The sequence below is a fragment of the Ciconia boyciana genome, chromosome 1 (genome assembly GCF_034638445.1).
Source record: "Ciconia boyciana chromosome 1, ASM3463844v1, whole genome shotgun sequence".
Lineage (NCBI taxonomy): Eukaryota > Metazoa > Chordata > Aves > Ciconiiformes > Ciconiidae > Ciconia > Ciconia boyciana.
Genome location: NC_132934.1, coordinates 98,160,346 through 98,232,434, shown reverse-complemented (window position 1 = coordinate 98,232,434; position 72,089 = coordinate 98,160,346). Strand labels below are relative to the sequence as shown.

Here is a 72,089-nt window from a genome sequence, read left to right as displayed (position 1 = left end):
ACTGTGGCCAAGACAGCCATCTACTATCACATCCCCCACGAGCCCTTCTCTATACACAAATAGCAAGCCTAGGAGGGCATCTTTCCTAGCTGGCTCACTCAGTACTTGTGACAAGAAGTCGCCTTCAACAAACTTCTGGAATTTCCCAGATTTGATTGTCCCAGCAGTATGGTATTCCCAGTTGATGTCTGGAAAGTTGAAATCTCCCATAAGGACAAGGGCTACCGATCCAGAGATTTCTTCTGATTGTCTATAGAATAACTCATCAGGGCTATCATCCTGGCTGGGCAATCAGTAGTAGACACCCACTACAACATCTGATTTGTTTTCCTTTCCCCTAATCCCTACCCAGAGGCTCTCAAACACATCATTGCTAACTGTAAGGGCTATGCAATCAAACCTCTCCCTTACATATCGTGTGACAGCTCCACCTCACCTGCCCTGCCTGTCCCTCCTGAACAGCCTGTAGCCCTCCATCCCAGCACTCCAATCCTGGGACTCATCCCACCAAGCCTCACTAATACCAATGACATCGTAGCTCTGGGAACAGACCAGAGCTTCCAGTTCATCCTGTTTGTTTCTCATACCGCATGTGTTGGTGTGCAAGCATTTCAGATGTGTTCCTGAGCCTGCTGTGCTCCCAGGAGCAGTGTAAATGTTCCCACTAGCATTGCCACCCTCAGGAGATGCCATGCCAACCCTTGGCTTAGCTACTGCAATCCTGTTGGTATCCCCTTCCCCAAGAGGCTCCTTCCTCATCTTAGGAGCCTCTTGAAGTAATATTTATGTGTTTGCTAACACGGCATACACCTTGCTCACTCTTTACTGATTAGTTCATGGTACGACCAAATTTCCTATATATGGTGCATTTAATGCAAGCTAGATGCTTGTTCTTCATTCTGTTTGTACCTCTAAATGTGGTTTCACTCAGCTCTGAGTCTGCATTTCTTCAATGACCATCAGTGAGTTGTTTATAGCACTAGGGCCTCTGATGTCAGCTAAGCCCCATCTCTTACCATACCATTCTTGCACTTCTCTAGACCACATCCTGTGTCCCCACTTTTCAAGGCCTCTCCTATCATACCATATCTTCTACAGAGAATATCCATATAAAAATATGGTTATACCATACAGAGATAAGCAAAAATAAAGCAAATTAAGCATAACCACCTGGTCATTAGAAAAATTGCTATTATAGCTAAGTTGGGAAGTTGCAAGCAGGTCAAGAGAAGTTGAGACAAAGTAAGCTTGACAACCTGCTGTCCTGAGGCCTTGCAAACATGGCACTGCTGCTGGCATTGGCAATACAGTATTTACTGGGCTACAGGGCTACAGTATACCAGCTGTGAAATGATATATGTCTTCTTCCTTAGTAATGTGATTCCAGTTAGGGACATTACTCTCGGAAACATTTTGGAACTACTTCAGCTAGTTTTTCATATGTCATGTCATTTCTATGGTACCATATTTTCTCTCTTCGTAGGATTTATGGTCCCAGGTCCTGACTTCTTAATGAGAAGGCTGACAGCAGGATTCAGTCATTCCTCCGGTGGATGGGCCATCATCTCTCACACTTCAAGTCATGGCACTTCATCTACCCTGAATGTTACCCATTCTGGCATCTGGAGGTATATTCAGGGAATATGACAAGCAGGGTCCTCTGGGATGGGCTACTTTGAAGGTTTGCTTTCGTTTTTAATTACAGCTATTTGCTTAAATTTTTCTTAATACATTAAATTAATACAAGCTCCAAGAAATGATTGGGCATGAAGAATGCAGTTAAGCACAGTATGTAGAAGAAATGAAGGAATGTGGCACAGGATTAGACATTAGGTCCCACACTACCATAATTTGCTAATTGCTTTGGTTTGCTCTTTCTGGGTTGCCCCCAGATATATGCCTTACATAAAGAGTTGAAACATATTCCTCTAGTGTATAAAGTAGAGGGTCTAAGGACTTGCACAAAAATCCCTAGGGCTTGGGAGGAAAGTAACCTTTCAATTAATCATTCGAGTCCTTTTGATGTAGTTTTTCCTCCATTAGCTACCTTCAGTGTTGCTACAGTAATAAATCACACCCAGTAAAAGTACATCTAGAAAGCAAACATTGAATGACTTTTTGTGTTTGTGATTTGCACTGTTATTGTGTAAATATATTCTTATATAGGTATATATGTAGCTATAGAGAATAAAATATTGAGCATCTTTTTGCAAGCCACAGCTGACAGCTAGTTCCCTAGGATAAGTTCACTCCCATGATCTAATAATAGTGCATGGTTTTGTTCCGTCTCTGCAAACATACACCAAACATTGATAGTATGCTCCTACTGGACCCACCCTAATAGTGAACTTAGCTTTTGAGTTATTCCATTCTTTCTACCATGTTCATGGTTTCAGTTCCCAGGGCCTCATCCTGGTGACAGCAAACAGATATGTGGCTGAGAGCCAGGCAGCAAGAGGATCTTAACAAAACACTGTTCTGCATGGGAAGCAACAGAGACATACATCCCGATTTCACATCCACAGAGAGAGTTGGACCCTTTTCTTTGGGCAGAGGATACAAAACTGTGTTGGGGACCTGCATGCCAGGTGCAGTTCTACTCAAAAAAGTGACTTTGTAAAAGAAATTTCAAATGAAACCTTGCTTCTGGTTGCTCTACTAAAATAAATTAAGTGACAAGGAAAAGTTGCTGTCCCTGTGATTCTCAGCCAGACTCTTCACATTAGTGCTCTGTTCTGGCTGTATGATTTTAACATAGTCTTTAAAAGAAAGTGGCTTTTACCTTCCTTCAGTGCAATTAACAACTAGCCTTTTTTGCAGATCTAGTAAGCAATGCTCGTGTACATCCAGTGCCTTTCTCTGAGCAGTGTATTCTTCCTAGAGCTAACAGCTAAAATTAGAAATGCCTACTTTGTCATCTGATGTTAACAGGAATGATACAGAGTGCATTCAGAGAAGGATCTATTGTATAAAACAAAGCCTTTATTATAGTCACTCTGTAGAACAACCCCATATGAGAACAGTGCTGTACTTTAAATCATTAAAGATAACTTCTTGCCAGGCAATGCAAGATAATGATAGCACATAATATTCCTCTCTTGCTGCTTCTTTCCCATGTATTGATTGGTCCTATACTGTAGATGTGATAGACCAGGGTGCTTACCCTCTATTCCTCTGAGCACTTTGAAGAAACTACTACATTTGTCAAAAGACAAAAAGAATCACCTTAGAGAGTCAATTGAGAGACATCAAAAGCGACTGGAAAATCTGCAGTCCCAGGTGAGCTGTTACTTGAAGATTATCCAGCTTTTGAGTCATCTGTGGTTTGTCTTTGAAAAGTTCTGCTGAACTCAGTCTGGATTTGAGAACTAAACACTGGGGGGGGGGGGGGGTTGTTTGTTGTCTGGGCTCCCTTCCTTCCCTTATCTCCTGGGAAGAACAGATAAAAAAGCAGCATGGTTAAAGGGATTGTGGGCCACATGGTACTTGTCCCGTGGCAGCTATGGGGTTACCATTGCCTAGTTAAAGATTGTTTGTTTGAACTCGCTTTATAAAAAATCATAAAAAACCAAAACAACAAAAATCTCAAAAATTGGTCTATTTTTGAAATAAAACAATCAGGCTATGTTTAAGGCATGAGTGTTTTTTCAAGTTTGTCTCAACTCAGGGTTTTTCAGATAAGCATTAGGATTCCGGAATCAGCTGCTGTAAGCTCTTATCCAAATCCAATGCAGAAGCTAATAACACCTGAAATAATTATACAATTTTGCTAAACACCAAGTTTGCTGGGAACGAAATGGAGAGTGATCAGTTGGAAAGACATAGACCTTCCTTCTCCTACACCTGGAATATAGAAACCAGTGTTTGCTTTGAAGTAGTAATAAGGTTAGGAATTGTAAGTTGTTAGGAATAGGATGTATCAGTAGTTTACAGGCAAGTTGTTTGCTAAATGCTCTTAAGGAATTACCTTCCTTAGTTCATGAAAACAGTGGTGAGAAGGAGTACAAATGCAAATAAGTTTTTCAGGATCTTGAGCCTAAGCCCAACATTTGGTTTCCAAGGAGAAAACCTACATCAAGAATTGGTGCATTAGATCAAGGGGCAGGGGGTAGATAAACATCTGCTTTTCTCAGGAATTTGCATCACAAAACTGTATGGTATAGTGCTTCTTCAGATAACAAAGTGCTTGTTCTCAGAAACAAACTTCTAATAGTGTGAACAAGGACATCTGCTTGTTTCTGCCATATTTAAGGAACAGAAAATTATTGCTTGGTCAAGTTATCACTTTGTGATATCTAATATCATTCTTTTCATCCTGATTTCCAATTCTGTCTTGTCTTGAGGGAAAAAGAAATCATAAGACTTTCCCTAAATATATTTAATGTCTAATTGCTGTCTTAACAATTGAAATTTTCCTTATCAACTAGATTTGCAGTAGTAGCATAGTTCTACAAATTACTTAGCATGTTCATTTTTAGGCTACCTCATTCCATCTTTCTGTCACATCATGCTCTTTATCAAATTATTCTACTATTTTCCAAGAAGGGGCTTGATAGAGTTATTAATAATGATCAGAGATGAAGACATAGTGCCTTGTCATTTCTACTTTGCTGTGTAGTGATAAAAGGACAGAAAATTGTTTCATGTTTTATTTGTCTTTATATCATCACAAGTGTATATTAAGCTTATTTCTGTAATTCTCATAAAATCAGTTCTCATATGTGCATTGTGCTGTTTGCTCACAGGCTGTGCAGCATCACAGCCTGTGGACCCTTCTGCCCCATCCCCAGCAGCTGGAGCATGCTGTGGTGTTTGGGTTCATGCCATGGGACCGCCTGCTCTTCAGCTGTACAGGGCTACGCCTCCATGGGTATGGGTCTCTGGCGTCCCGGCATGCTCTGGGACACAAGGCCATCTATTGGATTTTCCTTCTGAGAGTGGAACTTCTTCCACCTGAGTTTCCAGAGTAGTAAGCACTCTCTTTTCAAGACCCTATTCCATTGCTAGGTCTCCATTGTGTTTAATCTCTCTGGACACATGTGATAGTTGAAGAAAACAGATTTTGCACAGGATTTCTAAAATGTTTGCCTTCTTTCCAGCTCTTTGATGAAGTGGGAATTAAACAATGTACCATCCCTCCATGGTTCCCTCACTGCATGCAGGTGTTATGCAGGGTATGGTTTGACGTTTTCTCACACTCACCTTCTCTCCCAACTGCATCCCCTCTATTATATACATATATCACTTCAGAAGACCAGTCTTTTCTTCTAAATCACGGAGTGTCCTCTCTGTCTTGCTGTTAACTGCATCGTTGGCTGGTCCTGATTCTTCAAATTCTCCCTTTTTGCCTGTCCTCAGTTTCACAGCTGATGTGCTTTATGTCTCTCTAGTGACAGCTGTTTATCTGTTGCTTCACTGGATTTTTCCATTCAAGTCACTACATTTCGGGGAAGTTACTTTTGTTTGGGGTTTCACCACTGCACTCTGGGAAATAGCTGTTTGGTTTATTAAGCATTTCTGACCACAGTTTATATAATAATCAGATGCTTGGGCATATCTCAAGTCTTGCAAAAGCTACCAGCCAGAAGTATGATCACACAAGGATGGTCAGTAGTTGTGTGGATCTTTTGAAATCTGTTTTTAATAGCAAAACTGAAATCACTTCAACTACAGGAAAAAAAATCACCCGCACCTCTTGTGGTGTTCATTGCAAACTTGGTAATAATCTTCTCTTTTGTCTTCAGCTCATCTAGTATTTCTGATCTCTTTTCCTTTCTGCTCTAGAGATTTACAAACAAGTTCCTTAATATAGACATCAAGCTTTCTTTTCATATTTCTTTCTTTTCTAGAACAAATTATGTCTCCCTACATAGTTGATAAATTGATCAGAAATTACCACTAAATTAAGTTACAAGTTAAGTTCTTTGTGATTCAGCATTTCTCCTTTAGTTTGCCAAATGCACACCTCTTCTGTTCTTAGTATTATTTTCTTACAATTTCTTCTGGGAATGTTGCTTCTAAGCAAGTTAACCAATCGGATTACTCTTATCATCATCTAGTTCTCTTTGTTTTCTGAAGCTTGTCTATTCCAGCATTGGTTATGATTGTTTATCTTCTTTATATCTTCATCTTGGTATTTAATTGCCTAAAAGCATAATCTCTGTGGTCTATTTAGCCCAATGCTTGCAGTTCTTATTTAATCCTGCTTCATTTATGCTAAGTTGTTAGTTCTCCCAAAAGAAATATGAGACAAGGATTTAGTAAAGTTAATCGTTTAGAACATATAGAATATATGTATTCACTTACGGTTCATAAATGGGGCAAATAAAGATTTCATGAGTCACCATCTATCCTAGAAATGCTGAAATTCTACTTTGAAATTTAATTTTATACACTTGTGTTACTGCCTTAATGGCTATTTGTTTCTTATAAAGTGTCTCATTTACCTAAACCATCAGCTTTTCACCTGTGGGCAATCTCTAACTAGCTCCTAGAACTGCCCCTCCAGAGGGTAGAAAGAGTGCAGGCATTGGAGTTGTCTCTGCCAAACTGAAAAGCTTCCAGCTATGCAGCTTTTCCTTTTGTTCTTGAGACAGCTTTTTTATCCCACATTCTATTGTACCTTCTGTTTCTTTGATTGAAATCCCTTGCCAAATGCTTTTGAAAATCTAAATATAACTACATCCTCTGAATTTGCCTCTATCTTGGTGGTAACATCTTCAAAGGACTCTTGCAGGTAAGATAAATGTTCTTTCCGCTGTCCAAAGGAATATGGAATAACACTTCAGTTGTGCATGGATCCTATGGAATTTTGAAAAATGTACACATTTTATTGTTGCAGCTTTATGCTACCTCTTTATACTGCAGTCTTTTCATGTAAAGCATCATTGCTATCACTAGAGTCCATTTTTTCACAATTTTCACTCACGGAACGGAGTGAAACTTTTGAGGATTTTCAGGTGAAGAGGGGCTAAGCTCTTTTTGGATGCTTCTTGCACTTAAGTCACCTATCAAAGAATAATAAATTAATTCCTAAAATGTAGTGATAGCACAATGCAGGAAAAGGATGCACAATATATACTTTTCAAAATGCAGTGCAAACCTTTATTCTTTAAAAAAAAAAAAGAAAGAAAGAAGGAATAGTCAAATAGTCATTGTTACACATCATTGAAGTGATACTAACACTTTTTCCAGGACAGGAAGTATACATGCTTTCATATTTTTGAAAATTTGTATTTGTTTTCATGCATAAGCATACTTCACCTATCTATAGAAAATGTACAAAAACTTCATGTAAAAAAATTCAGCTCAAAGTAGCTGAAAGCTGTTGCAGAAGTACTGCATATGGCTTGCCTTATTCCTGTTCTCCCTCAGCATTTTCTTACAGCACTTCTGGGAACACAATAGGTGATGAGATGGGCCCTTGGGCTGAACCTGGTCACTAAATTATCTGCAGTATTTCAGCCTCACATTTATGAAATTGACACATCCATTTATTCCATCAAGAAGGTCCAAATATAATTTTATGCTGAGTGACCACTCTTATAAAGCCCATATTCTTTCTGCAAAGAGTATTATGTAACTAATTTCTGCACATAACATGTTTTATATGTGTTGAAAATGTATACAGAATAGCTCTTAAAGAATCACAAGGTGAGCTATAATTTTGATGTTGAACTAGTACTGTCTATGATAATTTATTATGCAAACTGCTCATATTAAAACATATTATTATTCCCATTTTTGAGAGAATTTTTTTGAATAAATTTGCATTCTGCTCATCTTGCATACTTCTGGAGAGTCTAGTTAACACCAAATCTCAAGAACTTTGAGACGCAAAAAATGAAGGGTCATTTCATATTCTTATTTCTTGAGTTTCCTAAAAACAGAAAATACAGAGTTCAGGTGTTCGGTAATGCCCATTAATGCTATCCTGATTGTCAACAAATGGTAGAAATTATATGTCTGCAGTCTGTATGGTTGACCTGCATGGGGATGGGGGGGAGCTGATACGATGTCACCTGAACATGCCCAGGATGCATCATCTCAGAAAGCAGGTGTCCATAGCTGAAGTGACCTTTTTTCTCCACAGGCTTGTAAGGGTAGTTAGAAGTCACTTTGAAAGGGGGTTTGCAGCTTATTTCTGTAGTTGTTTCTTTGTACCGCTACATCAGGGGGCATACTGAATCTGACCATTAACTTAAAATGTCAGCTGCTAACCTTTTGAACAGTCATTCAGCAAGCCTTTACCATTTAATGACAGGCATATATAATTAAGTGCCTAAATTTCATTTATCTTTTTCCTAGAGGCCTTGTTCATTAGGACCACAAACAGCTCTTCGTTATGGAGGCAGCAGAGCCCCAGGTACAAATCTATTTCATTGTTTGGTTTTGTGCTTTCTGACAAACACCTACGAAACAGCGCTAGAATAAGAATGAAAATAGTCCATGCCCACAGTCAACTTTTGGCTTTACATCATACAAAATAGAAGCTTGCCTGCAGAAGAAGTAACATTTCATCTTAGAGACATTCTACCTGATTAGAAACCCATTTAGTGTTAGCGGGGAACTAGAAAAGGTCAAACTTTACACTTATTCATGAGTTATGCTGTAAAATCAAACATGGACAATTCTTAAATGGACTAACCAAAGCAGGAGAAGTGCAGGTTGCAGTATAGCTGGCATCTTCCTTTCTCTAAGGAATAAGTGAATGTTCACAAAAGAGTGCACCAAAGCTACTTTTCCATGAGGGATCAGTTCTGCCATTTCTGTGCCTAGATTACTGTAGGAAAAAAGGCCACATGCAAAAAGCAGGTTCTAAAAGGTGCTGTACTTCAGGACAGAGACTTCCATCCCCAAAGAAAACTAGATTATGTCAACAGCAAACATACTCTCTTTCCTTTTCAAACCATGGGGAGCATCCCCATGCTCCTGAGGTGCACTATTGCAATCCCTTTTTCCTCCTTATGATAGCGGTGTGTTTGCAGAGTGCTTATTTTGTAACCAAGCAATTTCAAATGGGCTTTCAGAAACATTAAAGATTGTGCGTGCAAATACTATCAGAAGTGATTCACTGGACCCAATTTGAAGTGAAATATTTGTCCTTTCTTTGCGGGCCCTGTTACCTTTGTGTGACGGTTAACACCTACATCTCGTAGGCAGTGTATGTGTAGATGAGAATCACACAAGGGTCCATGCAGCAGCCTGGGCTGCTTCCTATGCTGCCATTTGCTTGAATTGTAGTTTTACATGGTTGCCCATGGGCTCTCTAGTGACTAGCTGCTACACCAGCATGGTAGCAACCAGTTTCTTCATTAAAGCTCTGTGGACAAAATACCAAGAGATTAAGGCAAGACAAACCTCAAAAAGAGGTTTGTTATATAGCAGAGGCTGATGTGAGGGGACATCACGTACTGAATCTTGCTTGCTTTAGACACATTCTGGAATAAGTTTTTTTGAGGCAGGAATTGTTCTTAATACTTTTAAAAGAGTCCTTGCACAACAAAACCTGGCCTTAAAGTGCTGTTGGAGTGTATACAGTAAATGATTTTGTGTTTTCCTTTCCAACTGAGAAATAATAACATGAGAAACCTTATTTCAAGTTCGAGGCAGTTTTTAAATAAGTAAGGAATCAAAGACTTTTCCCCAGGGCATTTGCATTTGTGTGCACAGGCCACAGTGTCACTGAAACACTAGTTTTCCCTTTGTCACTTGACAGCCAGAGGCACATGGAAGAGGGGATATGGTAAAAAAATCTGTTCTGTTAATACCGGACAAGGAAGGCTAAAAAATGAGACCAAGCAAAGAGAAGCCTAAGGTGCAAGGCAGCTACAGAAACTTGTGTACACCCTAAGTGGCATTTGATTGTACAGGAAGAATTAACACATTTAATGTTAAGCTGGTTTGGTTAGGTTTTAATGCATAAATGATAGCATTGCTTAGCATTAAAATGGGTACTAGCTTCCCTGGAACAAAATCCAAGTCTGCCAGCAATAAGTACGTACTCCTCCTGCTGTTGTTACACACCTATTTTCATGTATCACTCTATTTTTTGGATTCACATTTACTGCACACCAAAACACGAATGTATGGTTAGCTCTTGCTGGTGATTTTATCATGGTGGTGATTCAGGGAACCTTTAATATTTTTCCCTCGAGCATACAGAAGTTGGTGTGTCTATTAAAAAGTTGCTCTCCTAAGACCTTTACCCTGCATGGGTTTTTCAGAATTGTAAATATGCTGATTAAATTTTACTGTATCGTATTTTTCAGTTAAAGGTTTCCTTGTAATTATAGATACTAACTACAGGTTTTAACACCTTCATTTTGAAACCAGTGTAGCAGTTCAAAACAAGATGATGATTTTTTTTTTTTACTGCCCTTGACACCGGCTGTGTGAAATACCAGGTTCAGGAGCATGTGTTTGTTATATACAATATAGTTAGCAAGCTCTTTGGAAAAGGACATTCGTATGCTGAACCACAAATATTTCCACTCATCTTTTAGCTCATGAATGATGATGACGCTTATCTTCTGTGTTGGTAATTTTATTACAGTGATCGGATCAACTCAGGATTAATGCTTCTTGGATTTGGCAATAGCCTCTTACATTGTGATATTGCAGGTCATGCCTTTGACAAGAGGACTAATTACATTGCTCCTGTGAAGGTTTGTTTATATTTATGGTTTTTCATTAGAATAGCTCCCAAGCCATTTTTCAGACAGTTAGCTCACAGTACTTTGCTACAAATTTTTATTCAGAACAAAAAAAGTAACTTTTCTTGAATTAGATTGTTCTCACATTCCCTCAAGCTTCAGAAAGACAGAACCACTTTTATTTCAGATGGCTGAAAATTCCACCCCTACATACATCTTCAAAGATTAAAGAGGGGGGCGGCGGGGAGGAGTGAAGTAAATAAACGGCTTTGCCTTGGATAGAGACCAGTCCTCTAGCACTACAAATTTCATTCCCAAAAGAAAGGGGTTCAAATGTTAATGTATATACAATCGGGAAAATAACACTGTGGTGTTATAGCTCCTATAATTCAACTTGCCCAACATTTCTGCATTGTGCTAGAAGAAATAGAATGTCAGAGAGCAGTAAATAAAGCTGTATGTTAATACGAGTCTAAATTATAAGGCACGGCATGAGTAATGCTTGTAGTTAAACTGGCTGGGATAAAAACTCATTGGTGCTGTCAGTCTTCATGCTTCAGAATGTACATCGATCACTCAAAAAGGTGAGGAAAAAATTCATCCCCTCGTAGCCCATTCTTCCTCCTTTCACTGCAAGTTTGTTGAGTATGAGTGTATTGTTTCCATCCTGGTTTATTTGCTTTTCCCTGTTGTTGACTCCTGCTGAAGATTACATGAAATATTGGTTTAACTTGATAAAATAATTCCTGGTCATATCTGCAGCAAGCAGTGGTGAGGAATTATGTGGCCACATGTGAACCGATTAGCATTTTATTTGTTTTCTGATTTCCTGAAAAAGAGGTGTGTCAGATCTCAGTCTTCAGAAGATTAACCTGTCATTAAGCTAAGTGCTCTCAGCAAGATAAAGGGTCGTCAGCCAATAAGCTGTTAATTGAAAACCTGGTTTTTTCTATGACAGTCAATCAGAGAAAGGTAAAAGCATCCAGTTTCACTCACATTTTTCTACAAAAACTGCAAGCAGGATGTTACACAAGAAAATGGTGCTTTAAAGATACAGGCCACTGTCTTGAAAATTTGGCCCTAAAATCAGAACTGTGAACCAGGATGTTTTAACATGGAGGTATGTTCTCCAGAAATGCAATTTAACAATGTATCTTAGGTTCTTGTAACCTACTCTATGATAGCACTGGTTTGTCAGGCAATTTAATGATATATTTTCTAGCTCTCTGTCTCCATGGTCCTGCTCAGTTACAGGCAGTGGTGCAGTACACAGTCCAGAAAGGTCCGTGCAACGTGTCTTCCATGCACCCCAGGCATAGAGGTGTAAGTCACATCTGGAACATCCCATAACAAACTCAAGATCTTTTAAAAAAGAAACACATTCTGCAGCATGACACAGAAGGAGACATCCCAGGGAATGATTTCAGACTGTGAAGACGTTCAACATACATGTTGTTAAGCTAAAAATACCTCCAGCCTAGCTGTTTCCTATATAATTTTGCAGGTACCCCTTCCCAATCTAAAGGAAAACACCTGTTTTATGATACATGGGTGGTGTTACCATTGATGTGAAAGACAGTGATCCAGAAATTATCTGTGTGAGGAATTTCTTTAAAGCACCAAAGCTGTTGTATGAGAAAAAATCATATCAAAATTGAACAGAGGGGTGATCCTAGACCTCCTGCTGCTTAAAAAACATTTTTAAAACTGGTGTCTTACAATATTCTACTATCATCGAGGATTGAAAGCAGTTGTGTATAAATATGAATTTACCAAGTTTCTTGTAAACCATGATAAAAGACCTTGCTGTGGCAGGAAAAGTAGCATGGATGAGCCCTAGCATGGATGGGCTTTCAATGTCTTAAAGCCAGTAATACTCTTAACGCAGTGACTGAGCACTGTAAATCTCTGGCTTGGGATATCATTTGCCTTAATTACTTATGGATCATCTGCCTTAAAGTGCTGACTTGTTCTTGAAAACATAATGTTGGTGATGCAGTGAAAGTCAACCTACAAACCTGCTAGATAAGTTCAATTAATACTTCCCTACAATTAGTTACACAAATATAATCAACCTAGAATAATATCAAAACCTCTAAATAGCAGGTTTACCATTCTCTCTCTCTCTCCCTCTCCGAAAGAAAAAAAAAAAAGGAAAAAAAAGAAAGAAAACCCACTGATATAGTGTATAGGAGGTGAAGACATCTAATATGTATTAACTTTCAGAAACGGAAATTTGATAGCCAGAGGCTAATTTGCAAAATTATAAAGAAATACAGGAAAAGTAATTTCCTGAAAATAGTGTGAATTGAACACCCCAGAATCAAGAGGGTGAAGCAGAAGATAAATCAGGCAAAGAAATCAGGCAAAGCTTAGAAGGTATTAGTAGGTTATTTTCATGAATTTGTTGTCGCGCTTCACTGCAGCACAGAATGGGCCTTTTAGACTACAAAGAGTATTAAAAAAATTCCTAATATAATTTTTAATTGAACAAAAGAAATATGCACCAATTTATGACACCTTTGGTGGAGAAAGAGAGGGACTTTCAAATTAAGGAGCAGTATCTATAATAGCAGTATGGATGGATAGCAGGCTTGTATTAGGAATTAGCAGTCAGTTTAAGAGCAGAATATTCCTGAGCTGATTGAAAGCAAAATAATTTCCTTCCATTAAACTAAATGTCAGTAAAGTTTTGCATGCTTATAGCGCACAACTGTTTCTCATAAAAGATACAAAGTCTGTCACTGAGCAAGATGCTACAGGTGTGTGTCATTTATTATCAGACCTTGGAACTCTTCCATTTTGGGGTGATATCGCAGGAAGCTGTTTAGATTGCAGTCCTTATGGTCAAGATGAACCATAGTTGTGTTGCTTTCACTTACATTGTGTTCCATGTTTTTCCTGTAAACAAATACCTGTCTATATGCAAATAATGTCATTTTTAAGAGGCAGCATGTGTGACAGAACTGCAATATAAGTTAGTATCATCTGGCCTGAGTTTAGAGGTCTTACCAAGTCATGTTACAAATGAAATTGCCTGCTAGCTGTTTCCTCTCAGAGAGCGGGTCTGTGCTGCTGATGTGCAAACAAAAGTTGAGTCCATACACAGTACGTAATGTTGCTAAGCCAAATACATCTTGCGAGGACACTTTTTTGTATTACACTTAAATTTTTATTTTATTGACCAAGAATTCACCATGATACAAGTTCTACCCACTCTGTATCATTTGATCCTAATCTGTCTTTAATTACTGCTTAGATATTATTCTGGTTGTCCTATAAATGATGAATAGCTATAAACTCCCTACAAATGGTTATGCTTGAAACATTAACTTTTCAAAATTACTGCATAATTCTCTCCAGGTATGTCACCCACTACAATGCTTATCTTTTCTGATTCTTTGTGAATTTCTTTTAGGCCTTATGCCACTGTCTCAATTTGTTTAAAACATATATACATATGTCTTATACTATGACTTGCCTAAGCCATGACTACACGATCACAGCTGACAACCTAGTCTCAGATTGCTGGTGACCAATTAGGTCAGTTGATCACTACCTCATGTACCTTTAATTGCTTTTCGATTATGCTGTTCTGTGCTAGAAAATTAACATAAGATTTAATTGCCTTTTGTTCCCTTAGCAGCTTCTGTTACCCTAAAGCTGGCAATTTTCAACCTGCTTTTGTTCATCTTAACCCCATTTTCTTTGCTTAGCTATCTGCACACAGTCTTTCACTCATTTTTATGTTTCAAGCCATGCAAACTCTGGCATTTTGGCAAAATAAAAGAAGGTAGTAATTTTCATTACTACTAGGCTCAGGCTCTTTGTGAAAACTGGCCTGGGTCGTCTTAAGTTGCTGGATATCTGGCAATTTTACATGCACTGAAGATCAGCCATTTAATCTGTCACATGGAATAATGTAGGATAAGTTTGATGGATAGTTTGCAGAACACATTATCCCTGTTTCAGGGTTAGTTGAAATGTCTGATAATCATACATGATATCATGCTTTACCTGATTTTTATGTTCAGATAGGTAGTTCATTATTTTTAACACTTCTCATCATGCCTGAATGGTGACAATAATGGCTCCAGTATTGCTTTCTATTTGTAGGAATGCAATGCTAAGAACTGGAGTAAGTTACACTTGTCTTGATCCTTTCTTTCCTTGGAAAGCATGATGTCACTTCCTTTCCTCATCTCTTTAATCACCTGTTGGGCCTTGTTGTCATTAGCTATGTCAACAAACTTCAGGGAAATGGCATAGCCAAGGCTCGTCTAAACTGACTTGAGAACTTACTGCGGCCACAAGAGATGAACAAGAGCACTTAACACTGTTCCTCCTGCTGTCCCCTTCTGATCCATTAACAGCACCCTGCACTTCAGGGACTCTTTGTTTTCTTTTTTTACATCTTCTTTAATTCTGGGGGGTTTTGGGTGGGTTTTTTTTTTCCTTTAAGCTAGAAGCTTGCCTGTCTCCTTTTGTGAGCTAATAATTCTTGACTTGCCACAACTTCTATACCAGACATCTAGACCTGTGATTAACTTTTGTGGCTGTTCTGATTTGATCGTAGGTGATAATCAACTTGCTTTCAGTGCAAAGAAAGTTACAGTACTGTATACGGACACTTCATAAAACCATCTTTTCAGGGCACCTGTACTGAAAAGTGACTGTGCACATGGATGGAAGATAATCAATGCCAATTACTCTGTGAAAAAGCCTCTACTATTCTCAGACAGTAACTCCGATCACCTCTATAATAAAGGCCTGCTACTAGCTCTGTTACAAATCCCTGTTCTTCCAAAATTTATAACAGTTCTCAAAGTATACTCTAAGATAAAGCTTGGTATAATAAACCTAATATCCAAGAGCAAGTGTGAAATTACCCACTCACTTTTCAGGAGGCAATAAAACAGGGCAGTTGAAGCAGTTATGTGCTATGTATAAATGACAGGAAATCGTAGGCTAGTGCGAATCTATACCTCTGGTCAAACAGGGGATTCAGATTCTGTCTCCGACAAGCAGCCTGCATCCAGCTGCATGCTTTCCCTGCAAAAAGAGTCTTGCTTCTGCTTCTTCCTTTTGGACTTTGCATGTAGAAGGGCAGAATGAGTGAAGAGGCTGACCTGCCACTGCCTTGGGCTGTCAGGTGGGACGTTTGAGCTCTTTCACTCAGCTTTTCACAGCAGCCATTAATGGGGTTCTTCCACTAGCATCAGTTCAACCACTTCTCTTAAAGGTCTGCATATCTGCTTTTGATGTTATTTAGTAACTGTCAGGATATAAACATATTTAAGATAATTAAGTCAGTCAAAGAGCTTGCAAAAAGCTTAATCTTTTTCACCAACTCTAGTAAAAAGCTTTGTGTGTGCACACATATTTCTTTGTTCTATATAGTGGCCAGCAACTCAGTACCCACCAGCCGCTCGCTCACACCCCCACCCACCTCCATCCCCCAGGAGATGGGGGAGACAATAGGAAGACCAAAAGTGAGAAAAATTTGTGGTTCAAGATAAAGACAGTTTCATAATCTGTTTCATAATAATGATGAGCTGGTGTCTGAAAATGTATTGGATTGAAATGGGAAACAACTAGCAAGGAAATGTTTCTAGCTCAGCTCTGCCATTTTGAACCCATTAACATCAGTGGACTTATTTCTGATGAAAATAAAAGCAAAGGTAAAGTAGGATGCAATTGCACCTGAAATGCATTAGCACCAAAATGCATTAGCTGCAGCTAATGATACAAAACATAATGCAATGCATAACATAGACCGTTCTATATAAAACAGTGAGTTAGAAACTGGAGCTAATGATCCCCTCAGGTTTCAGTGATGAGATCTTCTCTGGAGAATTATGTCTGATGTCTTGTATTTATGCTTTATTTTTGGTGACTGCATAAGCATTAAATCTATTTCATTGATCTTCTACACTGATCTGATTGGTAAAAATGTCCTGATTTCCAAAAACATTTCAGACTGGAGGCTTTTTTCAATCACCAGTTACACTGGTAAATTGGGACCACCTTCAGTATTAATATTATCTGAGGATTACCTGACCAGGAGTATCCTCCTGAGACATACTTTCCCACCTCCTCATCCCAGAGTCAATTATGTCATATAACTCTGTTCATAAACTGATTAAGATCCATCTTTTAGTGCAGCAGATGATCAGCAGTCTCTCCTTTTACCAAAAGCAACAGTAAATGTTCTGTTTGCTAGCAACCTTTTCCTAGATTTGAGTGTGATCTTAACTGAGTCTAATTTATGAAATTTTGCTTTCCATACTCACTGAAATTCTTTTACTATTTTAAAGATTTAGATCATTGTCCTGGTTTCAGCTGAGATAGAGTTAATTTTCTTTACAGTGGCTGGTGTGGGGCTATGTTTTGGATTTGTGCTGAAAACAGTGTTGATAATACAGAGATGTTTTAGTTGTTGCTGCACTGGTCAAGGACTTTTCAGCTTCCCGTGCTCTGCCAGGTGCAGAAGAAGCTGGGAGGGGACACAGCCAGGAGAGTTGATCCAAACTGGCCAAAGGGCTATTCCATACCATATGATGTCATGCTCAGTATATAAAGCTGGGGAAGAAGAAGGAAGGGGGGACATTCGGAGTGATGGTGTTTGTCTTCCCAAGTAACCGCTACGCATGATGGAGCCCTGCTTTCCTGGAGATGGCTGAACACCGGCCTGCCCATGGGAAGTGGTGAAGGAACTCCTTGCTTTGCTTTGCTTGCGTGCGCGGCTTTTGCTTTACCTATTAAACTGTTTTTATCTCAACCCTCAAGTTTTCTTACTTTTGCTCTTCTGATTCTCTCCCCCATCCCACTGGGGGGAGTGAGCGAGCGGCTGCGTGGTGCTTAGCTGCCGGCTGGGGCTAAACCACGACAATCATAATTCCATTTGATTTTGAAAAACTACTAATAATTTTACATGCAACATTTTTCTGTAAGTAAGTGCCACTTGGTGTATATGATATCTATAGAAGTCTTGTTTATTCTTGTTCTTCTTTATTCTTGTTGTCCTTCATTTCCTGGTACTTTAATTCATAAATATAGGGTTAATACAATAAATCTGACATTCTTGATGAAAACACAGCCTCAATAGTTTTCAGAAAGAAGACTTTAAAACCAGTGATTAAACGCCTATTCCCTAAATTGCCAAAAAACAGAAAGGATACTTCTAAGACCCTGCTGTTCACCCAGTATATTAAAGGCAAGGACTTGTCCAAGGTTTCAGATCCCTTAATCACGCTAGCTTAGCTTCAGTTGTACATTTTTAGCACATAGTTAGACCAATATAATTACTACTTTATGCAGCTGTGAGAAAATATATGTAGCACTGTAGCTGCTTAACTCCAGTGTGCCAAACACAACACGTAGTCTTGCAAGGCTTGGAGCAACATCTGCTCTCATAAATTTGCTATAGTAAGACTACCTAGGCTGGGGTTGTTGGATGCCTGACCCTAGTCTTGTCATGATGGTCAAACGCAATGCAGCATTCAGCCAACTGTTTTGGCTTTGTTGGATGAATGAGTTTAAAGACATGTAGAGTGTTGCTGCACAGAGGTAAGATAAATGGAAAAGGCACGTCAGTAACACTAATGCAGGTATTAAAATAATGCTATATCAGAATAAGGTAGTATCTGGACAAATATTTTTTCTGCAGTACCTCAATCATTTATCTTTATGTGATATCTTGGACTGCTGCTGTGTGCAGTATCAATTTCTGCACTTTACAATATGTGTCAAAATTGGGAACTGTTGCTTTGAATTTTCTCATGTGTTTCTCTTAAAATTCAGTGAAAGGAAGCCCACTGAATAAAGCTTTATTTTTAGCAGATTTCTTGAAGTAATTTAATTTTTTTTGAGAGGACAACAGTTAGAATATTGGCTTGTCAGTACTAAAATACTAGATATTTTAGTGTAAAATATCCAACATTTTAAAGATATTCCAAAATACATAACACTAGCTGTTTCTTAAAAGATTTAATCTGTTTCCCGTCTTCCTTATTTCTTTGCAAAAGTACCTATTCACCTGTTCTTGTTTGGTTTTGAGTGTTTTAGCTAATTAAGTTCTAAGGTTTCACTCCACCAACCACTTCTTATTTGCTCTTTAGTAGAATTTACAACTCTAATTCTTTTGTCTTCCTAGTACGAAAGTACCTGTCTCCTGTTGGATGAAAGAATAGGTTGAAGGATGCCTTCTGTTCATCCTTGTCTGATATTATTGAACTCCAGCTGGCAAAACAGTTGATTTAATCAATATTTTCCTGGTTTACACTGTGCATATTGCTCTCTACCCTACACAGCCAGGCTGTCAAGGAGACCATGCTTTTCCAAGCAAGCTATGCTCTTGTTCCCAAAGCAAAAGCAGATGTTGAATACCTGAGCTGCTTTCACTCCACTTCTTCCAACCTCTTCCAGCCCTCTTTGAGGACATGAAACTCCTCTTCCTGCAAGACGTTAGTACTGACACAATTTGGAAGGGCCCATTGCAAGCCCTTTTCTGTCAGCCCTTTGCTTTCTCTGTGCTCTTACCACTCTAAAAGCACTTTTTCTGCTCCCTGGCTGAAAAGGCTGGGGCATCCATCCCTTACTCCCCGCTTTCAGGATGAAGTGGACTTTAGGATTGTGCTGCAGGGTTGGAGAACAACTGGAGTTCCCCAGTCCAGAGCCCTGGGGCCTGTGCCCTTGGCCCGGTGGAGGTTTCACCCTGCTTCCACAGCCTTGACTCAAAAATAAGGATGGTGTGGTCTCCCTGATTTCAAGTTTTAGTTTGACACTTACTGTGGCAGCTTTAACATGTTAACTGTTAAGAAGGCAATAGGAAGGGTACCTCTGACTTTCTTTAAGTTTATTCTGTTCTCTGCTTATTTACTGTACTGAAGAAGTCTGCACCATTAGATGGGAAGCTGATGCAGTGACAGCATTTGTAGGATCTTCCCTCTGTGTGTGGAGGAGGACACTGGAAATGCCAACCTCTCATTTAAGGTAAGCTTTTCTACGGCAAATACCTGAGCAATCCTGCTGGCTCATCTGGCGCTCAGGCCGGTTTGAATGCAATTTCAGTCTGTGCTTCAGAGCCTTATGCAGAAATATAAACAAAGTTTGAGCACTGTACAAAATACCCAGAACATAATAAACATCTGATCAAGTTTTTAACTTGATCAGTCGAGGATGTGTGCCCTACAGTTTTACTCTAAGCAGAAATTCTCAGGTGTATATAGATCACCTAGAGTGTGTTCTGGTAAGCCTATGCTTGTGTGAGAGTTACAGCTTTGAGGACTCGGCTCCTCCGTGTTGCTTGTTCATGTTGGAGCAATGCTATTCCACTGCATTAGCAGTGTTTTTAATAAGGAAGGGAACCAAAAGATTTCTCCCTTTGCAAGCTGAATTCCCATTTTACAGCGTTATGTAACTCTAATCCTGGTTTCAGCACTTCAGCAGGATGAAAGTGACAGGTATTTGGCTCTTTTCTTGTCACATCACCATTGTGTAATGGTGGATTTAGCAGGGTGAAATGAGGATTTTCGTCTCTTACTACCTCTTATGTCTCTCTCTGAAGCCAGTAATAGCCATGCTCCCTGAGGTTGTTCAGGACTGTTTTTCAGGGAGTGAAAGACTGTTCCTTCTTCTGGACAGTGAATGGAATTAAGAGTGAAGCTGCAAGTAGTCTGTCCTTGGATGAGGGAGGAAATCTTTGGTTTAGTGCTGAACTCGGTGGTCAGGAAATTGCATAAATTGAACACATAAGTTTTTGGCAGATGCTGTGTTTCTACCAGATTTGGAGGAGGAATGGGGGTTTGAGTGTATAACTTTGAAACATTGTGCTTAGAATTTAAACTAGATGCATTGTGGCAGCAATGCTATCTCAACTCTCTTTGCAACTCTTTCACTTTTTACTGCATCTTTAATTTGGCTCGTCATGCACCGTGTTTCACATAGGGAGTAAAATACCAAACCAATTCACTTGCAGATTTGGCTTCTGAGACTGTCTGCTCTGTAGTAAAAAATAAAGTGTTATGTCAGGTTCTGAAGACAGAAGCAGAAAGTTTTAGATATTTTCAGACCATTTATCTCCTGAAACAAAAAGGAGTGATGGACTAAGCAAATGACAGAATTAGGGATATATTCCATACTCCCGTTACACCAATCATTAAAACTGTGAAGCTCTAGGTCGGGTATAAAGAGCACCTGATCCCATAGAAGAAGTCTACTGTCCAGGAGTCTTTTTCATTGAACAACCACCAGATAAAGCATAGCTTAGTAGATTCTTCTTAAACTAAAGAAAAAAATATAGGCAGGAACTAAGATTAAATAGACAAAATGTAACCAGGCTTCTTATTTAAGGATTACCAACTTGTGAAATGAAAAAGTAGACATACGAAGAAGCTTTAAAGAAATTTGTTAGCAAAATTATGACATTTCTATTTCAGTGAATATAGTTGCTGTGGCCAGCTGCATCACTAAGACTGTTAATATAATTGCTCTAAGTCATTTTCTGAGAGGAGAAAAACAATTCCTAAATTAGAAGAAATGTTGAAATCCCTCAAAAAACTTTTAATAACTTTGACAGAGGAAAAACTGCTGTGTTCTGTTTTGTTATTCTTTGATTCAGTAGATGCAGTTTGTAAAAGAACATGAGCATGCTGCAGCTGAACTGTTCAGATTTTAGTTCATGCATTAGACAGTCTCTTCAAATGTGTGTTATAAGAGTGGTATAGCAGCCTTATTATTACTATATGCCCGAAGCTGATGTCCAATATGCCTGAAGCAGATGTCCAATAAAATTGTCAGAAGTACCAGTGGTTCCCTAAGGTGACTTTTCTGCCAAGAGGGAGAAATGCATTAAACACAGCCTTTCAACACTGTTCTGTGGGAAAGCATGGCTGCCTTAATGCCAGAAGTACCAGCAGTGTCAGCCTTTACAGCCTGAAATGCTAGCAGTGTCAGCCTTTACAGTCAGACTTTTTGCAGGTAAAATTAAGTTTGTAAGAAGTTGGCTTCCCTTACTCTGTAAGTGCAGCAGCACAATAATTGAATGTGTAAGGTAGGGTCTCACACAAGCTTGCAGTACAGTTTCCAGGTGTGTTAAGCCTCTGTCTGTGATTTGGGTTGCACTTCATTTATTGAAATTGCATCCACGATTTATTTGCATCCATCTTAAGGCATCCAATAATTCAACCAGGGTTCTGAGGCAATGCAGACTAGGCAACACGAATATTCTGTCTGAAAGAAGATCCTCCTTCATTACCTTTCTCTGTTGCTACTCTTACCCTCCTTACCAAACTCACAACCACTGTGCAGGCAGCTAGTGATGTGAGTAAATACACTATACGTTGTTCAGTGAAAGCTGTCGCATCCCCACAGCAGAAGGCAGCTCTTCTGCACCCCTTCCAAGGACAGAGCGAGTGGAGTGGGAGGGAACCTCATCCCTGAGATGCCAAGTGACTAAGTCAGGTGTCAGATCTGCACACGCTATTTCGGACCCCAGCATGGTTTCACTGCAGCTCCGAGACAAATCTCTTCCTGTGCTGCAGCTTCTTATCTTCAGATTTTTGTAAAACATGGACTTTTTCCACCACTGATGTAAAATTAAAATAAAAAAAGCTTTCTGTTCTTCTGCTGGCACCATGTGGAAGACGCACGGATGGCATCGGATAGCACAGACACATAGTAAAGACACACTGGATAGCACAAATAGTTGGCCTGCAGTCCAGTTCTTTAATTTTAAATACAGCAAATTACACACAATGGCTGCCAGACGGTTTAGTATCATCTTGAGTACCCATGGCTGAAAAAGCAGAATTAATATTCATAAAATTGAGAAGATTTCTGCTACTTAAAAGTGTACTAAATTGGAAACTGCCCACTAAGTAAATTTTCTGCTAGCTTTTCTAATGGGATGGTGTGCACTGAAGTCTTGTAAACGCACTTTACCCATATGAGGCGTTTTCCTGATGTTTCCTTATTCTAAATAGGGGGAATATCCTGCTCTCTTAAGTACTTTTGACACACAGATGCAGGCAGAGTTCCTGTTTCATTGGAAACCGCAGTGACACCGACTGACACAGACATGCGACGACATTACAGAACTGGTATCAAGACGTGCATTGGCACGATTTTTCCAATGAGTTCTGTAAGGGAAGTGATTGGCCTCTCTTGTTTTTCAGTGGGGGCAGCGTCTTCTTTTGTCCTCATCCTTAGCTGCACTGAAATTTTGGTTGAAGCGATGTACAGGGTGCAGGTGGTGAGGTGCTGGCATCTGGGGGCTGCAGGGGCGGCCTCTGTGAGGAGCAGCCAGGGCTGCCCCATGCCGGACACAGCCGGTTCCAGCTGGTTCCAACCGACCCGCCACAGGGCACGGCTGAGCCCCGCAGGCAAGATGGTGGCATCCGGGAAAAGCCTGTGTAAGAAAGGGCAAATTGCTGGCCAGTCAGTGAGGAGTGAGGGGAAGAGCGTGAGAAACAGCCCTGCAGACACCAAGGTCAGAGACGGAGGAGGGGAGGAGGTTCTCCAGGCACCCGAGCAGAGAGTCCCCTGCAGCCCCTGGAGGAGACCACGCTGCAGCAGGTATCCACACTGCAGCCTGTGGAGAGGACCATGCTGGAGGAGGTGGACACGCCCTGAAGGAGCTGCAGCCTACGGAGAGCCCGCGCTGGAGCAGGTTTATCCTGAAGGACTGCAGCCCATGGGAAGGAGCCGCCCTGGAGAAGGGGGAAAGAGTGCGGAGGAAGGAGAGGCAGAGAGGAGCTGTTACGGACTGACCACAGCCCCCATTCCCCATCCCTGTGCTGCTCAGGGGGAGGAGGTAGAGGAGTCAAGAATGAGAGAGTGAAGTTGAGAGTGGAAAAAGGGGGGCTGTGGGGAAGGTGGTGTTTTTATTTGTCTTTCTTTCTCAGCATGGTACTCTATTTTAATTGGGAATAAATTAAATTAATTTTCTCCCAGTCAAGTCTGTTTTGCTCATTACAGTAATTGGTAAGCGATCTCCCTGTCTTTATCTTGACTCGTGAGCTTTTTCATCTTATTTTCTCCCATCCTGCTGAGGAGGCGGAATGAGAGAGAGGCTGGGTGGACATCTGGCAGCCGGCCACGGTCAACCCACCACAATAATTTACAACAGAAATTGGTACACTTTAGGAGTCACTCTTGGTAAGTACAGCTACTCAGCTTGATTAATTTTACCAGTCCACGTTACATGTGCTTAGTTGCTATGTTTTGTCTCTGTGGACAAATTGTTACCCACTTGTTTCTAAAACTTTGCAGATGTACAATGAACTCAGAAGACAGGACTACAGTACCATTCAGAGAACCTGCAGCTCACTCTACCCCTGTTAATAAGCTGCTGTCCTCCGGCTTCTGCATATTGCTAATCCAATTTAGAAAGGGAATAGCTTCCAGACACCTTTAAGGTGAAAGGCAAAGATCAGATATTTTCATGCAAAGTTTGAATTGGTTCTCCATCAAGGACCCAAGAAACATATAGATTTGTTTTCAGGGATCTTTTTATTTTGTCCTATGTTGTCTCGCAGCATCAAGGAAGTTTACTACCTATGCATGTTTACTGGGGGCTTGTGTTACTGGAAGATGCCAGCAGTTGGTTGTCCAAAGTGCACGTTCACATTCTCTGAGGTTTGTCACAGCAACAAACTTCCATTTTTCAAACTTTTTCAGGAATTGATCTACAGAATTAAACAGCCTGGTATGGTTCTTCTGGTGAGCTTCATTTTAGATCAAAGGATTTGAAATTTATATTAGTATCAGAGAGCAGGTTTATCTGTTGCCTTGGCCTTTTTCTCCAGTACTGCAGACTTACTATTTTTAAATACTCCAATGTCACCTTTAAGGTACAGGAGGAGAACTCAGCTGTGAAAATGTCGTTATTCACCAGTTGATGGTAAAGAGTTAGTTTGCTCATCTAGGGCTTCCATACCCTCCTGAACTTAACTGGTATTCTCTCCTTTCTCTATTTGCTTTTGTTCAGCTGTTGTTCCTGTACAAACATCTCTTGACTCATTTTATACACACACATAATACTCACCTCCTGAATGTAAATACTAATTATTTTTCCTTCTAAATAAGAACAACCAGAGATTCCTCCTGAACAGTTAAAGAAGACAGAATCATGCTACGTCCAGGTAAAAAATATTGTCTAAAATTCATTTCTCTTCCAAGATGATGTGCCACTAGATAGGTGTAATTATTCTTCATGGATGCTACTTTCCAAGGAAAAGAGCATTCTTTGATTTATAGTCTTGAAATTATTAACAGAAGTATGTTTAATACTCCAGAGAGCCATCTTAAATTATGTGAAGTAGACAAAAAGGTTAAGCCTAATTCAGAAAACCTGAGCTCAGCTTTAGTTTTCAGTTATTGTCACAAAACATTGTGGCAGTCAAGACTATCAAAAGATTAATACAGAAAGAATTTAGTTCACTTAAATATTTTTGTGAAATTTTGCGGGGGGTGTGAATACATTAATTTCTCTGATAACAGGCTGGAAAATTTGGTGTCAAACTTATTAGTGCAAAACCAGGGTAAATTTCAGATTTAGAGGAATTGCTCTAGGAGGTGTATCTTGTGTCTTAGACAAACCACATCAATGTGGTGATTTTTAAGAACTGTGAGAGAAGCAATATTAGTCTATTAAAGGTCAGTTTTCCAGGCTCACGCAAACAGCACTTGCCGTCAAGAATAGTTCACATATTTCACTGTGATGTGCTTTTCAAGGATGAGGCCTGGTTTAGTAAGTAAATGAACCTGGAGTACTTAGAATATTTTTTCCCTTTTGTATCTGCTATGGAAAAGAATTTGGTAAAATCTTCATGCTCGCTGTTGCATGCTGAACATGTGATTTTTAAGGAATGAGAATTTTTTTCCTGTCATCCCATATCTTCCTGGAACTTTCTACCAGTTCAGTGGATATTGTTATTCTCTAAGAAAATGGAAGTTTGGAACAGATTAGAGACTTTCTTAAAACGCCAGCTCATGAAATTGGAAGATCAGTTGAGGTCTCTATTTCCACCTAAGTATAATGGCCGAGAGGAACCTACTTGGTTTCACAAACAGAATATATAACCTCCACTTCTTAAGCTAGAGACCACTTTTCTTTTCATGAAGTTAAACCTTCAAACAGCTTTGGAACCCAAATCACTTTTTTCCCCTTTGTTTCTTTTCAAATTTTGATTGCAAGTCTGAATCCAATTTTTCAGAGATTAGAGTTCAAGTGGTTTATTCTTAACAGTGAATGCTGATATGCTGACCTATTACATGATGATGAAAATACTTTAAAAATGCAAAAAAGAAATCTGTAATACATCAGCAAAATTGCCTGGAAACAGTGATCTTTACTTTCTAAACTCTACCAGATTTCCTTTGCCTTTATTTTAATTGCATGTGCTGATTAAGCACATACATTCCTCTTCTAAAAGCATTGAAGCTGTGCCTTCCTACTCATAGAGTGCAACTTCTCAGTGAAGAGTAAATTCTCTAACATGTATTTTCATTGCTTTTTCAGACTGAAACACAGAGGAATACTCTTTGTCAATACTCAGTGAAAAAACACTTGAATAAATATTGTACCTACTGATATTTTTTCATATCTTAAAATTTGTCAAGAATTACAGCAGGCAGGAACTATCTTTGAGATTGCTGTGGCAGTGTGAGAAAACTTTGCAGTGCAGTCAGTGCTGCATAGCACAGTGGTGATGAAATTCCTCTTGAGGAATATAAAGTATAAAAGGTCAAAATATTTTCCTACATCTTTCTTTTAAATTAAATTCCATGCTGGTTTTATTTTTGTGTATTGCCTCTCAGGATGTAATATCAAATGCTGATAGTAAGATAAAAAGATACAGTTTCCTTTTTGTTTTCTTTGTCCTATCTTATTAACAGATCTTGCTCTCAACTATTTGGGGCCTTTCTGACAGAAAAACAGGAGGGAGAAAACAAAACTTACAAGTTTTTTCAGTCTGACCTCAATAATGCAAAATACTGGCACTGTGGCTGTCAACAGGCTGGTAAAGTTTCAGATAAAACTTTTTGGATAGGCTATAAAGTAAGTTACTGTAATCACCTGAGTCCATTCTGCATCAGTTGCTTTTGACAAGACATGAACCATGGATGTACCTTACAGGCCATTGTTCGCATGTCCTCTGTTATGGGTTATTAACCACAATGGGTTATTAGGTAGTAATTCTCTACATGCAGATGAGTATTTATAGGAGTTCTCAGTAGAAATATATTTTAAAGGGAGTGCAGGGTTGCCTTTATCCAGGATATAAAACAAAACAGACTCTTTAGATTTGAAAGACTATTTCATTCCATTTAAAAATAAAACCAAAAAAAGAGAAAAATTCTGTCCCTCACTTGCTGCATCTACAAAGAAGAGTATGCTAGCAAACCGCAGCAAAGCTGTGAGTTGCAAACACAGCTGTTCAAGGAAAACTTAGGACCCTGAAGGGAAAGGTGGCAGAATTACTAAAGTGCCTTCACAGGGTAAATTACATTTAATTTCAAGTTTTTCTAGTTATTGAACAAAAGAAGGAAAACGTGGCCTGTCCTCGGCTTCCAGAGTTAGTTGCATGTCCATCTATAAGCATAGATGCATATAGATAGCATAGATGTCCATCTATGGATTATTTGTAGCCTGGGAGACATGCCTTGGTGCACTGGAGCTGAATCTGCTCCCCTTCCCCACCAAGTCCCTCTGTGCCCAGGTGCTCAGAGGGAATGCGATGCTTTGTGTGCTGTGAATTCCTGTGCCCACTCACGTAGCACTAACCTCACTGCTTAGATAATCCCAGACTCTGCCCCAGCAAGGACTGACAGATTAGATGCAATTAGTGCTGTCAAATCAAATTATGATTTACTTATTAAATGTAAGATTTCTTTTCAAGGCTAGCGGTGCTAAGCATGTTATGTATGTTCTTCAACTTAAGTCTGCATAATCACTTTACAAATATTATTTGTTAAATTGTTTCATTAATACCTTTTGGTGAATTTTATGATATTTAGTATCCTTCTGAAGGAGGAATAACTTTTATTTATCCTATCTCTCTTTTCCACTTAGGGTGGGGGGAAGGGGATGTTTGCCTTTTGTTTGTTTCGTTGGGTTTTTTTAAGATAAAATAGTGTCTGTGTTGTATAAGAGTCCCAGAAAGACGATGTCACCTCAATACTTTATAAACGGCTTTAGTAGCATTAGAATATTACTTAAGTAACCTTACCAACAATTTAGAAATAACTTATAAAACTAATTTTAAGAGGCATCTAATAAAGTTTGAGAACCACTGCAAATTAATTAATAATAATTAAAAAAATAGAAGAGGAAGAATTACAGGTTAATTGCCATCTAGTCATCTCCTCAGTGTAGACTAGCACAACTCTTTCTGATTTTTGTTCTCTTATTAGCTGATATCAGTAGAACCCTGTTTTGTCCCTGTATGCGTCATGACTTTGGGAGCAGACCGATTTCTGCATATGTATTGTTTTGTCACTTAAGAAAACAGATATGGGACATAACACAATAATAAGCCACTAATTTACAGGTTTATTACTGTGTTTTCACAGTTGCACATTTTCACATAAAAGCACACTGAGAAGCTTACAGGCAAATTAAAACAGAAAGGCTCCTAATAAGGAAGCACTCACCCCTCTGTGGAAAAAATGATGGGAAGATGCAAATAGAAACTGTACGGAAAAAATAATTTACATCAATGCTTTTATGATAAATGTGCAAATTACAAATAAACTGGGTTTGCCTGCATTGTACCCAGACATCCAGCAAACACAGGACCTTTGAAATAGCATCATTTTTTCCAAAATGATTGCTCTTCATTCATTCAGTCTGACCACCAGCTGGGTAAAGATAAGCCAGTTAAACACTCTTTGGATCATGCCTGGTATATAAAAATAGCCATACTTCACTAGTCAGGTCAAAAGTACTTCTGGTCCACTCTCCTGTCTCTGGCAATAGTCAGGAGCATGTGCCTAGGGAACAGGTACCCTCAGTCACCCTCTCTGCTTCCATCAGCCTGTGGCCACTCAATCAAATAACAAGTGCAATAAATGAATTTAATGGGCTTTTCCACCATGAAATCATCTAACTGCTTATTGAACTCATATTTACTTTTAGCCTCCATACCACCTTGTAGTAATCAGTTCCACAGCATAATTACATGAACTTCTCTTTTCTTTTTTAAAGAAATCTGAGTTATCCCCTCTCAAATTATTTTGCAGGAATATTTCAAAGAATTCCAGAAAGGCTGTCTTGGGGTTAAAGGAAAATAAGACTTTTCAGTTCAGTGACCTGCAATTTTTATGGACAGAGTTAAGATCGTTGCCTGTCACCGTAGCAAAGGGATCAGATAGATAAAAATCCTAAATGGCACTGTCTTCCTACGTCCTTAAAGTCCAAGCATCTTATTCCTGTGGATTGCAGAGACTGATGGTGCTAATAATATATAACACAGAGAGATTTAGTGAGAATTTTGCTATGGGGAAAAAGCTGGGGTCAGAGTTTAGTCCCTTGAAGCTTCTCCATAAAATAGCTGTTGATTTCTCTGTCCTGATATCGTTGCCTCATTGTCTGCGATTTTTATGTTTCACATGCTTCATTCCATTTTCCCCTATAGCATCATGCATAGAAAACTTGAAATTTCCTAGATAGAGTTTATCAGAGCCTCAAGGGCGTTTATTTCATAACCTGTGTTAGTAGCCTCGAGTCACTGCCATTACATATGAAGGTCTAAGTGCAGGTGCCATCTGGTACAGTGCTGAGAGGCTCCAGGGTGACCTGGCTTTTTCTTCCAAACGTGTTCAGAGGAAACTAAGCACATGGTATATATTTGATACAGGGACTACTCAGGCAATAGGTTTCTGTGTATGAGTGCTGGTGCTGGATTGAAGTCTTTGGAAATAAATTCTGTTTTTTCACTCTGATGCTTAAGTTCAGGTTCTTCTTTCCAGGCCTCACACTTCTTTTCTGGCAGAATTTATTTATTTTTTTTCATCCTTTCTTGAAGTGCCTTACATTCTCAAAGTCCTGTCAGTCTCTCTGCCATATGTTTCTTTTCCTCTTCTAACTGCTTTCCCTCCCCTTTATATTACATTGCCTGCAGACCTACAATGCAAGTTCTTCACTGCTTCTGCCTTCTCCTTCATTCTACTTCTGGACTTTGCTTGTAGGGTCATACACATGAAGAAATATAATTCCCAACTAACCTGGATGTGCAGATATGATAAGTCTGAGAAAATTGTGCTTTAACTAGAGAAGTATCTTTTCCTCAGAGTGAAAGTGAGGATAGTATTAAACTGCTAAAAAGAACAGTGTTGCCAGCATAGCCCTTCTAATCTGCGTGTACTTCATCACTATAATCCCCCAGTAAAGCTATCCTAACAGGAACATGGCCTACAAGAACTCCTTTAAAAGCAGTTTCTTCTACTTGCACTTAATTCTAGCTTCCATGTTTCCATTTTATTTTGGGCTATTGCACTACTTCTTCAAGTCTTCTGGGTGTTCTCTCTCATTTCTTTTTTAATTATGACCTTTGCTGACAAGCATGTTGTGCTTGTTCAGATGCTTATTTTGTCAAACGCTGCAGTGTAAAATTTTTTCAGATTCCTCAAATAGATAATTTAGAACAGCTTGATGATTATCTTGAAGAGTTACTTAAATAAAATGTGGATTTCTCTGGCGTTTTAACCTTGTCTTCTGTAAGGACAAACACAACAGAGTTAGGAGATTTTTCCATGCCATATGAAAGAAATATGCATGTTTTCAAAGACTGAGATGGCTTAGTCTTTGATACTACATTTATGCTGTCACTTTTTTCAGAAGCACATTTGAAAATGAAAATGTACAAAAAATTATTGCAGACTCCTGTATTTACAAAAAAACTAATTGTCTATGGCTTCTGAAACCTATGGTTGAAACCTTTGATTTTTATCCTTTGAATACTACTGCTATTTCTGCAAAAAAAAATGGAAGTCTGAGTAACATTTGAGTTTTAAAACACTTCCTCTTTTTGCTGAACAAGAAATTTGGAAGGTATACACTTGGAAAATTCTGTGTTAGACTTCCAATTACTAGCTATTGAAAATTTAGATTTGACGAACAAAGATAAAAGACTGAAGGTTGTTACTTCAAGCTACCTTTCTTTTGCTTGCTGTTCTTGGTAACTACAAATACAGCATTCTTTGCCTGCTAGTGATATTTTCAAGTGGAGCATTTCCAAATACCACTTCACCTGTTTCAGCTTTTTTCTGGTTTTATTCAGTATTTTACATAAGGTATTCCCTGCTGCTTCTCAGTATTGAAGGCGTTGATCCTATAACTGACAGTGTGTTAGCAGACAGCTATTGTTGCTCTAGGGAGACTGCTGAAAGCGGTGCAAGGGAAGACTAGAGATTAGAAAAATCACCTTTTAATGATAGCTACAGTATATGTCGCTATTGAAGTCCTCCAGGCATCTAGGTGCTCTTTTTCCCCCTTCTCTCCCTCCTCAACAGCATTGCCCTGACTGGCTGCAGACTCTGGTTTATGCATTGTAGTTATAAATATGTGCTGATAGCCTGTTCCAGTCACAGGCCAGCTTCTTCCAGCCCTGTCACCTTTTGTAGTGAAGGCTTGTACCTATTTCTGAGAAATACTTTGCAATTCCGGTCTTACATGATTAGTGTGTCCCAGCTCTTTATTTGCTTAAAGAATTAAACAGAGTTCAAAACACTGGATGACTACGTGAACCTGCATGCTGTGACATAGAACCTGCCCTAAACCTTCTGCTGCAGGGGCAGCTTGCCTGGGTTCAGCTATGCCACCCTCACTGTGCACACCCAACGGGTGCACCACCGCTCATCCCTCATGTCACCTGAAAACCAGGTTTCATGACGTGTCCAACAGTAACATTCAGTTTCTTTGCAGTTTTGAGATGAAATTTGTCTCTCGTGGCTGTTGATACTGCTTTTGCAACTGAACCAGCCTGAGCCTTGGCCCAGAGGAAAATTCAGCTCATGCAGCTGTACAGTGCTCCAGGGGCAGCCGGACTGCATTCTGCTCTGCAGAGTGAAGTAGAAATGCTGCTTGGGTAGTGCTCATCTTTTCTCTTGTGAGACACCACCACAGTGCCACTGGTGAGACAACACCTTTATGGTAGGCTTAAGTGTAACAATTGTATTTTTACATTCTACCAGTTTAGTCTTTTAACTACTGTGTGCCATAGCATATGCTGTAAGGCTTAAATACTGTAAACTGCTATGAACCGCTATACAGCACAGACATTATGACATTACTCTACAAGTTTCCACAATTTGAATCAGCAGAAGAAGCAGTCCTGCACCCCCTCTACTGCTGGCCACCCTTTTCCATCCCCATTTAATCTGTTCTCTTGTACAACACAATGTTTTGTGAAACCAGGCAATGCAAAATTTAAATAATGTTGTCTAAAGCTAACTATATTTATTAGTATTCAATATTATTGCAAGCTTTTGCTTGGATCTGTTCTTATAGTTGTTCCCAAGTGCAACCACAAACACTCATTCTGGCCTAAGGGAAGGGAAAGCATGGGACTGAATGAGCAGTGGCTCTGGGAGAGCAGTTTTTAGGACAACATTGGCTTATGCAAGACTCAGATGCTTGTAGAACTGCTGTCTAAAGACAATGGCAAGATTTTTCTGCTTAGTGTATAGCTGCTTTCAGTTTTTTTCAGTTTACCCAAGTCAAATCATGTTGCAGTTTTGGCCAATAAGGTAAGATTTGGACCACGATACATACAGAAGTAATAAAAATGAAAAGTCAGTTGCTACAAGGCAGCTGCACAAAAGGTATCCAAACATTAAAATGAGGCTGAAGGTTTAGTTAAAATCTTGTGAATTATTAAAACAAAGGTTTAGAAACTACTCTCAAAGTCCCTGTGTATTGCTTATGCAATATTCATCCATTTTACATAGCTTTAGCACCACAGATGCCAACACAAGATGAGAATCAGCGTAATCAGTCCTCATGCCCTGCTGAGGCTCTGCAAACTGACTGTGCACAAAGACTGTAATCAGCTGATAAAACCATGGTGCACTAAAACTGGGCACCAGTAATCTTGCTAGGGTGCTATATTTACTTAGTCTATATTGGTAGTGATCTGTAAGAGGTTTAAAGTAGCTCTCAAAGGCAGAGTTGGCGTTTGAATGATCGTTGTTGGGAAGCAAGAACGAACACTTGTATGAATAAATACTGAAAAAGGTTACCTGGTATGTTTGATGCTATGGGTGCTGCTGGATCAGCGGATGACATTAATGCTATGGAAATTCACCATTGGTACACAAAATTTATGAAGGAGTGCCCATCTGGACAACTTTGTCTGCATGAATTTAAACATGTCCTGGGTCTGCACGAACTTACTACAGAAGCTAACAGCTATGTTGAACAAGTATTTCACACATTTGACATGAATAAGGTAAGAATTCATTCTTAATTTGCTGACTTTCTTATGGCTGTATCATTTGATGCATTCGGCAACATGCCTTGGAGGGCTGGCAATGCTGACTATTCAGAGGTAATGGAAGTGATTCAGAGGTGATTCAATAGAAAAGTACAGGCAAATAAACATGAGTGGCAGGCAAACAATTTTCAATGCTCTGTTCCCAGTACATTTTGCCATTTTGAAAATTGCGTACGGTCATTCTAATACATGTTGAATAGTTTCTCATCTTTGAAACCCGGATTTTTATTATTATTTGCAGTGTGTGTTAATAATTGGAAGCTTTACTTACACAACTCTGCTTGAAAAATCTTTTTAAAAGCAGTAAGTGTTTGGTTGGGTCCACAGGTATTAATGCTTTAGGAATATGCAACATAGACACAATATGATTCCTTCTGTCACCAAATGAAATATTGCTGGATTCATTCCAAGCACCTTCTGTGGCTTAAGTTTGGTATCAGTCAATCCCCCTTTTCCAAAGACACAACTGTCTGGTTTTGATCCATCATCCCAATTTTACTGCTTAACATCCTAGGTCATCCCAAAGGCATCCTGTGGCTGATAGTTGCATTGCTGTCTTATGTTCTTCCAACCCGGTATTCATACAGGTTCCTTCTAGCTATGAGACCCATCCAGAAGACTGTGCCTTGTTATTTTCCCCTTTAAGCCAAAATAACACTTTCTATCAAATGCTACAAAAGAAGTGGGGAGTCATCTGTAATTCCTACAAAAGTGTTTGTCCTTGACTGAAATAAAGTTTAGGCTGAATTGTCAATACTACCCAATCAAGGTCTGCTTCCAGCTAATAGAATAGATGGGCCTATCATGGTATAAAAACTTATTTAAAAAAAAAAAAAAAGCATTAGTGTTCTCTACCCACATCATTGATCTCAATGAATTCAGAGATGTAATGAAAGATGTGTTATTACATTACATGAATTACTTTAGTGGCAGGTTAAAACTGGTCCAAATTGTAGCCAGAACTACTCCAGACAGTTTCAATTTCCAGAAATGGCTTTTCTGTTCTTTATTATGAAATGAATTATATTTGTTTCAGAAAATGCTGAGAGTATAAAGTACCTTGTGTGTTTTTACATCCTACCTTTAATTTCTCGCATGGTGCCCAGTAGACTAAGAATTCCCAGAGTCAGTACCTTTGTTGCACCGTTTTCTTGCTATGCGTATTTCCACACACACCTCCCACCCCCAATTCAGCTTGCTTTTTTGGTATCATGTAATTCTTTCTTACATAATCTTCAAGTATTGTTCCTTTAAAATCAGGTCCATGGCATGCTCTTTTCTTCCCCCTGCCAATTACCAGGTGGTTAAATACACTGGAATTTGATTAAGTAGCATCACCTAACTCAATAAATGTGCTAATTACAGATGATGAGCAAACTTCTAGTCCATAAACATGGAATCTGACTGGCAGAAATTGTCAACTTACTGTGTTCTTTTCAATTAATAAATTGATGCATTATGTTCCCCAGTAAAGCTTTATCAATGCTAACTTTCTTGGGTAACACACATGGACAGTGTCTGGGCTCATCTAAGAGCTTTTTCAGTTTAGCTTTAATGTGTACTGCAAAAAGTCCCCGACATTTCAGTGCTCTTGACAAGTATTTGGAAATATTTCCCAAATTTATTTTAGACAAATAATTTCAAAGCAACCAGTGACTTGAGGATGTTTCAGAAAATTGAGCCTGCAGCTGGTTTTAGTTACTCTTCAGAAAACTGGAATGTGAAACAAACACTTCCTGAAAATCAGGCTTCTGTCAAGATGATTGCATACCAGTGCAGGACCAACCACAGGCACGGGGACATTGTTTGCCGTGAGGTAACTGGGGGTGTGGAGAGGGGAAGAAGAAAGTACCCTTCAAATAGTTTTGTGCCAACAGAAATGCCTAGGAGAACTTGCCACTATTGCTGATATTGGTCTATATATTTGAAAATATCTATTGTACTCAGTAAATGGTGCATCCAGTACAGGGAGAGAGTGCAGCATAAATTAGATACAAACTTTCAGGGCATGGTTGCTCTTTACCACCTTACCCCCATTCAGCTTTCTCCACTATTTGTAGTCTTTGTAATACTACATATAATCAAAACTGTAACAGTTTTCTTCACTTGTTTATATTACCTATAGTATTGAGAATGTGTATATAGATGCTGATGTTTGCTTTTTATATACTTCAAGCATTACAATCCAACATGTTACAGTTGTAAAGAATATTTTTGCATATCTAGGTTATTTAGAGTACCCTTCTGTAAGGAAAAAAATATTTTGCAGAAGTAGCTAGTCACTCTGTATGTAAACAGGGAAAGAGCTCCAAACCAAAAACACAGGAAGCTTTTGGGGTGTTTTGGGTTTTTTTTGCGGGGGTTGTCTGTTGGTTGTTTTTTTTACAAGTTACTAATCACAGGGCCTCCTTCCCAGTACAAATAGCTTAGCACCAGGGAGTAGCTTGCTCAAGTTATCTGATGAATATTAAGATGTATGCCTTAAACTTTTCAGGTTATACACACATCAGAGTTTGACTGTTACATAGTCCTATCCATCAATCTCTGATCCCCTTCTCCTGTTTCCCCATAACTTTTTAATCAACTGGCATATTTCAATGAAATTTCAAAGAGCAGGCATTTCAGATAATTAGTTGCTAGAGTTTTCTTAAAAATTGGCAGCTGGGTAGCAGGGACAGACCCAGAATGAATGCCCCACTTATGTAGAATTCAGCTTTTATTCATTGTTTCAGGCAACAGCTGAATGGCAAAATAATCAGGCACTTGTTTCTTTTTGTCTGGTGAGGATACAGGGTGGAGCTGGGGTACCAGGGTGCAGAGATTTAGGGGACAAAAGACAGAGTCTGTACAAATCTAGGCTTTTGTTTTGCTGTTCCCAGAAGAGCTTGTTTAATTAATGTTCCATGTTAGACAGAAAAAGATGTTTCAATGTTTTATCCATTTGGAAGTCTTCCCCTCATTTTAATGAAATTAAACAATGATTTGGCCTTTAGGGCTTCATAAAATCCACTATAAAACTGCTTATGCTAGGCTTATACCTTCATTATTTAATAATGAGCTCCCGCTAAAGATCTGATATTCATTTCCAGTTCTGCAAGATGTTGTAACAATCCTCCATTAGCTACTGTAATCCGAGGCATAGATTTTATTGTATATTTTCTTAATTGAGCTGTTGCAGCAATAGGCCCAGGAAAAGTTATTTAGAAGGCAGGACTGGAACGGCACATTTGGAATAGTCATATACCTGGGATTGTATAGTCTGTATCATTTTGCAGCTGGAAGTAATATGAAGAATGTGGCATCTACTCCCAGATAAAAGGCTGGCAATTTTTTCTCCTTGTCCAATCTATTCGTATAATTTGGTGGCTGGAAAGGCTTAACTACTTAGAGAAATGAATCAAATGAACCAGAATGTTAAACCTGAATGTTTTGGGTTTTTTTTCCTTTTTACTAACAGAAAAGAAAAATCTATTTTTGATAAAATAGCAAGAGTATAATTTTTAATGAAATGGCAACAGTATAACTACAAGATTCAGATACAACACATAGCATCTAGATAAGCTGTAGCTCAGTTTTATTTTTTTCTTGCCTTGAATAAAGTCTTGTCAGAGCCTCACTGAAAAGCCTGTGGCAAACAAGGACCAGGACCTCTCAAGCCACATGCCAGGATTTCATAAGCTTCCCCTTTGGGATTCACACCACATCTGTTTAGTTTGATATGATGTGTATATTTATCTGTTGTAATGTATGTTTCCTGTGAAGTCATTCTATGGGGCTTCAGGCTGGCTTAGGGAACCAATCTACATAAGAAGAAGAATGAGCTGTTGGCATACCAGCTTGCCAAGAGTAACACATACGGGATTTTTATGGCTTGGCACTGGCTTTCTCAGTAACAGTATCCTCATACTGTTCTTGATCATTCTGACTGTATCGGCACTTCTCTAACAAAAGCATGACTTAAGTGTAGTACAATCAAAAAGCATTTGTCTTCTGGATTCTGGTCTTAATAGAAATCCAGCTCAAGACTCCTTTCCACGCTTAGCAGAGCTGAAGGATCTTATTTCGAGATGATTCAGCTCTTTGCAGGTTAGATGAATTAAGTCTCTTCACCTTCCCTTATACTTCAGTGGAATAACAACCTACCTGATTTGGTCAGTGGAAACTATTTAACTCTTTCTTAACAGAATAAACGGATATTTTTTTTTGTGAAAGAAACTACACATAAGTCAAGGTTCTGAAGTGTCATAGCATCTTGCCCACTGCAATGCAATTATATTTTGAAGTTGAAAATTGCAGGGTTAATTTTCTTTTTTTTTTTCTGAAGTCGATATGGTTTTTTTCTTCCTTTAGAGGATCAGATTTTGTCTACTGCTGTGCTGGTAAAAATCACTGCCAGATCTTTGACATTACTGGATGAGAAAAAGAATTTGGGATCTAATCTCTTGCAGCATGTATTTGGCATTTAGGAAGCAAGATTTCAAGCAAATAGCAGACTTTGGTGTGCTGCAAGCTTCTCCCTGAACCTGAAATTGCTGAAGGTGCCTCTATCAGCTTCCACTTTCTATGACACTGAAAGTGCCGTGCTTTAAATATTCAAATTTCTATCACTGTATTATCTGAAAACCCATCACTGAGCCTGTGTGAACAGAACGTGTGTGTTAAGTGAATTATGCTAATGAAGCAATATGATTACTTTTTAGTGCCTCCCCACACTCTTACTGTTTCAGAATTATAGAAATAAGGACATGTTCCTAGTTCTTTTTAGCTTAAGATTATGTGAAAAGTATTTATGACATGCTTGGTTTAGTCGGGATGTTAAGTCAATTCAAAGTACGTACTCTTAATTGGAGAGTCATGAAGAGTCTGTCTTCAGTTAAAAAGGCTCCTTCCTGAATTCCACTAGCTCCAATTTATATCCTTTATTCAGGTTCTGATGTGTGAATTTCACCAGTTTTTGTATTTAAATAACCTGATGTTTCCTGTGAGAGATTATCAGAACATTTGTTTTCAATGCTAATGTTATGATACCGTACAGTCTGTTTATATATTATCTTCCTTCAGCTAGATGAACACTTACTGGCACACACCAGACTCACCATACGCAGCATTAGAATTTTGCAGGATTTATGATTCTCCCTGATTTCCAAGGGGCTGAATGCAAAGCCCTCCAAACAAAGCACAGCAACACCATTTCACAGCTTGGGAAGCATTCAAAGTCATCTTAGCTAGCACATTTTTAGTGCAAAGCATTGTAAGTTTAGCAAGAGTACCAAGGCTGCAAAACTGACATAGGATCTTGCACAACGTGAGCACAAGTTTCACGTTTTGTCTTCAAGAGAGCCCCTGCAGAAGCAGTTTGAGCCCTGGGAACACATGGAAGTGTTGAGGTAGCTCTGGCCAGAGAGAAGCACCCACCTATTGACAAGCCTGCTTGCATTCAAACAGGTCAGGAAGGAAGATCCCGTGCAGTTTCTATTTTTGTCTAATCCAGATCTGCAGGGATCTTTAAGAGGTTTATGGTAGTTTTACAGCTTCTGGTTTGTTGGTAAATTCTAGCTAGAGGTGAGCAAGGGAACATAGGAGCACTGTGCAAACGGCAAACAGCGTGGATAGAGAGGAAGGGCAGATGGTGCTATGGGTGCCGGCAAATCAGCTGATGATTTTGCTGCAATAGAAAACAGTCAATGGTACCAGAAATTTATGAACCATTGCCCCTCTGGGCAACTTACTCTCCATGAGTTTAAGACAATACTGGGTTTACGTGATATGAACCCTCAGGCAAACAAGTATGTTGAGCAGGTGTTTCACGTCTTTGACAAGAATCAGGTAAGAAATTTTCTTGGACTATTTTCATCATGAAATGTATGTGTGAGCATGAACAGTAGAGGACTTTGGCCTAGTGATATCAAATAAGAAGCGTTATGTAACCAGGAATTGTGTTTTTTCTTATTAATTTCCAGCAGCTGTGCAGCATTACTTCAACCGAGAAAACTGGATTTGTTGGACTCTTTTCAATGTCATTTAGGTTGTTTAAGAGAAGAGCTCTTCAAAAATCTACTAAACAAGTTTGATACCTTGTAGGTGGGGCTGGACGAGAGTCTTAAAACCCTCATGTTCCCTGCTTTCACTACTGGAAGGCTGTGTGAATATTTCTGTCTTCACTCTACTCTTAAAAAACTATTTTTCCCACCATTTCCAAAGCAAAGTCTCTTCAGATCTATTGAGCTATATTTTTGGACAGTTACAATGAATCTAATTTTTTTTCTTTATTTTATTGCCACCATTTTTAGTCTCATTTGGAAAGTTTGTAAAAGAGTAATATCGCTAGTTTTACTTCCCTACCCACCCCTTAAAAAAAGCAACTTTTAAGGCTGAGCAGTTGAAGGAAGGTAGACTTGAATTATTGCATAGAGCAGAAATCAGAAGACTGTGTTACTTCTTCTAAAACATAAATGGGAAGAATCAAGAAATGCAGTGAAAAAAGTACAGTCAAAAAACAGGAATAGGCAGAAATAAGATGAGTAGATACCAGCCTTCCAGGAGGGGGAAGAAATAAGTGAAATATAAAACAAAAACCCAAAAAGTCAAATTAACAAAATTAAGGCACAAATATAAAGAGATGGAAATAAATGTTCAAAGAGTGGAAGGAGGAAACAGTGTCTCATCTTACATTAACTGAAACCCTTGTGGAACTGAAATGCAAGCTGTGGAGAAAAAGTGTTGAAAAGATAGTTAAAATCTTAGCAAGAGATTCTTTTTCCATCAGAAACAGAGCTGATATTTGGACAAAAACAACATACGGGAATAAATGTGGTAGTGTGTGCAGCTGCAGTAAGAGGGAGAAGAAGAGGCTGGCAATGTCAGCCACAAGATGCAGCCCCTCGGGGTGTCTCCCCGCAGGGCCTGCCTCTCCCACGGGCCCAGAAAAGCACTTGGATGGGAATTACTAGACAGAAATATTGCCATGCTCTTTAACAACTGCAACAAACCCTTGCCTTGCTAACCGGAGCCACTAGGAGATGCAAGCTGCTCAGTGTCTGCTCGGTTTGGGAAAGACTTCAGGCGCCAAGGAGAACATCTCCAATCAAAACAACGGTACCGAATTAGGAAGACAGCCTCTCCTTTTAATTACATGTTTACTGATGTCTGTCTCTATTGGCTCAGTTTTCCCTCTTCCAAAATGCTTAACTCAGTGGATTTTATTGCTCGTGGGAAAAGAAGGGAAAAAAAAAAAAAAAAAAAGAAAAATGATGCTTTAATATCCAAAGTTCTTCCAAATAGTTGTGCTGCGTAGGCAGATAAAAACAGGAAGCTAGGATTTAGAGTTAAGGATCTATATGTGACACTATTAACTGGAAAAATCCAATTTGCCTAAGCTGAAATCCTTCATGAAAACAGCCTGTGGCATCAAAATGTGGTTGGGGTGGGGGTTAATTCAGAGATATTACTCTTAACACAAAGATTTTGGGGACTTTTGGGGAGTGTTCAAGCCTTCTTACTTATATGCCACATTTGGAAGTATATGACATTAAACTTAATGATGTCCTTGTGGAGAGAGCTGTAGCATAGCCTGTTAAGAGTATGGGAGTCCTTCTCAAAAATTGACCTGATCCTATAAGATATTGATTGCTCTCTGGCTTAAGTTGGGCTGGAGGGAGGTTGCCGTTTTTCATGAGGCACTTGGCACCTCACAGGACTGTGCTTTTTAACTCCACCATGTGACTATAAATGAAAAGGATAAGTGAGTGAGAGTATCTTGTTCCTGCACCTCTAACATCCTGTAGTTTTACACTGGTATTTATCGCTCCAAACTTGTCTGTGCTATAGTCATGCTCCTGAGCCACTCATCTCCTTGTATAGAAGCTAATCAGTACAGAAGTATTATTGATACCTAACCCCTTCCCTGACCTTACAGAAGAAGAAAGAATTCAGCTCCTGAAAGCTGTAAAATAAAAAGCAGGACTACAGCACTGACCAACAGCAAGGAATCTTGTATTTAATTCACTTATCAGGCCAAGTTGATTCTTGTTAAAGGAGTTACTGTAAAAGATTCCTCTTCCGCTCAGGTTCTGCCACAAGGCTGGTGACCAAAATTGTGTGTTTTATCTGGGGACTCATGCTGAGAGGGGGGAAATAGGGTGCAATTGCACACAAATACAAGACACCACACAGCATATTCCTGATAAGAAGTGGATCAAGGAGGAGTCCTACGAGCTCTGTCTTTAGAAAGGTTTAATCCACTTACTTACATCAGAGAGAATGTAATAATGGGCATGTCTGCCTGTACTCCCAACCTTTCCATCCTTATTTACAGCATAAATTGTAGCTATTCCTCACAGTCAATCCAGGATTAGACTTTTATGCGTTGATAATGATTGGCATATAATTCAAAGTCAACCACTTTGACGATCTCCTCATTTTTCTTTTTCTAATATGCATGTTTGTAGTCTGTGAGTGAGTCTGGATTTTCATGAACTATAATTTGAGCCTTCTACTTTAGCCACATTCTGAAACCCCATCTAGTTTAGAACTGGGCATTAAAGGCAATGTCACATGAGTACAGACAGTCAATAAAAAAAATAGAAACTTACACTGTAAGAGGTTAACCATGGCCATTTAAATGCAGTATTTGTCTAAGTTCTGGTCATGAGCAAGACTCTGAACCTGAGAGATATAAATGTGAATAGAAAAAAGAGACACTTTCTGTATAGTAACCTGAGTGCCGAAAAATCATTACCAGGTGATGGCCCTTCCCCAGAGATGCACCATTATTACAGCAAATTTATGAGAGAATGCCCACCTGGGCAACTTAGTCTGCATGTATTCAAGAAAATCCTGTGTCTGCAAGGGCTGGATCCACAGGGAGATACATACATTAAACAAGTGTTTGATATCTTTGATCTGAACCAGGTAAACCTTCTTTTCTTTATTTCTTTAATCTCATACTATTGCTTTGTTTGTGAGTTGCAGCCTGGAGGCTCCTCTTTGTGCTATGCTTACAAAACTGCTATTATGGACAGGGTTGCAATTATGGTGCACCAGAGGTGAAGAAGTGGGACTGTGCTTTGAGGGTTTTGAGTAGGACTCTTGTTAGTACTTTCCAGGGGTACTTAAAAAATGTCAAGAAACAATTCTGAAAATGAGATGTAATTTGCAGTTCACTGGTTATTCTATCCTTTGGTTGTCCTGCGCTTGTATGTAAGCATATGAAAATACTGGTATGCTCAAATACAAAGTTAATAAGTTTTTACAGCAATGTTAGAGAGGAAAATATGGTCTGCACTTAACTGATGATGAACTGCAGCATAGGTAAAGAAATGTGTCCAAAGTACTGTATTGAACATGTGGCAGAGAGGAAAATGTAACTCAGATGAGGAAATCGCACACAGTGCCCAAACTATAAGACCAAACAGACTACCCAATGAAGAGGTGAAGCAGATTCTCCAGGCTAATTTATGCTCCCTACTACTGCAATAACTGCCTGTGATTGCAATCAGCTCTCCTTAATGTAGCTGGTTCCCAGACAGACAATATATATTTTCCTTAGGTGTACAGACAAGGCCAAAGCCATGGTCACCTGGTACCCGTGTGTAGCACTTTTCACTAGGTTTAGAAAACCTTAGACCATGTTATTGTGGAGGGAGAGGGCAAAAGACATCAGATAATCTAACAACTGAAATGTCTGGCAGACAAGTGTGGGCTGTTTTCTAGGTCTGTCTTGAGCACTGCCTCATGCTCATAAGGTCCTGGAGCTGGCCACGTTGAGCTCTCCACTCATTGCAACGCTGGAGTGTCCCAGGGCACTGCCTGTCATCACATGCTCTGCAGATTTGTGAAACCTTCAGATTTGTGAGACGTTCAGATTCTGGATTAATGTAAAAGTGAGGAGAATGGAATAAAAGCAGGTTTAAGAAAGAGCATTTGCTCACCTTTAGTTGCTGTGGCAGTCACCAAACACACTTAAAACAAAATGGGAACCCTCTGCTAATTGTTGCTTCTCTATCTGGTGTTTCAGAGTTGTGTCACGCTGCTCTGCAGGCTGTCATCACTCTCATATATGAAGCGGTCAAGTTGCCAGATAGCAAAGCAACTTTTCCCATAAGAAGTAGAGGGCAGATGCTTGCGGGGACTTAATACTTGTGTTTTAAACATAGAAGGACAATATGCATAGTGTGGAGGCAGGAGGAGCTGCACCAGAATTGTCAGCTGGAGAACATGCTGTCTTTTCAGCATGGCTTTCAGGATCACCATCCTGAAAGATCTCAGCTGCTTCATCTGTGTGACTGAACTTCCTCTTTTACCAGGAACTTTCTTGCTGCATATTTCTGAACTTTACCTTATCATTGTCTTCATCCTCATCTTCCTCAGATGAACCAAGATCAATCAAGGCTAAAGGATGGAAAAACAGGGTAAAGGCCAGGAATTCAGTCTCACAGAAAACCTGCTTCATCACCCATCATATTGCTAACCATCACACCTTTCAGGAACACATCCTTGGGGGACAGTAGGGCATGGCTGTATAGTCAATACAATACATTTCCCCCTACTGTCTTCTCCCATGTCTCTATTTTGTAACGCTCAGGGTCACAGATACCAGACGACAACGGGTGGCCTGCTTGATTACAGCAAACTAGGTGGGTTGGGACAGCAGTCCCTCCACCAGAGAAGGCCATCCGTGTGCAGCACCAGCTCCCCACCATCTGCCAAACAGGGACTGGGCCACTCAAGTATAGCAAATCTATGCATTTGCCAGCGTTCACAGTTAAGGTCTTTTCCAAACTACCACACGCATGGCCATTGACAGAAATTGTGATCCTTGAACACCTCTTGGACGGTCTTAGCATAGCACCTCTTCCATTCCCTATAGATATCCTTTTTTTTTTTTTTCAGGTGTTTCATACGTAGGTTTGCTGAAAATTTCAGCTCTATGTGTAATGTGGAGTTGAGTTGTGGTTACAGCAAGGAGACCCCAACCTGGAGATTAGCTTCCAAGCTAAAAGAAAAATGAGGGGGGGGGGGGAATAAACAGAAAAACGAAGTAGAGGAATGGATATTAAACAATACAGCAGCTGGGAATCAAGCTAGAGTGTACCAAAGCTCACAAATCTATGCTGGTCACTAGCCAGTGAGCATTTGTAAAGGTATGTTAGGTATTGAGAAGATCAACCTTGCTAGGGAAGGACGTTGGCCAAACAAATCTAAATCTGGCATATTTAAGACCAGCAGAGATTTTTATTCAAAATAAAAATGGAAAGGAACAATTTAAGATGTAAGGTTTATATCCTGAGCCCACAACAACTTTTTACTGAGCTTTACAGATTTGTTCTATTTTAATCTCTATTCAGTATAATGATTGCACTTCTGCATACAGACTTTGTTTCTTTTTCTAACATTGTTAACAGCACTCTATTTTCACAAGTTTAGTTATACTTTTTTCATTTTTACCAAGACTAATGACCACTATTTTTAAGGTATACTTTTAGAAATAACACGCATCAATCAAACACTTTTCAAGTACATGGCTGTGATGCTTTTTATGTAGTTAAGCTGGGAATAAAGTGGCAACACACCAGCCTCTCAGGGCAGGAGAAAGGAACGTTGTATGTTATTGATGAGGTAAAATAAGAGGATCTCCTTATTCCATATGCTCACTTTTTGTCCTATACCCTTTCTACAGCTTTTGCTTTTTCTCCTCCCTGGGGCTTTTGGCAGAAATGTAGGCTTTGATCCTGACAAGTGCTTTTAATTAAGTACAGATGTGTGAAGAGGGGTCAATGGATGGCTGACTGGGAATATCACACTGTGGGCTCTGAAATGGCAGCTATGATTGTACAAATAAGGGGTCATTATGCTTCCATGACATTATGTAGAACATTTAGGCGCTGTGCAATATTAAACAGATTATAATCTTTCCTCTCCAAGCCACAGGAGTTAATGGATGCAAGTGGTTGTATGCATAACGCACAAATTCAGAAATAATTTGGTCATTTGAGTTTTTGCTCGCATTCAGTTTCCTTCAGTACTACAGCAACTTCTCAGGTTTGTAGATCAAAATTTCATTTCCTTTGCTATTGTATTCTTGCCTGGTTGTTGCTTTCTAATAAAGGGGCCATTATCCCAGTGAGTGGTGAAGTATACAAAACTTCTTGATAGAAATTATTTCCTTTTTCTTAATAGTACCCTTTATATAGAAGTGCTTTTTAGCTAGACTGCTAGCAAACCTGAACCTTCTCCCATGCTTCCCCCAGCTGACTTCTACAGATATATGACCTGACTTTTTTCTTATCTAACTTTTTGTGGCTAGACAATAACATGGTTTAATAGTGGGGCTTTTACAGTTTAAAGTTGTTATGACTTCTATTGCTGAAGCTTATATAGAAAAGCATATGGTTTGGGGACTAGTATACAGTTGATCTAAATCTAAAGAAACTCATTCTGGAAAATGTAAGTCATTTAATAAGGTGTTCTACTCTCAGCATAAAATATATTTTTCTCATTTAGGTTTCTGTTTTCTCACAAATAGCAATCTGCTCAGAAAGCTGTGCTAAAGTGTTAGGCCTGAGATTAATCTACAATTCCAATTATAGCAGCCTAATGCTCCTTGAGTTAAGCTGGGGTCATCCATGCTTGGAGGTATTGTATCATAGAATAACATGATAAAACACTCTTAAAAGGTGATAGACTTTCTCCTCTGTGTTTCATGTATGCCTAGTTTAAAACCTCTAGCAGGTAAGGTGTGGAACATTAACCTCACAGGATGCCAATGGGACTTAGCGGGGGGGGCAGTAATTACAGTTGTGAATTGCATTTCACCTCCTTGTTAGCCTTGTTGCTTCCAGCTGAAGTCTGTTACAGACATCTTTCTCCTACTTAGGATTTCCATCTTAAAAAAACAACTTGCCCAGAAACCGAACAGTTAAAAAGTTCTCCAGACCCTTCACCAGGGTGAAGGCTCTGGAGAAAAGTCTTATAAGGAGCGGCTGAGGGAACTGGGGTTGCTTAGCCTGGAGAAGCGGCGGCTGAGGGGAGACCTTCTTGCTCTCTCCAACTACCTGTGAGGAGGTTGTAGCGAGGTGGGTGTCGGTCTCGTCTCCCAAGTAACTAGCGATAGGACGAGAGGAAATGGCCTCAAGTTGCCTCAGGAGAGGTTTAGATTGGATATTAGGAAAAATTTCTTGACTGAAAGGGTGGTCAAGCACTGGAACAGGCTGCCCGGAGAGGTGGTGGAGTCACCATCCCTGGAGGCATTCAAAAAACATGTAGACGTGGCGGTTTGGGACGTGGTTTAGCAGGCATGGAGGTGTTGGGTTGACGGTTGGACTAGATGATCTTCGAGGTCTTTTCCAACCTTAATGGTTCTATGATTCTGTGAAAAAGGAATTATGGCAGCATGGTAGTTTTTTTGACAATTTGTGATAGATTGAAAGCCTAGTCAAAGCTTGTTTCACTCAAGTCATCCCTACAAATACCAACAGGAATTCAGTTGCAAGCCAAACCTTATGATTCCCTGGATTTTTTTAGGTTGGAGATAATAGAGTAGTTCATCTCCCCCCTCATGGAAATGACCGTGGTCACTGGACATACGACAGGGAGGGGTACATCTTCACAGCACAATTCAATGTCATGTAGACATTGATGTTACCTCTGGTCTTGGCAGCAGGCAGACCATGTAAGCTCAGAGCATTGCACTAACTTACCGTGCCAAAGAGGCAATGCTACTCTGGCTGTATGGTTTCTTGGACACAGTTATGTTGCATGTTTATATGTGGCAGAGCATAGTACTGTACAAGCATTCATGCCTCTGGCTCAACAGGGTGCACCTGTTCAATGTATAAAAGCTGTTTCCAGTCAGTGCCTGTTTCTATTGGAGATTAGTGACATAGGCTGTGTCCTAAAAGCTCTCTTCTCAGGAACACACTAAATAAATGCTAACCATTTCTGGTGTGTCTCTTGTTCCAACCACCAGCTGTTCCATAATTAAATTACCTTATTCACCAACTATGCAGATGACTTTAATTTTTCCATGTTTCTTAAAAACAAGGCTTCTATATCAAGACTTTTCATCCTTTCCTTGACCTCTGTGGGATGCTTTGCTAATAATTAAATAAACAAACAAACAAATAAATAAATATGCTAGTGAAGTTTGAAGGTTGTTCTTCATCATTCTTAGCTCCAGTGAAAAAATAAAGATGCTGAACGTTCAGAACTGTAATTGCAAAGTTAACTTTCTTTGAGATTATCACAAGGAGTGCAGGAGGTAGCATTTAAGCAAATGTTTTATTCATGACTCATACATTAATACTCATAAGCATTATTTACACAATGGCATTGGCAGTATAATAAATGGTGGGTTTCCCTCTTGCTACAGCTTTCCAATGAAAACCTTCAAAAATAATGTTTTTATTAAAATACAAGTGCAACAGAGTTCATTTTTTTAAAAGATTCTCTTTATTAGGTCATTTTAGGGAAAAATTACCTCAGTTTTCTTCAACCTTAAGCTATTTGTAATACAAAAATGAAAAAGCTGCAACCACACAGAAGTAAGCTGAATTCTTCCTGCTTTTTTTATTCCTTCTGCATCTCAGTCCACGCATAACTGTCATCCAGTCCTAGTTCATGCAGCCTACTGATGAATTTTGGAGAGGAAAGAGTTATATTTATCTCAAATACTTCAGTAGTTGCCAAGTATACTGATGTATATTTGGTTTTCTGTGAGAATATGTATCATATTTCAGAGAGATTATATCCTTCAAAATGAGCTTACACCAATGTTAAAGGAGAGAGCATATCTAGAAAAATAATGTCTGGTGTATCCATAGTATATTGGAAGTGTTAGTTGCTCTTAAACACGAACTAAGGAAACATTCTATAGTCAGCACTGCTACTATTTAACACTTATTCTAAAAAATCTTCTTTCTTTAAATCAGAAACCCAGATCATTGTCATCCACTTCCACTGGCTTGCAGATAGGTTTTGCCACCACTAAAAATAAAATTTGAACACTGTAAGAACTGATTGATTGATTGATTGGGTTCTTATGAACTGTGAAGGACAAAATTTGCATAACCATTTAACATGTGAAGCAATGTACTGAAAACGGGATGCTGCTATTGTAGTTCTCTTATTGCTTATTTTGGTGTTAACTGAAACTCACTACAGGAATAAGTGTCTGTTGCTTTGTAAGAAAATTGGATTTTAAAAGGTAGGATATACTGTGAAGAGTAAAGAAGATGAATAGGTATGTAGCACCAAAGGAAAATTATGCAAGTTCAAGGATTTTCTGTTAACATTTTATAAAGCATTGGATAGTCCTCAACAGAGAACAGTATTTTCTGCTACACTTCTTATGCAGAGATAATGTTGGTAGATGCAGAAAAATGGACACTCCACAGCAAAGAGTTTAAGAAAGCTTTAGAAAAGGAGCCACCAACTGATGTCAATCTTTCTAGTTTGTGCTTTTTCATTTAAAATTTAAAGTAGTTCTGTAATAAACTGTTCTGTGATAAAGTAGTTCTGTGATAAAGAGTTCATCTGACATCATTATGCAAATTAGAACTATAAAAAAATTTTAAAAGGAATCCATTTTAAAATCTAAAGAAGAAAGTTAAAACAGGCTGTTTGATGTAGAACAGATAACAAGAAATGCAAAAATGTGTTCCTTCAATAGAACTTTGTTGTGTGTTGAAATGACCACATACTAATGTAAATTAAACCTCAAGCTACTTTTTTTTTTTTTTTTTTTTTTTCTGAAGAGTAAGAGTTTCCCTTCACTCCTTGTATTTTGCACAATGCTTACAAGTGTTGGGAGGCAGACCACCATTCCTTTTTTCCTCATCCCTGCTCCTTCCCCACTGTCCTGCTGTGTCTTTATAGTTCCGATTTTCAGGTAGACTTTTCAACATCTGATTCTGTGTTCTAGCTATAAATAGACGTTATCCTCTCTGGTTATAGGGACATTAATGCAATTAGCCAAGTATATCTTCTCAGGGATCATAGTAGAAGGAAATGCAAATCATTTGGCCATGAAATTCTCCATGAAAGCAGTGGTTGCACCTCATGTTCCAAGAAAAGCACATAAATCTTCATAGAAAGATGTAATATTCTTCAGAGATGTTTTGATGAGTAATGTAACTCATTCTTCATTTGACTTTCAGTTGTTTTCTCCCTCCACTTTTTCCCCCTTCTTAAGAATTGTGAGAGACAGAGGAATATTATTTTCATTGGTATGAGGCAATTAGTAGCTAGATTCTACTGAAGACATTATTTTGTTAAAGACTGACATGGCCCAACTATGCAATGGTTACCGAGCACTATGTGATAGCTGCCTTCCACATTCTTATTGAAGGCATGAAGAGCTCTTAAAAGAAGACATAAAATGACTGCTACTGAGCAATACTTGAAGACTACCTGGAACCTAAGTATTAAGTGTTTCCACTCTTGTGGGATTAATTATAACGGCTGAGGGCATCTTTGCTAACTCTCCTTTGCTGGAAAATTTGAGCTTCAGTTGGGCATCCTTTCTCAGATTGTCTTGCTCTGATCCAGGATCCAGTCCTCAGGACCAGGAATAGCTGCTGTGATATGAATTGTCAGGCTGCCTAAGGAACTGTTTGCTGCATCCTTACATGTTTGCAGGCATTACCAAAGTTGACATAATAGAATTGGGTGCAAGAGTTAATAGTTAACAGCTATCCAAAGCAGGGTGAGAGAGGATGATAATTATAGAAATATTTTCCCAGACTTTCCTGAACAACTTTCCTCTTTTGTATCCTAAGTCTTCAAATAGTTGTGCAAACATAAGCTCAGATGCACACATAATTTTAGGGATATCTTCAGGCTTAAATGACTCTCTGGACAAGTACGCTTTTCTTGGCTTACTCTAACCAGACAGCTTAACCAAGGCAGTAAGGTTGAAGCAGCAACATCTGCATTACACACTTGTTGTGGTTTAACTCCAGCCGGCAACTAAGCACCACACAGCTGCTCGCTCACTCCCTGCCCCGGTCGGATGGGGAGACAATCAGAAGAGTAAAAGTGAGAAAATTTGTGGGTTGAGATAAAGACAGTTTAATAGGGAAAGCAAAAGCCGTGCACATGAGCAAAACAAAGCAAGGAATTAATTCAATCCTTCCCATGGGCAGGCAGGTGTTCAGCCACCTCCAGGAAAGCAGGGCTCCATCACGCGTAACGGTTACTTGGGAAGACAAACGCCATCATTCCGAATGTCCCCCCCTTCCTTCTTCTTCCCCAGCTTTATATGCTGAGCATGACGTCATGTGGTATGGAATAGCCCTTTGGCCAGTTTGGATCAACTCTCCTGGCTGTGCCCCCTCCCAGCTTCTTGTGCACCTGGCAGAGCATGGGAAGCTGAAAAGTCCTTGACTAGTTGTCCTGGTTTCACCTGAGATAGAGTTAATTTTCTTTATAGTAACTAGTATGGGGCTATGTTTTGGATTTGTGCTGAAAACAGTGTTGGTAATATAGGGATGTTTTAGTTGTTGCTAAGTAGTACTTATACTAAATCAAGGACTTTTCAGCTTACTTAGGACCAACTAAAACATCAGTGTGTTATCAACATTGTTCTCATACTAAATCCAAAACACAGCACTATACCAGCTACTAGGAAGAAAATTAACTCTATCCTAGCCAAAACCAGGACAACACTACACTATGGGGCCAAGAGCCATATAAACTGGTATTGTGGTTGGCAAGACATGCTATGTTTTATGCTACTCCTTTTCCATGGTTCCTGTGTTGGCCCAGCACATGTCGATAGCACTACCACTTTGCCCAGAGAAGTCTAACTCTTACTTTTTCTGGTTTTGAACCCTTTTTCACTCTCACAATCACCTCTCATTAGTCTCCACAACAAGAAGTACTTAGAAAACTTATTTCTTTTCATGAAAGTCATAGCTATCACATTGTAGGGTCAGCAATAAAAGCCTGTGTCAAAAAATTAACCAGCTTCTAAACCAAGGGCTAGAAGAAAACAAGAATCAAGATATCTCTTAGTCAGAAAGAATTCTTCTGTCAGAAGTAACAAAAATCTACAGCTCTTACTACCTGAAATATTTGGGCTTTTTGGAGTTGACATGTACCTGTACAAATCCTTTTCCCATTAGTTTCTGACACAATCCAACAAAAGCAACAAAAACAACAAAGACAAACCATTTGCTTCTCCTTAATCTGGAGTAATGTTGCATAAAATTACCTCAAATGTAAAGCAACTAGCCTGATTACTGTAAATAAGGAGAAGATTAAATTATGCTTTGCTATGTTCAAGGCAGTGTAGTTGTATCAATTTTGTCAGCATGTTTAAGTGCCTTTGAAAGGTATTGTACCCTTATAAAAAATTCCATGGAATAGAAACTATGCTCTATGAATATTTCACCTGGTTCCATGAAACACTACTCTATTTATTTATAGACTGTCTTAAAGAATGTCTTTGTTCTATTTCTTAACTATCTCCAGATTTTTTTTACATCCAATTTTATATATTGATTCCAAAAAGGAATCTATTACTTTGTAAGGACTTCCCACAATTATTGGTGCAATTTCACAATCTTAATTTTGTTTTCTAGTGGTTTGGCACAGGACTTACTGCTGTGATAGTACTAACTTATGCTATAATAATGTGTCATTACCAGCTAAAAGCCTACGTTAACATTATCATTAAAATCATCGCTTGCTTAATGTCAGTACAGTTGAATTCTTGACTATAGGATTTGATGGTACGTGTTATGATCTGAAAGTTTTAGACCAGAGGTAATTCCCCAGTAGTGGCACAGCACCATCAAGCGTGGAAGGCTGATTCTTTACATGGGATATTAAAGAGAGGTCTGTCTCAGATTTCTGTTACAGCATTGAAGAATTCAGTGGCTTTTTTTTTGCATTTCAAAAAGGGTAATCTGAATGTCCAAGAAATTTTCTCTTTAAAAACAAAATTTCAAAATATTCATGTAGGCAAGTGCTATTAAGTAATATTCCAGTAGAATTTTCCTTGCATTGCAGTCTTGATGCTTAGCTGGATTGGATTAAGCTATGCAATGGTGCAGCGGTACCCACGGTGCACACCACGGAGTGTCCCCACCTCATTGAATAGCCTCTTCCTTGCCATCTGTGCACAGCGTGTCCAGGCTCACTGCATTTGCAATAGAGATTTGCTGCACTTGGGCAGCAGGTCCATCACACTGTAGAGCATGTCCAGATCAAAGACCCGGTTTGTGCATGGCACAAGGCCAGATGTACTATATCCACCAACGCTTTGGCACCTGGCCGTCAGGAGTCCTCTTTCACACTAGGACCCAGCACCTGAGATCCACAGGTTAAGACAGCCCAGCCCATAGGTCCTGTATGAAGCTGTAACGCTAACTATGTTGCACAAGAGACCTAGAGAAAATGAGTCACTGCATTGGATACAGAGAAATCAGTAGCAAAAAGTACTGACAATAAAAATTAAGCACTTAGAGGTTTGGTCAAGTGATTCTTTGGCTTAACGTTTTTGCCTTGTTTTTTTCTTTAACATGGACTAAATTTGTATCACATACATTTTTACTGAATGTCCTGCAGAAACAAATGTAGCAAAACTCAATGTGAATCAGTATCGAAAGGGAGGAATACGAAAGAATAATGAAGTTCAATTTTATTTAAAAATAATCTTCATCATCTACACAGCACCCCATTGAGTTGTGTTACCTAATGTTCCTACACTCCCTGACTGTTTTTAAAACAGAAAAAAGTGTTTCCAGTTTCCTCTGCAGTTATTCAGTGACCAATATTACACATCAAACTGAAGCAATTACACTTTTCTAATTGAAAATTTCATTTAAGTGTAAACAAATTATCATGTACTATGCAGCTTTCACTGAGCTTAAAAAGCACTTGGAGCGTATTACTACCATTACCAGCTAACACTAATTTTGTCACACTACATGAATAGGCAATGAAGATTAACTTTGTACAATTAATAATAATTACTTTTAAATACTACTTGTTAAATTATGATGTAGATAAAGGGCAAAGTAATTTTAATGAGGAACAGTTCAGGAATCTGCTTCTTTTATTAAAAGAAACTTTAAATATTTTTTAAAAGTGCAACTGTCTTTTTTTCTATTTATTTCCTTATTAATTATGAATAGAGCAGTTAGAGGCTACTTCAGGTTTACATTTTCTTCTTTTTCCCCTTTATCATTTAAGTGTTGCTTTGAAACATCCAAAACTATGCAATCATGATTCACAAATTTGTTGGTGACAATGATGTTGGTGAACCACGCTTTGGAAATAATAATTGCAGGAAAAATACATCAGAAATTGGATGATCTGTTTTAACTAACTTGGCTGCAAGCTCATGTAATGGCAATAAATTGGTAACTGTTTTCTTGTGACAGAACATGATCTATAATCTCCCATTTTTTATAGAAATAAAAAATGCATACTAGGTAAAGAAGGCAGAGTATTAATTTTTTCCTTCCCTGAGGTCTTTTATCTGATAATACCAAGTAGTTTAGGGAATGACAGTATATGTGTTTAACTTTTAGGAGCCTTCTTGCATACGTCCCTTGAGACATTAATTCCTAAAAACATTATCTAGGAGCACCCAAGATAATCTGCCAAATAGAGCATCTTTGCCACTAGCAGACATGTATGTCTTCAAAGTCCTTTTCCTGGAGGTTTATCCTGCTACATTCTCGCGTTTGTCAAACAAGAAAAATTTGCTTGAATTGCCAGCAAGATATTTGCTGAAAAATGCATTATGTGGTCATAGCTGCATTTTTTAGTTTTCTCTCTCTTGACTATTGCTTTGTTTTAAGTTGGGAAAGATGGTCCTAAAAGCACAGGCTCAAAATTAGGGGTGCAGAAAGCTGAACCCCACTATCCAGGAGATGATGGCAGAGGGCTAGGTCCTTGAGCACGTGCTTTCCTTCAGTACAGCCCTCCTGGGCACTGCTGTGCCGTGCTGCAGGCTGAGCACAGGACCCAGCCCAATGCCTTGGTGATTTCCTTGTCTCCCTGCTTCTCCAGTAATCTTGAAAGAAAATCGTGAGTGATGGCAGAGAGTTGGGGGATAGTTGTTAATTTTAAAGAAATAAAATTGTTTGCCATCTTAACATTTTGGATTTCACCAGGTTTTACCAGAGTAGCCTACAAGCCTAAGAGCCAGGACACATAGCTGGCTCTGCATTTCCAACTCTTCCAACACAAAGGTCCTGGTATTTTCTAAGTCCCACATCTCACAGGTCCTCTTCATCTGGGCAAAGCAGAAACTTGTGTAACAGTCTGGTCAATACAGCCTCGTCTCTTTATGTAACAGTGGGTATGCAGCTATCCGAAAACCACTTAACAATCTGCAGCTCCTAATTCCCTGCTTCGTTCTTCATCCTTATCTAATAGCCTTGGCTTGCCAAGAGTCTCCCCCCATCCATGACAAATGCCAGCTTTGTTTACTTAGGAAACTGGTGATTCTGGCCACAGTCCATAGGGGATCTGGAGCTCTCTCCAAGCCCCAAACTCCAATATCAGACCCGAGGGATATGTCAAAGTAACAGAGTCACAAGTAGCTCTGTATTTCTTCAAGAATGCGTACGCAACCTTTGAGGAACAGCTGAAAGTCGTCAGAAGCAAAAAGAAAGCAAGGAAATGGGGGAAGATGAAATGGAGTGAAATGAATCCTCCTTCAGGTTTCTGAGGGCGGAGAAAGCAGCGCTATATTTGAAATGGGGTCTACAGAGAAAGAGAGAAGCACATAGGATTAGCTATAAATTTCACAGTTATTCTGAGCTGTTGTAATCCGCTGTTTGACCTGTGCCTCCTCCCTCTGCCTTATGAGGTTTAAGTAGGATTCTGAAAGACGGGGGTGGGGAGGGAAGGTGGCTTAATGTCCCAAGGCCTAGGTTTGAAATACCTACCCCATCTATATTTGCACACTTGTTAATCCTGATAAAGCCTGTTGAGCTATTCTCCTGGTGTCAGGTTGAGTTTAGAGATTTTTCAGGAGCAAACATGAAAACAAGACACTGCTTACCGTGTATAGACTCTTAGTAGAGTCCGCAGTAGCCCAACTAAGAGGATGAGTTCACTCATCACAGGGTTTTGCAGGGATAGAAATCTGCCCTTTCCACATGCATAGCCACGGTGTGCTGTGGCAGATGGCTGGCTCGCTATCCCAGTAGCACCGCCTCAACATGGTGAGGAAATCACGCTCAGGTAGGAGCTAGGCAGCCAAAACGCCGAGTTCAGATCATTCTGGCCCAACCTTGAATTACCTTGCTGTTTAAGATCAGCTGTGAATACACAGCTGACAAGTCAATTATTTTTAATCTGTATTCAAATAGTTTGAAGCTGTGAGACTTTTTTAAGGACCTGTGAAGATTAGCAACGCTATTCTGGGAAGCAAAGGATAATACCCTCCTACGGCTCCGGGGCCGGGGTATTAATTGCCGTTGTGTAACGCCGCGGTCCCCCGCTGCCTGGCTTTGCCCTCACAGGATACACATCCCCGTCCTCACCAAACAAAAGCGAGCAGCCTCCAGCAACTGCACATAGGCTGACATTCTGAAGCAAAAACATCTCATAAAAAGATAAAATTGCATTGCTTTTTCTTCAGGAGATGCAGTAACTAATGAACAACTGAAATGGGGCCTGGGGCCTGGGCAGGGGCAGTCAGGGCTGGTGGTGCCCTCAGGGCTGTGAGGATCAGGCTTATATCATCAGCAAATTCTCCTTTCAGTTTTGGAGCCTTTTTTTGTCTTTGTTTTGTGAATCAAACTGTTCCATGCAGGACAGCATGGCCAGCGCCATACAGACACGGAAAATAAGCCTTCACACACAAGAAATGCATCCATCGCCCAAATCTGTCCCGTATCCTAAGCTGCCAAATAAGCAGGTTTCACCAGCATTAACTCCATTTAATAAAAATATTAGAAATTTGCCCTTTGGAATAACAGAGTAAAGCACCAGAAGTAAATTATTTATATCTACCACCACTGGTGATCAGCTCTGCTTATTATGTCGTTTGGATTTTTAAAATTTATTATTATTATTATTATTATTATTATTATTATTATTATTTTGATATTTTTATGGTAGCCCTTTGCTTGTGAATTACTGACTTGCTAACGAGCAACAGATACTTTACGGTGTGCACTGCACAGAATGAAGTTTTACAGAGCCTGGAGACACGTAAGGACCTACCTAGATACTTGTATTGTGAATGTTTTTAGAGCAGCAGATGGGTAAATCAGCATGGCAGTATTCTTTTAATAATATCATAACACATATATTGTATTACTTGTACTCACAGAACCACAGGATGATCTTCATAGGTTACTGTTATGATTTTTTCATTATTGAATGTACTATTCTGAGGCTTTTGGATGCCACTGTAAAAAGCACAGTATTTCTCTTTATCTGAGAAAGCTATGGATATGTGTAACAAGATTGCCATAGCCTTCTGCATCACATAAATGTTTTCTTTTCTACCTACAATGTATGTTTTCTGGTGTAGAAAGGAAAAACAGCACATTTCTCATCAATCCTTTTGTGCAATGCTTCTGGTTCCGCATCATGTAGATAAGCATGTCTGCCTTCTCAGTATTTCTATTCCTGATGCACTGGCTGCTGTGGTTAACATGTTGCCGGTGGTCTTTCCATGTCTACAGACAGTGGCTGGGGCCTTACTGGCAACTACAATTTCTTTCAGGTGTTTTTCAGAGGTAGGTTTTTTTGACCTTGGCCTTCAGTCCCTTCCTGCTCAGGGCAGGCCAAATGATGCACCAGACCAGAATTACATACCTGAACACATTAAGCCAATTTTCCAAACTTCGGATATTTTGTCAGAGCAACAACAGTGACACCAAGATGTAGGAAGAAAGCAAACAAAATACTATTTTCCAAAATCCGAAGTGAAATGTAAGGGAGAAAGAAGAAAATTAATCTTGTCGTGGACATCCAGCAAGCCTAACATTAATCTGTAGTTTCAATAAGTAGTATGAAATGCAATAAAAAAGCAGCAATGTGAAATGCACCTAACCACATTCTTAATAGATCTATCAAATCAGATGATGGAAACTTAATCAGCAAAATAAAACTTGCCCTCCAGTAAAGTACTTGATGAGATACTTCTTGAAATAATACTTGCAAAATTGAAATTCAAGCTGATGTGCCAAAAAGAAGCATAAAGTTTGTGGTACATTATGTGTCATTTTTTGGTAAAGCATCTGCTTTTAATACTGGGCCTAATCTTGTTTGAAAACTACATGCAGTTACTGCCAAATTTCATTTAATCCCAAACAGTGGTTGAATGGTGTCTTTGCCTTTGCTGAGTCTGCTGTGATTGCAATTACAGTAAATCCAGCAACCACAGCAGAACCTGCACAAAGAGTCTGTGAAGCAATGGTCAGTCTGCACAAGTTATGCATGCACCATTTCTGCATGTACATTGAATCCAGTGTGTTTGAAACATTGGATTTACCTCTTAGGTGCCACTCTGCCAAACAGCCTTGCACAGAAATCAAAACAAGCACTACATGTATGGTCATGAGTCGCACAGCACCTTTACAGGACTTCTTTTCCTTTAGTCTAGTACAATCTTGAGGGCAGATTAATGCCTGCCAGTTGCAAAACCTCAAGTGGCAAGACGTGTGTTGATGTATGACAATAAAAATAAGTTACATGCTAAACCTACTAGGTACTCATCCAAACTTCTCTCCTCAATCACAGGCCACCTGAAACTGATTACAGTCTTTCCAAGGTTTTCCAAGCGATTGGATTCTGACCAACGTAAAGATCACAAGATTAAATTTACCAGCTGTTAATTCTTTTTATATGCACATGAGAAACAGTTGGAGCAAGTACTCTCCAAATTCAGCAACTCTTTCTTCCATCCTCACCACATTTTCAGAGAAACACAGGAACTGTCGCAGTGGCTTAGACCACCTGACCATGGAGGCCTGTCCTTGACAGGTTTCCGTCACCAGCTTCAGAGAAGGAAGCAGAAAATATGGAATTAAATCGATCTGAAATGCTCTTTCCCTATGAATATCCCCCGATCCTCACTATTTAGAAACTAGTTTATGACTTGAAGGCTTTATATCCCATGCAAAATGTATTAGTCAAAGAGACCTGATGTTTATATGGAAAAAACACAGTATCTGGAGTTCAGGCCAGGTTATTGGTTACCATGTACAACACTTACTACATGATCTCTCAGATGAATAACACCTGGAGCAGCTCTGTTGCACTGGAAATCATCTGTTCTGCAGTACCCGTATGAATAGAAGCAACACCAGTGTAGAAATCTCATTACTACCAAACCAGATATCCCAGACTCCCCTTTTTCACACGTGGAAGTTTACCACAAAACTGTTTCTCTTCTCAAAAAATGTCAATAACAACTGCTTGGAACAGATTTGCCCCCCCCCCCCACTGCCCCCAGCTTTCAAAGAAGAACAAAACTGCCTGTTCTAACGCCCGTTCCTATAGTGCTTCCAGTTGAGTGCCTCCTTTTTAAAAACCACAGGAGATTTCTATGTTAAGGTGCTTTATAAATCAGTGTGTATTATAGCGAATTCAATGACCTGTTTCTGTGAAATTGCCAGAATGACCAGAAAAAGCAGTGTTGTTAAATAGGTTTCTTTTCTCTCTCTCTCTCTTAGGATGGATTTATAGACTTCTTGGAGTTCATAGCTGCAATAAATTTGGTTATACGAGGGAAAATTGACCAAAAATTGAAATGGTATTTTAAGCTATATGATGTTGATGGAAACGGATGTATTGACAAAAAAGAACTATTAAGCATATTCACGGTAAGCAAGTTATGACCAAGAGCAAGAGCATTTGACATAGTGCATTGCCCCTGAAACAGTGGTTACATCATGTGTTGTAAATGGATTGTCTGTACTTTACCTAATGTTTTACAGTTGTAAAACCAGAATTGTTCTGGCTAGCAACACTCCTGCCATTAGTTTCTTGCTTATTGAAGTAAACATATCTAAGTAGTATTTTACTTTAAACCATAGTTCTACAGATATAATGCTTTACTGAAAGTGAAAAACTGTAGAAACAGTAGAGACATAATTGTGATAAACTATGCTATATGGCAGGGTAGAACTGAAGCAGCATAATGAATAAAACAACTGGTTACAAGTGTTTGTGCCAGTCTATTGTGGAAAACTGGCTTCTCAAATGGAACTTGCTGCAAGAAACAACATAGGTGTCATCAAAATATTCCGATATTTTAATTTTTTGAAAGGCTTTTAGATTTGTTTATTACAAACGCCATTACTCCTATTTTAAAATTAAATTGGGGACATTTAATTTTATCATTAAATCATGAAGTGACATTTGGATACAAATATTGTAGAAAAATTTGCAGAAAATGGGTCCATTTCAAACCCATCAAAGCAGTGTAATTCTTTCTTTAAAATGATTTCTGTATTTTTCAACTTGCTCTAGTGAAATAATATGTTGCACTTCAGTAGCTGCTTTCATCCAAAAGGGATGACAGGGTTCCTTGCAAATATGAATGACTTAATACTGCTCCCTAAATGTACAGGATTCGTTACAGATCAAGGTTTTGCTGCAGGGAGCATAAAATCTAAATAGGGATTTAATGTCATAATAAACAAGGAATGTACTTTGCCTGGATTCTGTATTACTGCTGGTGCCTGGCTAGTCACTGTTAGAGACTTTCAAGAGCTGCTGCCCAAGTTAAAAGGAACTGGAGCCAGATGGAGCCATGGGGTCAAACAAATAAAGTTGATGCATTACTTTTTAAAGAGCAGCTTTCTAAAGGTAGAAGGAGAGGCTGCATCTCCCAGATTTCTCCTCATTTAAGACTAATGACATCTTTCTTTTGCAGATATTCTCCATCATTTTTCACCCAGAGGCAATAAGGCGACTGTGTTTTGTTTTGGGCTTTATCTGAAAAGTGAATTAAAATCCTTTTAATGTAAAGAAGATTTCTTTTTCAACTTACCTGGTTTTAAAACCAGTTTAAACCTCTGTGTGTTTTCTTCTCTTTTGGAGTACGAGAACTTTAACTTAAACTTGCCTAAGTCATTTGACCTAGACTAGATTAAAATCGATGGGCTCTAAACAAAAATAAAAACACAGGCTCATAGCCATTAAGGGCCCTGCTTATACTAAGCATCAGTAAACAAGGGCTTGTCCAAAAAGATATGTCATATCTGAGACATTAATTTAAATCACAGAAGTCCTATTAAAACTTCATCTGTCCCTACATCTATGTAAACTTTGGACCAGCAGATCATTATCAACCCTCAAAACCCTTCCAGACAACCATGCACCCTCTCAGTGCCTTTTAACAAACCAGTTATTTTAATTTATTATTTAAGGTGATTCTGTGGTAGTCAGTGATTCAAGTACTTCAGGAACCACTGCTTCACTCTTAGCACTACAACAAATTTAACTGTGGCAGAAGTACAACCTTCTTCTGAAGACTGCATCAGGGTCAGACATATAAAACACCAAAAGTATCTAAAGTATGAATTAGTAATACAAACATGTTTATGTACCTATTTTTGTAAAGTTCTTGCTGCCTTTTTGAAGTCATTTGTGCAAAGTAAGATAAAGACAGTGATGGTCAAGAATTCCACATCAGTGCTGAATAGGTTTAACTTATGTTTTAGAGTTCTAAAATAATATCAGGAATACTGAAGGAAACAACTGGCACATACAGTTAATTATCTTACACAACACAGTTCATCTAAAGATAATTCAGGTGTAGAAAAACAAATTCTATAGTATGCCCATTACAGAACATATATGCATGTGTGTTTATACATATATAGTACATATTGTCCCAGACACTTACTAGTTGTGATATTAAGTTTGAGTCCAACTCTGTAAACATATGCTTGTTGCTTCTGGACCACTGGCTATTAACATATAGGCTCCTACTTTATTAACTGGAATGATCACCGTAATGCAAAAACTACTGTCTCAGTGAATGGGATACAATTTTGCAAAAATATTAATGTATACTTTTACTCCAAATATTGGGTCCCTTTGCCACAGAAAAAGCAGAGGGGAGACTTCTGGTTTTCTTAATTTCTTTGGAGGACAAGTAAATTCTGCCAACTTCCAGGACTGCTGGTCTGCCTTTATTTGTGATTACTAAGTTAAACATGTCTTAATAGAAAAATCACTGAGGCTTTCTCCTCATGTGCTTTCAGCTGTGAAAAATAATACTGTATTTAAATCACACAGACAATAGAGCACTCTCTGAAGACACAGAACTCTCTAGGGCAAGATAAAAATGCTGGTGTGGAATGTAAAGTGTATTGCAGAGCAGAGGTGCCACATGGTTTCAGAAGACCTTCAGAGATATGTAAATTAGTCCGTAATCTTCAGGCTGTGTTATGTTAATTAAATTTCCAATCCTCATTACTGAAGATTTACTTGAAATAGCTATTTATTTTGCGATTTTTGAAAGGGTTGGTGAACTAAAGAGCTGCATCACAATTACTGCAGTTGCCAGTGTATTGTTTTCACAATTTGATGGGAAAAAAGTCTGAAAGAACTTTCTCCATTTCTGCCTTCAGGCTATCCAGACTATTAATGGCCATACCAACATGTCTGCTGAAGAGTTCACAAACATGATATTTCAGAAGATAGATGTGAACAATGACGGTAAGAATCTAGGATTTCTTGGCATTAGCAGGGATTTTCCCCCACAAGGAAGTATGGGCTCAAAACGGGAGTTGAACACACTACTGAAGAACTGACTGGTTTAGATTAACTGAAAGCCTAAATCTGTTCTTCTTTACCCATATTACTTCAGCTTTACAGTGAAGTGTAAATCAACTGACTCTATTAAGCTGACGCAGGAATTACATGCAGTAGGGGCTAAAACATGGAGGTCTTACACTGTCCACCCAAAATGCCAGTACTCTGGTTGCACAGCAAAACAAAAGTGTGATCGAGGTATTTTTTTACTATATTTGTGTTGGCTTAATCTATCTAAAATGGGTAAGAAAACCAATTAAGATGCATGGTTGCACAGGCTCTAGCATGTTCTAAAGACTGGACAGCATACTGGATGTCCCTTGAAAGCTGATGTCCCTTGAAGGCTGATCATTAACACATGCTAAGACACATGCTACTGTTTTTTCTCAAGATAGCTAGATTAAGCCAATTGGACTTGCATTGGGAAACTAAAACTTTAATTCACTGCTTCAGAGTTGTTTCTAATACAAAACCTGTCACATGTGAATGCCTCCCCTCATACTCCTAATCATGACAGGCCTGTCAGTCTGACCTCAGTGCCAGTGAAGGTCATGAAGCAGACCATCTTGAGTGCCATCACACAGCACGTACAGGACAACCAGGTGATCAGGCACAGTCAGCATGGGTTTATGAAAGGCAGGTCCTGCTTGACCAACCTGATCTCCTTCTATGACAAGGTGACCCACTTAGTGGACGAGGGAAAGGCTGTAGATGTTGTCTACCTAGACTTTAATAAAGCCTTTGACACCATTTCCCACAGCATTCTCCTGGAGAAACTGGCTTGCTCATGGCTTGGATGGGCATACGCTTTGCTGGGTAAAAAACTGGATGGATGGCTGATCCCAGAGAGTTGTGGTGAATGGAGTTAAATCTAGTCGGTGGCTGGTCACAAGCAGTGTTCCCCAGGGCTCAGGATTGGGGCCTGTTCTGTTTAATATCTTTATCAATGAACTGGACAAGGGGATGGAGTCCACCCTCAGTAAGTTTGCAGACGACACCAAGTTGTGCAGGACTGTTGATCTGCTTGAGGGTAGGAAGGCTCTGCAGAGGGATCTGGACAGGCTGGATTGATGGGCCCAGGCCAGCTGTATGAGGTTCAACAAGGCCAAGTGCTGGGTCCTGCACTTGGGCCACAACAACCCCATGCAACACTACGGGCTTGGGGAAGAGTGGCTGGAAAGCTGCCTGGCGGAAAAGGCCCCAGGGGTGCTGGCTGACAGCCGGCTGAACATGAGTGTGCCCAGGTGGCCAAGACAGCCAATAGCATCCTGGCTTGTATCAGGAATAGCGTGGCCAGCAGGACTAAGGAGGTGATCGTCCCCCTGTGCTCAGCAAGGGTGAGGCCGCACCTCGACTACTGTGTTCAGTTTTGGGCCCCTCACTAGCAAGAAAGACACTGAGGTGCTGGAGCGTGTCCAGAGAAGGGCACCGAAGCTGGTGAAGGGTCTAGAGCACAAGTCCGATGAGGAGGCAGCTGAGGGAACTGGGGTTGTTTAGCCTGGAGAAAAGGAGGCTGAGGGAAGACCTCATTGCTCTCTACAACTACCTGAAAGGAGGCTGTAGCAAGGTGGGGGTCGGTCTCTTCTGCCAGGTAACAAGTGATAGGACAAGAGGAAATGGCCTCAAGTTGGGCCAGGGGAGGTTTAGATTGGATGTTAGGAAAAATTTCTTCACTGAAAGGGTTGTCAAGCACTGGAACAGGCTGCCCAGGGAAGTGCTGGAGTCACCATCCCTGGAGGTATTTAAAAGACACGTAGACATGGCACTTAGGAACATGGTTTAGTGGTGGACTTGGCAGTGCTAGGTTAATGGTTGGACTTGATGGTCTTAAAGGTCTTTTCCAACCTAAACAATTCTATGATTCTATGAAGATCCTCCTTCCACTGGCAATTACGTTTTACATCAATTACTGCAATCATTGACAATTTAGGAATATTAGGAAAGCATTGCAGAGCAAAATCAGATCCCAGCCAGGAATTTGGGGCTTTTTTTTGTTTATTTTGCTGGTCTTATTTGGTGTCTTAAGGTTATTTTTAAAAAAGCTGTTTGCGATATATAATCAGAGTATAAACGGTGATCTTGTGATGCATGTGAATAACTCGTAGAGGATTTTTTCCCCACCTGCTTGGCCCATCTTCTGGGTGAAGGCAAATTACCAAAGGACTCCAAATAACATATAGTCATATTCTAGAATCTAACCCAAATTCTAAGACTATTCATACTTTGGCCCCTGCTTTGACCATATGTTTACTGCAAGTAATAATTGTATCTGAGCTAGACCATCAGCTGAAAAAATAACTTTTCTGTCTTACGTTTTAGCAATGAAATGCCAGAACATGAATTATTCAGAATTATCTTCATAATACTGCCATTTCAAACTGCTTTCCATAGTTAGTTATTTTTTAAATAGCTGCAAAGCAGCAGGACTAGCTCCACCTGAGGAATGGGACAAATTTCACCAAGTTTAGCTTAAACTATGCTACCTCCTTGTACCTTCTTATTAAAGAAAAGGGCAAATAGACAAATAAGTTGCAATGTCCTTCCTCACATTAAAATACAAGAAATAATCCCATGGTTATAGGGAGCAATTCTTAAAACAAATCTCCTGATGGCTTTGCAATTTATTTTCATTAGCTCAAGGAAATGGGAGACCAGTCACAGTTGCAGTGAGTCTGAGCATGCCATTGTAACCACATCTCACTGGTAACTGCAGTGGGTTTTGTATGTTTGCACGCTGGTATTGGTACTTTGAAATATATAGCCTGGGATCAAGAGGAGGGAATTCAAGACCAGTTGACCTGCATAAGCAGGAAAATGATGCAGCGTGTCCATCTGACAAGTCCAGGAACCCCATCCAACCAAAGACCTCAGTCAAAGGCAATACAGAGAGAAGGAGGTGGGAAGTAAGAGGAGTGCCTGGGATAGGAGGAGAGATCGGAGGAAGTGAGTGGATGAGTGGCAAAGCAGGAGGACGCGGACAAGCGTACAGAGACAGCTTGTTCTGTCTCTGCTCCCCAGATGATTATACAAGGGCACTGGGGTTGAAAGGGGAGGTGTGAACGTCCTCAGGGCACTGCACACCAGCCTCTGGAGAGGGTCTTACTCCTCTCACTGAAGCCTAAGAGCCAGGACTTCTGTCAAATGACATCTTTCCACTTTAATTGTGTGTATATGAGCCTGCTCACCAGTGCAGTGAGGACCCAGATGACTAAAGAGGAAGCAGCTGTTACTGCCCATGGGTAGAAAGTGGTTTTCACATTTTTCAAATGCTGATCATTTTCCTTTTTCACATCAGATGGAGTTTCCAAGGTTGCCATGAACAAAAACCAAAACACAAAAAAACTCCAGGGGGTACTTAAATCCAAAAATAGCCAAAAGTCCTCTAGCTAAGCATTCGCCACAAGTGCACGCAACTTGAATTGCTGCTCCCCTGCACCCTAAGTCATCCAGCTATCTTTCTCTTTGGCTGGTGTCTTGTCATTTCTTATTTCAGTGAGAAATCATTCATTGTTGTGATTTTAACAAGAAACTTTAAACCGTTCTCAGAGGAAAGAATCAAGCTCTTCCTATTAAACCCAGCTCTGTTTCCCCTTTCAGAGAAAAACAGTATCACTGGAATAACTTCTAACCAGAGAATTGTGTACACTTCTGTGTACCATGTGAGCAGACACATGCCTAGGACTGGCCTTTGCCTTTGCTGACAGGGAAGAGAGCAGGAAAAGATGAAGAATGCTAAACAATATTCCTGCTCTTCAGTAAAAGAGATGTTATGGTTGTCTCACAAATTCCAAGATACTACCCGATTTTGACATGAACCCAAAAAATCACGCTCTAAATGACCATTTCAGTTGCTTGGAAGAATTTATCTAATCAAACCACTTAACCAATTTACTACATCTTATCATGGCTCTACATAATCCTAGTAGTCAACACAGGGAGTATGCCTGGTAATCCTCAGAAAGTCATGCCCTAATCTCTGTTAAAACCAGCTATAAGATAAATTCCAGTTAGGTCAGTAAGAATTGGTCCATACATCTAAATTCAGCCTTGCTACAGGCTTCATTACATTTTTCACACATTTCTGTCACCACAGATACGGAGCACTCATAGTTGTCTTAGACTTCTGTGAAAGGTGTGTTTGATCTCTTTTAACAGAAAAAAGCAAGTCTGAGTTCTAGAATCTGATGCAAAGCAGGAAAACATTAGAAAATATTCTGCCTGCATTTGCCTATCAGCAGAGAACAGGGAACCTTCCTGAGGGATTCAGTCTGGCATGAATGGCCTTGTGTTGGGCTGAGACTGATTGCTGGGTTCTTCGGTTCCTAAGGAGTATCTGATTTCCTTTTAGGGGAACTGACTTTAGAAGAATTTATCAATGGTGTGGAAAGAGACAAGGACCTAATGGAAGTGATAACAAAAAGTTTTGACCTTTCCAACGTACTCAAAGTCATACAGAGCGGCAGGAGACACAGCATCTGAAGGATCCAGTGACGGATGTAGGAACTGGGTCATCATTTCAAGGAAGATAATATTTGATACATGCAGAGAGCTTGATGTCGTCAAAGCCTGCCCAGGCAATACCAAGCAGCCTGCTCCAGGAGTAACAATTTTCACTCTTGACTCCATATCTCTCCTTTTCTTTTCTTTCGTCTTTCCCTTGCTAATGACTGTGGCAGCCACAGAACACAAACCTTTGCTCACATAAAAGAGAAAAGCTATTTGATGCAGTACAAATAATTTATTTAGTCTCTATGAACAATGTTCAGAGTAATCAACAAAACAACAAAAATATTGCAAAATGCAATCTTTCTGGAAGATAGAGTTAATAAATTTCTTCTTTTAAGTACGGGCTCTTTAACCTACTATCTAAAGAGTGGACATAAACTTCTAGGTAGGACTGGGTTCTATCTGGATCAATTAAGAATGAAGCCTGGTTTGCATTAACTTAACATTTGCTCTAATAGGTACTCAAAATTGGAGTAGGTTCTCTGGGAAACACCTCAGTCAGCTTAATACTCCTGAGATGTGCATCCTCCTTAACAAGCTGTCTACCACTCGTGATTTTATTACCTCTGTAAATTAAAATAATGTGATGTTTTGATGGTTTTGGCAGGGTTCAGCTACTGTTCTTTCAAATTAACCTTTTATAGAAGCGCTGGAATGAAATCTGTTATCTTTGTAGAGTAAAATTAGAAGTTCAAAGAATAGCTGAAACCAAATAATTTTGTAAGCACTGTTTTCCCAGAGATTTGTGTCCTTTGACTTGTATGTCCTCCTTTTCAAAACAATTTGTTTTCATTGGGCTCTTTGCCACGGCTGCATGAGATAAAAGGTAAGAGGTATCGTTACTAGTTCCTGCTGATGGGACTGCTGTCTTCTGCCAAACAGACTGTTTAACAGCTGAATTCTTCCTGCCTGACAGGGAGTACTAATTTAGGTATCTTTGTCCTGCCCAGATACCTGGGCGAAAGCTTTTAGCAATTTACTCTCTTTGAGACTTCTACCTTCTTTCAAACTGGGTTGCAATTGTCTCTGAACGTGGTAGCTGTTAGAAGTGCAGGGAAAGCATTCACAGATGGCATGATCACATATGCCTCATTTTCTTAAGAAACTAGGCTAAAAACAACTCAACCTTACTTTATAAATAACAAGATTAATTCTATGAGCTGCAACAGAACTGCATGAACTGTCTGCAAAAGGAAAATTATAGTTTTCTCTGGTTCTGTTGGGATTGATTCTCTCTCAAGTCTGCAACAAGTTTTATAAAATTACTACATTATATCGTAAGTTCTCCTTGGCTGACAGTGCCCTGCAGGCTTCACACTAACGTTAGTTATTGTGAGAAGCATCAGCTTTATGCAAAATAATTTGTGCACGGATCGGTGCAGGTTGAACAAAACAATTATTAAGACTTCAATATGAAAATGTTTTTCTTCCAAATTCACTTCAAATCCATGTCCATTTGCACAAGAAACATGCTCCGTCATCTGCAGTTATGCTCCCAGGTGCTGGTTTGATCAATGGAATATACTAAGAGTATGCAACATGCATCACTTGACATTATAAACAGTTCTGAAGTTATAGTTCTGGCATTCGAATCTTTTATATCCTTTCCAAAAAAGAGAATGAGGTATGAGATTGCTGGTGGTTCAACTTCAAAGTTCTTGTATTTATTCATCATTGACACATTAATATGTCATTGTTAGTATCTCACACCCAGACTTCAAAAAAATCCCTTTTCTTAATCTAACATTTTTGCATTTAGATCCTATGAGGGTGGTGTCCTTCAGAATTGGCTTTAAAATATTTAAAATAAAATGGTCCAATCTAAGCAATTTGGGTGTATGGGAACAGCTGTGTTTTGGATTTTTGCTTTTAAACTAATCACGTTACAGACTTTGAAAAATGACTGAAAAATTACTACTACCTATGTACACAGACTCTTTTTTTTATAAAGGGATTTTAAAGATAGTATTTCCATTGGTAAACTTGTCTAATTTTTCTGTGCAACTGTAATTATACGAAGTGAATTACCTATTCAGGAGGAGTGTTACGTTGTATAAAAAAAATCATGTATGTAAGGAAATTCTTAGCCATTTTTTTGTTAAACTAAATTTTAAAGGAGTAGCTGACATGTTGATTTTCCACACTTTAATCTAAAATCGTTTAGCAGAAACCTGTGTAATTAAGAAACAAGTATCTTTGCTGTTTAATGTAAACATTCCGGCACACCATTTCCAAAAATATTTACTTACAGTAACTCCACATGTGTTTGGGACTAGTCATAAGATTCTATCTAGGTTTTTGTAAGTTGATTAACATCAATTTCCTTTAACTACTTAAGCACCATTTGATACACAGCTGCCTGAGATAAAGGCATTATGGCCACAATTTTCTGTTGGTCTCATTCTTCTAAATTTGTCAGCTGCTCATCAAGTGTATCAGTGAAATCAGGTGGCATGTGGAAAAACTCTCAAGCATGACTCCCCAAAGTCTTGTTCTAAACTAAGGTGAAGCTGCAACCTGTTGTGGTGGTGCTTTGTAGTCAGGAAGGTATATTGTAAGCTGACCTGACTATCAGAATGCTTATTGCTAGTTTAATAGACAGCAGAAAAGGAAAAAGAAAGCTTAATGTTAGCTCATGTTATGTTATACCCCTTAGCAAATACTTGAGTGGTTAAGGGGCAGTGCTGAGCTGCTGATCCTGAGGACACAGGAATGCTTTTGCTTCAAAGCCCCGCATGGGAGAGAAAAAACACTATAGCACATGCTTTCAAGAAGTGTCTTTGTCAACAAGATTGATGTAGATGCCAGCTGCGAGTGTCTAGAGAAGCTGAGCTGCCTATATCATCATCACAGGGGGGTAAGTTTTAATTAAGATAGATGTGTACTGAGAATGGCTAATGATTTTGTCACCATACTCACCTTGGAAAGAATCACAGGTTTCAAATTCACTCTGTGCAGCTGGGCGAGCTTTGCCAATCAATGGGGTAATTGGTAGTTTCTCTTCCAATATAAGCTCTTGTACTGTTAAGAAATCCTTATGACTTTATGTTCTTTTTATTGCATCCAAACAGCTAAAGGTAATTAGTGTGACAGTCCTCTTTTTCAAACAATTCTTAATTGTCCTAAAATTACCTCCTTTTCTTTTCTGGTAGTTCAATATGCTAGGAAAATAGATAGGTACTTTTTCTTCTGAGAATTTGGGAATTCAAAGCCACAAGCAAATTGCCTTTTCTAGTAAATATGAAATTACTTAAGCATTAACAGGCATGATTAAACCTTATGCCATAGTTATGCATCCCTGACAAAGTGGGAAGATAGCTTGCTGTGGTGTGGAAAAGATCTCATAGCCACATTTAATTTTTGACCTTATGTAAGATTAGCTGTACCATACAGACCATAACAGCTAAATATTCAACTAAATATTCAAAACTTGGGTTCCCTGTGTGCAAGGACATATGTCCATTTACTTGATACTGGCTCAAGATTTTCCACATGGAAAGATTTCTAGAAGCCTTGCATGATTATAGAAATCGATGAAGATATCAGGGAGGGATTTTTAAACACCATTTTAAAAACTTCTGCTAAATATAGTAGAATATTCCAAAAATAGGAAATGCATGTAGCTTTACACTGTACTTTTTGATCTGTCCTTATTAGAAAGCTGAGGGAGAAAACAGTTCAAGTATGTGATTTTAACATGGCAAAATCAAGCTGACTTGAGGTTGTAAGAGCTTTGTCTGAAATAACAACCATAATGACCCATCTCTGGCTGGAACAGGCTCTTTTCTCCAGTCCCTGCCCAACCTGTTTGCATCACTGGCATTTTTACATTAATAACCCAGGCTTTGGTGAAGCCTTGCGTTATTCTCCAGTAACCTGACAACTTCTTCTGACCTAAAGGTTAGGAAAGGAGCCACTGCTCAGGTGCTACATGTAGCAGGCAGGGAACTTTTTACTTCTACAGCCCTACTGGGACACAGAGCAGAAGACAAAGCTTCAGCTTTGAATGAAGGTATATGGATCAACTTGAAAAGTGATGTCTTATGCTTAGGCCTGCACTGATTCTTGTCTTACAGCAGCCATGTGAGAGAAGGTTCAGCCATCAAAAGTAACTTAACTGCCAAAGAAAGTTGTTCGAAAAGTTTTTGTGTATCAATACTTAATTTTTATTTCCACTTCCTCTGCAGTAGAACTGTAAGAGAATTTAAGACAGCTCACTATGCAGTTGTTACTGTGCTTACAAATAACACTGTAATGAAATACTAGCTTTTGAGTTGCTAAACCATCAAATACTACTGGCTCTAGAATGTTTGAATGTCTAGTTGCTTTTAGTAAGGCCTGAACTTCTCATCTCATTTAAAGCTGCACTGCTTACAAACAACGTAGGCTAACCTGCATCCCGTGCAGAATACTGGAGAGACTGGGAGGGCAGACAGAAGTGAGCCACAGAACACCCAAAAAGACCATGGGGAAAAAGAAGCAGGGGAAGAAACCTGAAGAGGTAGAAGAGATCAGGCCCCATGAAAGGGACATCATGGTGTGACAACCTCTGGCCCTGAGGGACATGCTCTAGAGGAAAGTCCAAATGTCAAAGTATGGAAAAGAGGAAAAGGAGAAGAGACTAAGGCTATAAAGAGGCATGTTCATGTTGTCAAGTATCGTCTGAGGCACAGAACAGTCACAACTCAATTGCTTCTACAAGTGCACAATGAAACCTTAAACAGAAACTATATAGTATTTCATCTGAGACTCTGTCCAAGATTTGGCTCTCCTTGCTGCCCTAATGGAATTAGAAAACTTTTCCAACAATGCACTGTTGAAGGAAGAGCCCAAAAGAGGTCATACACACTACCCTGTATATACCTATCTCCTGCACAAAGGTACAAACCAAAATTGCCTTCTGAGATTGTCTAGAATTCAGAAAGAATCGGATTAGTAATGTTACAAAAAAGGAATCTGAAATAGAGATAAGCTGCACCAGCAGTTTTTTCTACCCAATGATACTGCTGGGGCACACTACTGCTATTACACTTTATTTCTCAAATACCAAGGGAATTAACCACTCAAGATGTCTTCTGTTTCTTCACAGAGGATGTTCAACAGCCCAGTGAAACAAATGTACCTTTTGTTGTTCCTCTCTATATCATTTTCATTAGCTGTCCAAGTTAATAAGGTACCAACAGGTGTGTTGGCATGCAGAATTTTGCATGCTGTGGCAAACTGTTTATTTAGGAAACACAGTAATTTCTTCCCTCACAGGTCACTAAACGCCCCTCTGAATGTCAATGATACTCAAGCACTGTTTTTCAGAACTGAGTCTGAGCAACTGATCTAAAGAGAAAATGGTTGGTATTCCATTCTCCTATTCCATGAGACATCTAGTTTTCTGGCTTTTTGAATATACATAGCAATTACAGATCTTTTAAACTCCACCTTTCTTGGCAAACTCAAAGTACACTCAGAATGATAAATTAATGTGGACTTATGGACCATTTGTGATCCCATGTAAGTCAATGATCCCATTGATTGCAAACTGGAACAGAATTTCTTCATGCTGACATCTAAAGAATATATCAAATTCTTGATTTATTCAGAATCTTATTAACCTTTTATGCAGCACAGTATTTCTGTGGGCTACTGCAGAAGGGTGTAAGGAAGGAATGAAATAAGTATTTTGAAAACA

At 39.3% G+C, this 72,089-nt stretch overlaps 1 protein-coding gene across 1 annotated transcript; it reads left to right on the top strand.

Annotated features, from left to right (window-relative positions):
• The first annotated feature begins 32,917 nt into the window (after positions 1-32,917).
• GUCA1C (guanylate cyclase activator 1C) lies at positions 32,918-66,379 on the top strand. The gene is made up of 4 exons (XM_072851450.1): positions 32,918-33,109; positions 58,807-58,956; positions 61,717-61,804; positions 66,249-66,379. The coding sequence occupies exons 1-4, from the start codon at positions 32,918-32,920 to the stop codon at positions 66,377-66,379; spliced, it is 561 nt and encodes a 186-aa protein (XP_072707551.1).
• The last annotated feature ends 5,710 nt before the right edge of the window (positions 66,380-72,089 follow it).

Bases quoted from the DNA above. Each gene is read 5' to 3' on its own strand.
- GUCA1C (XM_072851450.1), top strand. From the start codon at position 32,918: ATGGGTGCTGCTGGATCAGCGGATGACATTAATGCTATGGAAATTCAC. The intron at 58,957-61,716 runs GTAAGCAAGTTA...TTCTGCCTTCAG, and splicing joins AACTATTAAGCATATTCACG to GCTATCCAGACTATTAATGG. The intron at 61,805-66,248 runs GTAAGAATCTAG...ATTTCCTTTTAG, and splicing joins GATAGATGTGAACAATGACG to GGGAACTGACTTTAGAAGAA.